Source organism: Myxine glutinosa, chromosome 8 (genome assembly GCF_964187855.1).
Source record: "Myxine glutinosa chromosome 8, kmMyxGlut1.1, whole genome shotgun sequence".
Classification (NCBI taxonomy): Eukaryota; Metazoa; Chordata; class Myxini; order Myxiniformes; family Myxinidae; genus Myxine; species Myxine glutinosa.
In genome coordinates this window covers 24,023,247-24,095,081 of record NC_136268.1, presented here as the reverse complement: position 1 = coordinate 24,095,081, position 71,835 = coordinate 24,023,247, and the positions used below count along the sequence as shown (strand labels likewise).

Sequence of the window (71,835 nt, the reverse complement as noted above, 5' to 3'; positions counted from 1 at the left end):
CGCTCTCTTTGTGATCTATCAGCGAGCGCTCAGTGGCGATCCTGTCAGTGAGCGCTCTCGGTGATCCTGTCAGCGAGCCTGTCTTAGTGATCTATCAGCGAGCGCACTCTTGGCGATCCTGTCAGTGAGCACTCTCGGTGATCCTGCTAGCGAGCGCTCTCTTAGTGATCCTATCTGCGAGCCTCTCTCGGCTACCCTGTCATTGAGAGATCTTCGTGATCCTATCAGCGAGCCTCTCTTTGTGATCCTATCAGCGAGCGCTCTCTTGGTGATCCTGTCAGCGAGCCTCTCTTGGTGATCCTGTCAGCGAGCCCTCTCTTAGTGATCCTGTCAGCAAGCCTCTCTTCGTGATCCTCTCACCGAGCGCTCTCTCAATGATCCTGTCAGCAAGCGCTCTCTTAGTGATCCTGTCACCGAGCCTCTCTTAGTGACCCTATCAGCAAGCCTGTCTTCGTGATCCAATCAGCGAGCGCTCTCTCAGTGATCCTGTCAGCGAGCACTCTCTTCGTGATCTATCAGCGAGCACTCAGTGGCGATCCTGTCAGTGAGTGCTCTCGGTGATCCTGTCAGCGAGCCTCTCTTTGTGTTCTATCAGCGAGCGCTCTCTTAACGATCCTGTCAGTGAGCACTCTCGGTGATCCTGCTAGCGAGCGCTCTCTTAGTCATCCTATCAGCGAGCCTCTATTGGCTACCCTGTCATTGAGAGATCTCGGTGATCCTATCAGCGAGCCTTTCTCGGATACCCTGTCATTGAGAGCTCTCGGTGATCCTATCAGCGAGCCTCTCTTTGTGATCCTATCAGCGAGCGCTCTCTTGGTGATCCTGTCAGCGAGGCTCTCTTGGTGATCCTGTCAGCGAGCGCTCTCTTCGTGATCCTGTCAGCAAGCCTCTCTTCGTGATCCTCTCACCGAGCGCTCTCTCAATGATCCTGTCAGCGAGCGCTCTCTTAGTGATCCTATCAGCGAGCCTCTCTTAGAAATCGTATCAGCGAGCGCTCTCTTGGTGATCCTGTCAGCGAGTGCTCTCTTAGTGATCCTAACAGCGAGCCTCTTTTCGTGATCCTATCAGCGGACTCTCTCTTGGTGATCCTGTCAGCGAGCCTCTCTTGGTGATCCTGTCAGCTAGCGCTCTCTTGGCGATCCTGTCATTGAGCGCTCTCGGTGATCCTGTCTGCGAGCGCTCTCTTAGTGATCCTATCAGCGAGCCTCTCTTGGCTACCCTGTCATTGAGAGCTCTTGGTGATCCCATCAGGAAGCCCCTCTTGGCGACCCTGCCAGGGAGCGCTCTCGGCTACCCTGTCATTGAGAACTCTCGGTGATCCTATCAGCAAGCCTCTCTTGGCGACCCTGCCAGGGAGCACTCTCGGCTACCCTGTCATTGAGAACTCTCGGTGATCCCATCAGGAAGCCCCTCTTGCCGACCCTGCCAGGGAGCGCTCTCGGCTACCCTGTCATTGAGAACTCTCGGTGATCCCATCAGGAAGCCCCTCTTGGCGACCCTGCCAGGGAGCACTCTCGGCTGCCCTGTCATTGAGAACTCTCGGTGATCCTATCAGGAAGCCCCTCTTGGCGACCCTGCCAGGGAGCGCTCTCGGCTACCCTGTCATTGAGAACTCTCGGTGATCCTATCAGGAAGCCCCTCTTGGCGACCCTGCCACGGAGCGCTCTCGGCTACCCTGTCATTGAGAACTGTCGGTGATCCCATCAGGAAGCCCCTCTTGGCGACCCTGCCAGGGAGCACTCTAGGCTACCCTGTCATTGAGAACTCTCGGTGATCCTATCAGCAAGCCTCTCTTGGCGACCCTGTCAGGGAGCGCTCTCGGCCATCCTATCAACAAGCCACTCTTGGCAACCCTGTCATTGAGAGGTCTCGGCGATACTCTCAGTGAGTGCTCTTTGCGATCCTATCAGCGAGCGCTCTCTTAGAGATCCTATCAGTGAGCGCTCTAATGGTGATCCTGTCAGCGAGCCTCTCTTCGTGATCCTATCAGAAAGCCTCTCTTGGAGATCCTATCAACGATCGCTCTAATGGTGATCCTGTCAGCGAGCCTCTCTTCGTGATCCTATCAGAAAGCCTCTCTTCGAGATCCTATCAGCGAGCACTCTAATGGTGATCCTATCAGCGAGCCTCTCTTAGAGATCCTATCAGCGAGTGCTCTAATGGTGATCCTGTCAGCGAGCCTCTCTTCATGATCCTATGAACGAGTGCTCTCTTGGTGATCCTATCAGGGAGCCTCTCTTCATGATCCTATCAGCGAGCGCTCTCTTGGTGATCCTATCAGCGAGCCTCTCTTGGTGATCCTGTCAACGAGCGCTCTCTTCGTGATACTGTCAGCGAGCCTCTCTTGGTGATCCTGTCAGCGACCGCTCTCTTCGTGATACTGTCAGCAAGCGCTCTCTTCGTGACCCTTTTAGCAAGCCTCTCTTAGTGATCCTATCAGCGCATGCTCTCTTGGTGATCCTGTCAGCGAGCGCTCTCTTCGTGATCCGATCAGCGAGCACTCTCTTAGTGATCCTTTCAGCAAGCCTCTCTTAGTGATCCTGTCAGCGAGCCTCTCTTAGTGATCCTATTAGAAAGCCTCTTTTAGTGATTCTGTCAGCGAGCCTCTCTTCATGATCCTATCAGCGAGCGCTCTCTTAGTGATCCTATCAGCGAGCCTCTCTTAGAGATCCTATCAGTGAGCGCTCTAATGGTGATCCTGTCAGCGAGCTTTTCTTCGTGATCCTATCAGAAAGCCTCTCTTAGATATCCTATCAGCGAACGCTCTAATGGTGATCCTGTCAGCGAGCCTCTCTTCATGATCCTATCAGAAAGCCTCTCTTAGAGATCCTATCAGCGAGCGCTCTAATTGTGATCCTATCAGCGAGCCTCTCTTAGAGATCCTATCAGCGAGCGCTCTAATGGTGATCCTGTCAGCGAGCCTCTCTTCGTGATCCTATCAGAAAGCCTCTCTTGGAGATCCTATCAACGAGCGCTCTAATGGTGATCCTGTCAGCGAGCCTCTCTTCGTGATCCTATCAGAAAGCCTCTCTTCGAGATCCTATCAGCGAGCACTCTAATGGTGATCCTATCAGCGAGCCTCTCTTAGAGATCCTATCAGCGAGTGCTCTAATGGTGATCCTGTCAGCGAGCCTCTCTTCATGATCCTCTCAGCGAGCGCTCTCTTGGTGATCCTATCAGGGAGCCTCTCTTCATGATCCTATCAGCGAGCGCTCTCTTGGTGATCCTATCAGCGAGCCTCTCTTGGTGATCCTGTCAGCGAGCGCTCTCTTCGTGATACTGTCAGCGAGCCTCTCTTGGTGATCCTGTCAGCGACCGCTCTCTTCGTGATACTGTCCACAAGCGCTCTCTTCGTGACCCTTTTAGCAAGCCTCTCTTAGTGATCCTATCAGCGCACGCTCTCTTGGTGATCCTGTCAGCGAGCGCTCTCTTCGTGTTCCAATCAGCGAGCACTCTCTTAGTGATCCTTTCAGCAAGCCTCTCTTAGTGATCCTGTCAGCGAGCCTCTCTTAGTGATCCTATTAGAAAGCCTCTTTTAGTGATTCTGTCAGCGAGCCTCTCTTCATGATCCTATCAGCGAGCGCTCTCTTAGTGATCCTATCAGCGAGCCTCTCTTAGAGATCCTATCAGAAAGCCTCTCTTAGATATCCTATCAGCGAGCGCTCTAATGGTGATCCTGTCAGCGAACCTCTCTTCATGATCCTATCAGAAAGCCTCTCTTAGAGATCCTATCAGCGAGCGCTCTAATGGTGATCCTATCAGCGAGCCTCTCTTAGAGATCCTATCAGCGAGCGCTCTAATGGTGATCCTGTCAGCGAGCCTCTCTTCATGATCCTATCAGCGAGCGCTCTCTTGGTGATCCTATCAGGGAGCCTCTCTTCGTGATGGTATCAGTGAGCACTCTCTTCATGATCCTATCAGCGAGCCTCTCTTAGAGATCCTATCAGCGAGTGCTCTAATGGTGATCCTGTCAGTGAGCCTCTCTTTGTGATCCTATCAGCGAGCGCTCTAATGGTGATCCTGTCAGCGTGCCTCTCTTCGAGATCCTATCAGCGAGCGCTCTCTTAGTGATCCTATCAGCGAGCCTCTCTTAGAGATCCCATCAGCGAGCGCTCTAATGGTGATCCTGTCAGCAAGCACTCTCTTGGGGATCCTGACAGCAAGCCTCTCTTTGTGATCCTATCAGCGAGCGCTCTCTTAATGATCCTGTCAGTGAGCGCTCTCTTAGTGATCCTGGCAGTGAGCCTCTCTTCGTGATCCTATCAGCAAGCCTCTCCTCGTGATCCTATCAGCGAGCGCTCTCTTTGCGATCCTGTCAGCGAGCGCTCTCTTCGTGATCCTATCAGCGAGCCTCTCTTAGAGATCCTATCAGCGAGCGCTCTCTTGGTGATCCTGTCAGTGAGCGCTCTCTTGGCGATCCTGTTAGCGAGCGCTCTCTTTGTGATCTTATCAGCGAGCCTCTCTTGGTGATCCTATCAGCATGCCTCTCTTAGTGATCCGATCAGCGAGCCTCTCTTTGTAGTCCTATCAGCAAGCCTCTCTTCGTGATCCTTTCAGCAAGCCTCTCTTCATGATCCTCTCAGCGAGCGCTCTATTCGTGATCCTGTCAGTGAGCTCTATCTTGGTGATCCTGTCAGCGAGCCTCTCTTGGTGATCCTGTCAGCGAGCGCTCTCTTAGTGATCCTATCAGCAAGCCTCTTTTCGTGATCCTATCAGCGAGCGCTCTCTTCGTGATCCTGTCAGCAAGCCTCTCTTCGTGATCCTGTCAGGAAGCCTCTCTTGGTGATCCTATCAGCAAGCCTCTCTTAGTGATCCTGTCAGCAAGCCTCTCTTAGTGATCCTATCAGCAAGCCCCTCTTCGTGATCCTATCAGCGAACCTCTCTTAGTGATCCTATCAGCGAGCCTCTCTTAGTGATCCTATCAGCGAGCGCTCTGTTGATGATCCTGTCAGCAGGCCTCTCTTGGTGATCCTGTCAGCGAGCGCTCTCTTAGTGATCCTGTCAGCAAGCCTCTCTTCGTGATCCTATCAGCGAGTGCTCTCTTAGTGATCCTGTCAGCAAGCCTCTCTTCGTGATCCTATCAGCGAGTGCTCTCTTAGTGATCCTGTTCGCAAGCCTCTCTTCGTGATCCTATCAGCGAGCGCTCTCTTCATGATCCTGTCAGTGAGCGCTCTCTTCGTGATCCTGTCAGAGAGCGCTCTCTTAGTGATCCTATCAGAGAGCCTCTCTTCATGATCCTATCAGCGAGCGCTCTCTTAGTGATCCTGTCAGTGAGTGCTCTCTTCGTGATCCTATCAGCGAGCGCTCTCTTCGTGATCCTGTCAGCGAGCGCTCTCTTCATGATCCTGTCAGCAAGCCTCTCTTAGTGATCCTATCAGGAAGCCTCTCTTCATGATCCCATCAGCGAACGCTCTCTTCGTGATCCTATCAGCGAGTGCTCTCTTAGTGATCCTGTCAGCAAGCCTCTCTTTGTGATCCTATCAGCGAGCGCTCTCTTAATGATCCTGTCAGCGAGCGCTCTCTTAGTGACCCTGGCAGTGAGCTTCTCTTCGTGATCCTATCAGCAAGCCTCTCTTCATGATCCTATCAGCGAGCGCTCTCTTTGTGATCCTGTCAGCAAGCCTCTCTTCGTGATCCTGTCAGCGAGCGCTCTCTTAGTGATACTGTCAGCAAGCACTCTCTTCGTGATCCTTTCAGCGAGCGCTCTCTTGCTGATCCTGTCAGCAAGCCTCTCCGTGATCCTGTCAGCGAGCACTCTCTTGGTGATCCTATCAGCAAGCCTCTCTTAGTGATCCTTTCAGCGAGCGCTCTCATCGTGTTCCTATCAGCGAGCGCCCTCTTAGTGATACTGTCAGCAAGCACTATCTACGTGATCCTGTCAGCGAGCACTCCCTTGGTGATCCTATCCGCAAGCCTCTCTTCGTGATCCGATCAGTGAGCGCTCTCTTCGTGATACTGTCAGTCAGCTGTATCTTGTTGATCCTGTCAGCGAACGCTCTCTTAGTGATCCTATCAGGCGAGCCTCTATTCGTGATCCTGTCAGCGAACCTCTCTTAGTGGTCCTATCAGCGAGCGCTCTCTTAGTGATCCTGTCAGCAAGCGCTCTCTTCGTGATCCTATCAGCGAGCCTCTCTTCGTGATCCTTTCAGCGAGCCTCTCTTCGTGATCCTATCAGCGAGCCTCTCTTCGTGATCTATCAGCGAGCACTCAGTGGCGATCCTGTCAGTGAGTGCTCTCGGTGATCCTGTCAGCGAGCCTCTCTTTGTGATCTATCAGCGAGCGCTCTCTTAGCGATCCTGTCAGTGAGCACTCTCGGTGATCCTGCTAGCGAGCGCTCTCTTAGTCATCCTATCAGCGAGCCTCTCTCGGCTATCCTGTCATTGAGAGATCTCGGTGATCCTATCAGCGAGCCTCTCTCGGCTACCCTGTCATTGAGAGCTCTCGGTGATCCTATCAGCGAGCCTCTCTTTGTGATCCTATCAGCGAGCGCTCTCTTGGTGATCCTGTCAGCGAGCGTTCTCTTAGTGATCCTGTCAGCAAGCCTCTCTTCGTGATCCTCTCACCGAGCGCTCTCTCAATGATCCTGTCAGCGAGCGCTCTCTTAGTAATCCTGTCAGCGAGCCTCTCTTAGTGATCCTATCAGCGAGCCTCTCTTTGTGATCCAATCAGCGAGCGCTCTCTCAGTGATCCTGTCAGAGTGCGCTCTCTTAGTGATCCTATCAGCGAGCCTCTCTTAGAGATCCTATCAGCGAGCGCCTCTTGGTGATCCTGTCAGCGAGTGCTCTCTTAGTGATCCTTACAGCAAGCCTCTCTTCGTGATCCTATCAGCGGACGCTCTCTTGGTGATCCTGTCAGCGAGCCTCTCTTGGTGATCCTGTCAGCGAGCGCTCTCTTGGCGATCCTGTCAGTGAGCGCTCTCAGTGATCCTGTCTGCGAGCGCTCTCTTAGTGATCCTATCAGCGAGCCTCTCTTGGCTACCCTGTCATTGAGAGCTCTTGGTGATCCCATCAGGAAGCCTCTCTTGGCGACCCTGTCAGGGAGCGCTCTCCGCCATCCTATCAACAGGCAACCCTGTCATTGAGAGGTCTCGGCGATACTCTCAGTGAGTGCTCTTTGCGATCCTATCAGCGAGCACTCTCTTAGTGATCCTATCAGCAAGCCTCTCTTAGAGATCCTATCAGTGAGCGCTCTAATGGTGATCCTGTCAGCGAGCCTCTCTTCGTGATCCTATCAGAAAGCCTCTCTTAGAGATCCTATCAACGAGCGCTCTAATGGTGATCCTGTCAGCGAGCCTCTCTTCATGATCCTATCAGAAAGCCTCTCTTAGAGATCCTATCAGCGAGCGCTCTAATGGTGATCCTATCAGCGAGCCTCTCTTAGAGATCCTATCAGCGAGCCTCTCTTAGAGATCGTATCAGCGAGCACTCTAATGGTGATCCTGTCAGCGAGCCTCTCTTCATGATCCTATCAGCGAGCGCTCTCTTTGTGATCCTATCAGGGAGCCTCTCTTCGTGATCCTATCAGCGAGCGCTCTCTTGGTGATCCTATCAGCGAGCCTCTCTTGGTGATCCTGTCAGCGAGCGCTCTCTTCGTGATACTGTCAGCGAGCCTCTCTTGGTGATCCTGTCAGCGACCGCTCTCTTCGTGATACTGTCAGCAAGCGATCTCTTCGTGACCCTTTTAGCAAGCCTCTCTTAGTGATCCTATCAGCGCACGCTCTCTTGGTGATCCTGTCAGCGAGCGCTCTCTTCGTGATCCGATCAGCGAGCACTCTCCAAGTGATCCTTTCAGCAAGCCTCTCTTAGCGATCCTGTCAGCGAGCCTCTCTTAGTGATCCTATTCGAAAGCCTCTTTTAGTGATCCTGTCAGCGAGCCTCTCTTCATGATCCTATCAGCGAGCGCTCTCTTAGTGATCCTATCAGCGAGCCTCTCTTAGAGATCCTATCAGTGAGCGCTCTAATGGTGATCCTGTCAGCCAGCCTTTCTTCGTGATCCTATCAGAAAGCCTCTCTTAGAGATCCTATCAGCGAGCGCTCTAATGGTGATCCTGTCAGCGAGCCTTTCTTCGTGATCCTATCAGAAAGCCTCTCTTCGAGATCCTATCAGCGAGCGCTCTAATGGTGATCCTATCAGCGAGCCTCTCTTAGAGATCCTATCAGCAAGCGCTCTAATGGTGAACCTGTCAGCGAGCCTCTCTCCATGATCCTATCAGCGAGCGCTCTCTTGGTGATCCTATCAGGGAGGCTCTCTTCGTGATCCTATCAGTGAGCGCTCTCTTAGTGATCCTATCAGCGAGCCTCTCTTAGAGATCCTATCAGCGAGTGCTCTCATGGTGATCCTGTCAGCGAGCCTCTCTTCGTGATCCTATCAGCGAGCGCTCTAATGGTGATCCTATCAGCGAGCCTCTCTTAGAGATCCCATCAGCGAGCGCTCTCTTAATGATCCTGTCAGCGAGCGCTCTCTTAGTGATCCTATCAGCGAGCGCTCTAATGGTGATCCTATCAGCGAGCCTCTCTTAGAGATCCCATCAGCGAGTGCTCTCATGGTGATCCTGTCAGCGAGCCTCTCTTCGTGATCCTATCAGCAAGCGCTCTAATGGTGATCCTGTCAGCAAGCCTCTCTTCGTGATCCTGTCAGCAAGCACTCTCTTGGGGATCCTGTCAGCAAGCCTCTCTTTGTGATCCTATCAGCGAGCGCTCTCTTAATGATCCTGTCAGCGAGCGCTCTCTTAGTGATCCTGGCAGTGAGCCTCTCTTCGTGATCGAATCAGCAAGCCTCTCTTCGTGATCCTATCAGCGATCGCTCTCTTTGTGATCCTATCAGCGAGCCTCTCTTAGAGATCCTATCAGCGAGCGCTCTCTTCGTGATCCTGTCAGTGAGCGCTCCCTTGGCGATCCTGTTAGCGAGTGCTCTCTTTGTGATCTTATCAGCGAGCCTCTCTTGGTGATCCTTTCAGCGAGCACTCTCTTAGTGATCCTGGCAGTGAGCCTCTCTTCGTGATCCTGGCAGTGAGCCTCTCTTCGTGATCGAATCAGCAAGCCTCTCTTCGTGATCCTATCAGCGAGCGCTCTCTTTGTGATCCTGTCAGCGAGCGCTCTCTTCGTGATCCTATCAGCGAGCCTCTCTTAGAGATCCTATCAGCGAGCGCTCTCTTCGTGATCCTGTCAGTGAGCGCTCCCTTGGCGATCCTGTTAGCGAGCACTCTCTTGGTGATCCTATCAGCAAGCCTCTCTTAGTGATCCTTTCAGCGAGCACTCTCGTCGTGTTCCTATCAGCGAGCGCTCTCTAAGTGATACTGTCAGCAAGCACTCTCTTCGTGATCCTATCAGCGAGCGCTCTCTTGGTGATCCTATCCACAAGCCTCTCTTCATGATCCTATCAGTGAGCGCTCTCTTCGTGATCCTGTCAGTCAGCTGTATCTTGTTGATCCTGTCAGCGAGCGCTCTCTTAGTGATCCTTTCAGCGAGCACTCTCGTCGTGTTCCTATCAGCGAGCGCTCTCTAAGTGATACTGTCAGCAAGCACTCTCTTCGTGATCCTATCAGCGAGCGCTCTCTTGGTGATCCTATCCACAAGCCTCTCTTCATGATCCTATCAGTGAGCGCTCTCTTCGTGATCCTGTCAGTCAGCTGTATCTTGTTGATCCTGTCAGCGAGCGCTCTCTTAGTGGTCCTGTCAGCGAGCGCTCTCTTAGTGATCCTGTCAGCGAGCACTCTCTTCGTGATCCTATCAGCGAGCATCTCTTCGTGATCCTGTCAGCGAGCCTCTCTTAGTGATCCTATCAGCGAGCCTCTCTTCGTGATCTATCAGCGAGCGCTCTCTTGGCGATCCTGTCAGTGAGCACTCTCAGTGATCCTGCTAGCGAGCGCTCTCTTAGTGATCCTATCAGCGAGCCTCTCTCGGCTACCCTGTCATTTAGAGATCTCGGTGATCCTATCAGCGAGCCTCTCTTTGTGATCCTATCAGTGAGCGCTCTCTTCGTGGTCCTATCAGCGAGCCTCTCTTAGAGATCCTATCAGCGAGCACTCTCTTCGTGATCCTGTCAGTGAGCGCTCCCTTGGCGATCCTGTTAGCGAGCGCTCTCTTTGTGATCTTATCAGCGAGCCTCTCTTGGTGATCCTATCAGCATGCCTCTCTTAGTGATCCGATCAGCGAGCCTCTCTTCGTGGTCCTGTCAGCAAGCCTCTCTTCGTGATCCTTTCAGCAAGCCTCTCTTCATGATCCTATCAGCGAGCCTCTCTTAGTGATCCTGTCAGCGAGCCTCTCTTAGTGATCCTATCAGCAAGCCCCTCTTAGTGATCCTATCAGCGAGCCTCTCTTAGTGATGCTATCAGCGAGCCTCTCTTAGTGATCCTATCAGCGAGCGCTCTGTTGGTGATCCTGTCAGCGAGCGCTCTCTTAGTGATCCTGTCAGCAAGCCTCTCTTCGTGATCCTCTCACCGAGCGCTCTCTCAATGATCCTGTCAGCGAGCGCTCTCTTCGTGATCCTGTCAGCGAGCCTCTCTTAATGATCCTATCAGCAAGCCTGTCTTCATGATCCAATCAGCGAGCGCTCTCTCAGTGATCCTGTCAGCGAGCGCTCTCTTCGTGATCTATCAGCGAGCACTCAGTGGCGATCCTGTCAGCGATCGCTCTCTTCGTGATCCTATCAGCGAGCCTCTCTTTGTGATCCTGTCAGCGAGCCTCTCTTAGTGATCCTATCAGTGAGCCTCTCTTCGTGATCCTGTCAGCGAGCGCTCTCTTTGTGATCTATCAGCGAGCGCTCAGTGGCGATCCTGTCAGTGAGCGCTCTCGGTGATCCTGTCAGCGAGCCTGTCTTAGTGATCTATCAGCGAGCGCACTCTTGGCGATCCTGTCAGTGAGCACTCTCGGTGATCCTGCTAGCGAGCGCTCTCTTAGTGATCCTATCTGCGAGCCTCTCTCGGCTACCCTGTCATTGAGAGATCTTCGTGATCCTATCAGCGAGCCTCTCTTTGTGATCCTATCAGCGAGCGCTCTCTTGGTGATCCTGTCAGCGAGCCTCTCTTGGTGATCCTGTCAGCGAGCCCTCTCTTAGTGATCCTGTCAGCAAGCCTCTCTTCGTGATCCTCTCACCGAGCGCTCTCTCAATGATCCTGTCAGCAAGCGCTCTCTTAGTGATCCTGTCACCGAGCCTCTCTTAGTGACCCTATCAGCAAGCCTGTCTTCGTGATCCAATCAGCGAGCGCTCTCTCAGTGATCCTGTCAGCGAGCACTCTCTTCGTGATCTATCAGCGAGCACTCAGTGGCGATCCTGTCAGTGAGTGCTCTCGGTGATCCTGTCAGCGAGCCTCTCTTTGTGTTCTATCAGCGAGCGCTCTCTTAACGATCCTGTCAGTGAGCACTCTCGGTGATCCTGCTAGCGAGCGCTCTCTTAGTCATCCTATCAGCGAGCCTCTATTGGCTACCCTGTCATTGAGAGATCTCGGTGATCCTATCAGCGAGCCTTTCTCGGATACCCTGTCATTGAGAGCTCTCGGTGATCCTATCAGCGAGCCTCTCTTTGTGATCCTATCAGCGAGCGCTCTCTTGGTGATCCTGTCAGCGAGCCTCTCTTGGTGATCCTGTCAGCGAGCGCTCTCTTCGTGATCCTGTCAGCAAGCCTCTCTTCGTGATCCTCTCACCGAGCGCTCTCTCAATGATCCTGTCAGCGAGCGCTCTCTTAGTGATCCTATCAGCGAGCCTCTCTTAGAAATCGTATCAGCGAGCGCTCTCTTGGTGATCCTGTCAGCGAGTGCTCTCTTAGTGATCCTAACAGCGAGCCTCTTTTCGTGATCCTATCAGCGGACTCTCTCTTGGTGATCCTGTCAGCGAGCCTCTCTTGGTGATCCTGTCAGCTAGCGCTCTCTTGGCGATCCTGTCATTGAGCGCTCTCGGTGATCCTGTCTGCGAGCGCTCTCTTAGTGATCCTATCAGCGAGCCTCTCTTGGCTACCCTGTCATTGAGAGCTCTTGGTGATCCCATCAGGAAGCCCCTCTTGGCGACCCTGCCAGGGAGCGCTCTCGGCTACCCTGTCATTGAGAACTCTCGGTGATCCTATCAGCAAGCCTCTCTTGGCGACCCTGCCAGGGAGCACTCTCGGCTACCCTGTCATTGAGAACTCTCGGTGATCCCATCAGGAAGCCCCTCTTGCCGACCCTGCCAGGGAGCGCTCTCGGCTACCCTGTCATTGAGAACTCTCGGTGATCCCATCAGGAAGCCCCTCTTGGCGACCCTGCCAGGGAGCACTCTCGGCTGCCCTGTCATTGAGAACTCTCGGTGATCCTATCAGGAAGCCCCTCTTGGCGACCCTGCCAGGGAGCGCTCTCGGCTACCCTGTCATTGAGAACTCTCGGTGATCCTATCAGGAAGCCCCTCTTGGCGACCCTGCCACGGAGCGCTCTCGGCTACCCTGTCATTGAGAACTGTCGGTGATCCCATCAGGAAGCCCCTCTTGGCGACCCTGCCAGGGAGCACTCTAGGCTACCCTGTCATTGAGAACTCTCGGTGATCCTATCAGCAAGCCTCTCTTGGCGACCCTGTCAGGGAGCGCTCTCGGCCATCCTATCAACAAGCCACTCTTGGCAACCCTGTCATTGAGAGGTCTCGGCGATACTCTCAGTGAGTGCTCTTTGCGATCCTATCAGCGAGCGCTCTCTTAGAGATCCTATCAGTGAGCGCTCTAATGGTGATCCTGTCAGCGAGCCTCTCTTCGTGATCCTATCAGAAAGCCTCTCTTCGAGATCCTATCAGCGAGCACTCTAATGGTGATCCTATCAGCGAGCCTCTCTTAGAGATCCTATCAGCGAGTGCTCTAATGGTGATCCTGTCAGCGAGCCTCTCTTCATGATCCTCTCAGCGAGCGCTCTCTTGGTGATCCTATCAGGGAGCCTCTCTTCATGATCCTATCAGCGAGCGCTCTCTTGGTGATCCTATCAGCGAGCCTCTCTTGGTGATCCTGTCAGCGAGCGCTCTCTTCGTGATACTGTCAGCGAGCCTCTCTTGGTGATCCTGTCAGCGACCGCTCTCTTCGTGATACTGTCCACAAGCGCTCTCTTCGTGACCCTTTTAGCAAGCCTCTCTTAGTGATCCTATCAGCGCACGCTCTCTTGGTGATCCTGTCAGCGAGCGCTCTCTTCGTGTTCCAATCAGCGAGCACTCTCTTAGTGATCCTTTCAGCAAGCCTCTCTTAGTGATCCTGTCAGCGAGCCTCTCTTAGTGATCCTATTAGAAAGCCTCTTTTAGTGATTCTGTCAGCGAGCCTCTCTTCATGATCCTATCAGCGAGCGCTCTCTTAGTGATCCTATCAGCGAGCCTCTCTTAGAGATCCTATCAGAAAGCCTCTCTTAGATATCCTATCAGCGAGCGCTCTAATGGTGATCCTGTCAGCGAACCTCTCTTCATGATCCTATCAGAAAGCCTCTCTTAGAGATCCTATCAGCGAGCGCTCTAATGGTGATCCTATCAGCGAGCCTCTCTTAGAGATCCTATCAGCGAGCGCTCTAATGGTGATCCTGTCAGCGAGCCTCTCTTCATGATCCTATCAGCGAGCGCTCTCTTGGTGATCCTATCAGGGAGCCTCTCTTCGTGATGGTATCAGTGAGCCCTCTCTTCATGATCCTATCAGCGAGCCTCTCTTAGAGATCCTATCAGCGAGTGCTCTAATGGTGATCCTGTCAGTGAGCCTCTCTTTGTGATCCTATCAGCGAGCGCTCTAATGGTGATCCTGTCAGCGTGCCTCTCTTCGAGATCCTATCAGCGAGCGCTCTCTTAGTGATCCTATCAGCGAGCCTCTCTTAGAGATCCCATCAGCGAGCGCTCTAATGGTGATCCTGTCAGCAAGCACTCTCTTGGGGATCCTGACAGCAAGCCTCTCTTTGTGATCCTATCAGCGAGCGCTCTCTTAATGATCCTGTCAGTGAGCGCTCTCTTAGTGATCCTGGCAGTGAGCCTCTCTTCGTGATCCTATCAGCAAGCCTCTCCTCGTGATCCTATCAGCGAGCGCCCTCTTTGCGATCCTGTCAGCGAGCGCTCTCTTCGTGATCCTATCAGCGAGCCTCTCTTAGAGATCCTATCAGCGAGCGCTCTCTTGGTGATCCTGTCAGTGAGCGCTCTCTTGGCGATCCTGATAGCGAGCGCTCTCTTTGTGATCTTATCAGCGAGCCTCTCTTGGTGATCCTATCAGCATGCCTCTCTTAGTGATCCGATCAGCGAGCCTCTCTTTGTAGTCCTATCAGCAAGCCTCTCTTCGTGATCCTTTCAGCAAGCCTCTCTTCATGATCCTATCAGCGAGCGCTCTATTCGTGATCCTGTCAGTGAGCTCTATCTTGGTGATCCTGTCAGCGAGCCTCTCTTGGTGATCCTGTCAGCGAGCGCTCTCTTAGTGATCCTATCAGCAAGCCTCTTTTCGTGATCCTATCAGCGAGCGCTCTCTTCGTGATCCTGTCAGCAAGCCTCTCTTCGTGATCCTGTCAGGAAGCCTCTCTTGGTGATCCTATCAGCAAGCCTCTCTTAGTGATCCTGTCAGCAAGCCTCTCTTAGTGATCCTATCAGCAAGCCCCTCTTCGTGATCCTATCAGCGAACCTCTCTTAGTGATGCCATCAGCGAGCCTCTCTTAGTGATCCTATCAGCGAGCGCTCTGTTGATGATCCTGTCAGCAGGCCTCTCTTGGTGATCCTGTCAGCGAGCGCTCTCTTAGTGATCCTGTCAGCAAGCCTCTCTTCGTGATCCTATCAGCGAGTGCTCTCTTAGTGATCCTGTCAGCAAGCCTCTCTTCGTGATCCTATCAGCGAGTGCTCTCTTAGTGATCCTGTTCGCAAGCCTCTCTTCGTGATCCTATCAGCGAGCGCTCTCTTCATGATCCTGTCAGTGAGCGCTCTCTTCGTGATCCTGTCAGAGAGCGCTCTCTTAGTGATCCTATCAGAGAGCCTCTCTTCATGATCCTATCAGCGAGCGCTCTCTTAGTGATCCTGTCAGTGAGTGCTCTCTTCGTGATCCTATCAGCGAGCGCTCTCTTCGTGATCCTGTCAGCGAGCGCTCTCTTCATGATCCTGTCAGCAAGCCTCTCTTAGTGATCCTATCAGGAAGCCTCTCTTCATGATCCCATCAGCGAACGCTCTCTTCATGATCCTGTCAGCGAGCGCTCTCTTAGTGATACTGTCAGCAAGCACTCTCTTCGTGATCCTATCAGCGAGCGCTCTCTTAGTGATCCTATCCGCAAGCCTCTCTTCGTGATCCTATCAGTGAGCGCTCTCTTCGTGATCCTGTCAGTCAGCTGTATCTTGTTGATCCTGTCAGCGAGCGCTCTCTTAGTGATCCTATCAGCGAGCCTCTATTCGTGATCCTGTCAGCGAACCTCTCTTAGTGGTCCTGTCAGCGAGCGCTCTCTTAGTGATCCTGTCAGCGAGCGCTCTCTTCGTGATCCTATCAGCGAGCCTCTCTTTGTGATCCTGTCAGCGAGCCTCTCTTAGTGATCTTATCAGCGAGCCTCTCTTCGTGATCCTGTCAGCGAGCGCTCTCTTCGTGATCTATCAGCGAGCGCTCAGTGGCGATCCTGTCAGTGAGCACTCTCGGTGATCCTGCTAGCGAGCGCTCTCTTAGTGATCCTATCAGCGAGCCTCTCTCGGCTACCCTGTCATTGAGAGATCTCGGTGATCCTATCAGCGAGCCTCTCTTTGTGATCCTATCAGCGAGCGCTCTCTTGGTGATCCAGTCAGCGAGCCTCTCTTGTTGATCCTGTCAGCGAGCGCTCTCTTGGTGATCCTGTCAGCAAGCCTCTCTTCGTGATCCTCTCAACGAGCGCTCTCTCAATGATCCTGTCAGCGAGCGCTCTCTTTGTGATCCTGTCAGCGAGCCTCTCATAGTGATCCTATCAGCAAGCCTGTCTTCATGATCCAATCAGCGAGCGCTCTCTCAGTGATCCTGTCAGAGAGCGCTCTCTTAGTGATCCTATCAGCGAGCCTCTCTTAGAGATCCTATCAGCGAGCGCTCTCTTGGTGATACTGTCAGCGAGCGCTCTCTTAGTGATCCTAACAGCGAGCCTCTCTTCGTGATCCTATCAGCGGACGCTCTCTCGGTGATCCTGCTAGCGAGCGCTCTCTTAGTGATCCTATTAGCGAGCCTCTCTCGGCTACCCTGTCATTGAGAGCTCTCGGTGATCCTATCAGGAAGCCTCTCTCTGCTACCCTGTCAATGAGAACTCTCGGCGATCCTATCAACAAGCCACTCTTGGCGACCCTGTCATTGAGAGGTCTCGGTGATACTCTCAGTGAGTGCTCTTTGCGATCCTGTCAGCGAGCCTCTCTCGGCTGCCCCGTCATTGAGAACTCTTGGTGATCCTATCAGCAAGCCTCTCTCAGCTACCCTGTCATTGAGAGCTCTCGGTGATCCTATCAGGAAGCCTCTCTTGGCTACCCTGTCATTGAGAGCTCTCGGTGATCCTATCAGGAAGCCTCTCTCGGCTACCCTATCATTGAGAACTCTCGGTGATCCTATCAGCAAGCCTTTCTCGGCTACCCTGTCATTGAGAACTCTCGGTGATCCTATCAGGAAGCCTCTCTCGGCTACCCTGCCATTGAGAACTCTCGGTGATCCTATCAGGAAACCTCTCTCGGCTACACTGTCATTGAGAACTCTCGGTGATCCTATCAGCAAGCCTCTCTCGGCGACCCTGTCATTGAGAGCTCTCGGTGATCCTATCAGGAAGCCTCTCTCGGCCACCCTGTCATTGAGAGCTCTCGGTGATCCTATCAGGAAGCCTCTCTCGGCTACCCTGTCAGTGAGAGCTCTCGGTGATCCTATCAGCAAGCCTCTCTCGGCTACCCTGTCATTGAGAGCTCTCGGTGATCCTATCAGGAAGCCTCTCTCGGCTACCCTGTCATTGAGAGCTCTCGGTGATCCTATTAGGAAGCCTCTCTCGGCTACCCTGTCATTGAGAACTCTCGGTGATCCTATCAGCAAGCCTCTCTCGGCTACCCTGTCATTGAGAGCTCTCGGTGATCCTATCAGGAAGCCTCTCTCGGCTACCCTGTCATTGAGAGCTCTCGGTGATCCTATCAGGAAGCCTCTCTCGGCTACCCTGTCATTGAGAGCTCTCCTTGATCCTATCAGGAAGCCTCTCTCGGCTACCCTGTCATTGAGAGCTCGCGGTGATCCTATCAGCAAGCATCTCTTCGTGATCCTATCAGCGAGTGCTCTCTTAGTGATCCTGTCAGCAAGCCTCTCTTCATGATCCTATCAGCGAGCGCTCTCTTAATGATCCTGTCAGCAAGCGCTCTCTTCGTGATCCTGGCAGTGAGCCTCTCTTAGTGATCCTGTCAGCAAGCCTCTCTTCGTGATCCTATACGTGAGCGCTCTCTCAGTGATCTTGTCAGCGAGCGCTCTCTTCATGATCCTATCAGGGAGCCTCTCTTAGAGATCCTATCAGTGAGCCTCTCTTTGTGATCCTATCAGCGGACGCTCTCTTGGTGATCCTGTCAGCGAGCCTCTCTTGGTGATCCTGTCAGCAAGCGTTCTCTTCGTGATCCTGTCAGCGAGCGCTCTCTTCGTGATCCTATCAGCAAGCCTCTCTTAGTGATACTGTCATCTAGCCTCTCTTAGTGATCCTATCAGCAAGCCTCTCTTCGTGATCCTATCAGCGAGCGCTCTCTTAGTGATACTGTCAGCTAGCCTCTCTTAGTGATCCTATCAGCAAGCCTCTCTTCGTGATCCTATCAGCAAGCGCTCTCTTAGTGATCCTGTCAGCGAGCGCTCACTTCGTGATACTGTCAGCGAGTGATCTCTTCATGATCCTATCAGTGAGCACTCACTTCATGATCCTGTCAGCGAGCCCTCTCTTAGTGATCCTGTCAGCGAGCCTCTCTTGATGATCCTGTCAGCGAGCACTCTCTTAGTGATCCGATCAGCAAGCCTCTCTTCGTGATCCTTTCAGTAAACCTCTCTTCGTGATCCTCTCAGCGAGCGCTCTCTTAGTGATCCTGTCAGCGAGCGCTCTCTTAGTGATCGTGTCAGCGAGCCTCTCTTTGTCATCCTATCAGCAAGCCTCTCTTCGTGATCCTATCAGCGAGCGCTCTCTTAGTGATCCTGTCAGCGAGCGCTCTCTTAGTGATACTGTCAGCAAGCACTCTCTTCGTGATCCTATCAGCGAGTGCTCTATCAGCAAGCCTCTCTTCGTGATCCTATCAGCGAGCCTCTCTTCGTGATCCTATCAGTGGACGCTCTCTTGGTGATCCTGTCAGCGAGCCTCTCTTGGTGATCCTGTCAGTGAGCGCTCTCTTAGTGATCCTGTCAGCAAGCACTCTCTTCGTGATCCTATCAGCGAGCGCTCTCTTGGTGATCCTATCAGCAAGCCTCTCTTCGTGATCCTGTCAGTGAGCCTCTCTTAGTGATCCTATCAGCAAGCCTCTCTTAGTGATCCTATCAGCGAGCCTCTCTTCGTGATCCTATCAGCGGATGCTCTCTTAGTGATCCTGTCAGCGAGCGCTTTCTTCGTGATACTGTCAGCGAGCGCTCTCTTAGTGATCCTATCAGCGAGCACTCTCTTAGTGATCCTATCTGCGAGCCTCACTTAGTGATCTATCAGCGAGCGCTCAGTGGCGGTTTGTCAGTGAGCGCTCTTGGTGATCCTGTCAGCGAGCCTCTCTTCGTGATCTATCAGCAAGCGCTCTCTTGGCGATCCTGTCAGTGAGCACTCTCGGTGATCCTATCAGCGAGCCTCTCTTGGAGATCCTATCAGCGGACGCTCTCTTGGTGATCCTGTCAGCGAGCCTCTCTTGGTGATCCTGTCAGCGAGCGCTCTCTTAGTGATCCTATCAGCAAGCCTCTCTTCGTGATCCTATCAGCGGACGCTCTCTTGGTGATCCTGTCAGCGAGCCTCTCTTGGTGATCCTGTCAGCGAGCGCTCTCTTAGTGATCCTATCAGCAAGCCTCTCTTCGTGATCCTATCAGCTAGCCTCTCTAAGTTATCCTATCAGCAAGCCTCTCTTCGTGATCCTATCAGCAAGCCTCTATTGGTGAGCCTGTCAGCTCGCCTCTCTTAGTGATCCTATCAGCAAGCCTCTCTTCGTGATCCTATCAGCGAGCCTCTCTTGGTGATCCTGTCTTGGTGATCCTGTCAGCCTCTCTTGGTGATCCTGTCAGCTCGCCTCTCTTAGTGATCCTATCAGCAAGCCTCTCTTCGTGATCCTATCAGCGAGCCTCTCTTGGTGATCCTGTCAACTGGCCTCTCTTAGTGATCCCATCAGCAAGCCTCTCTTCGTGATCCTATCACCGAGCACTCTCTTAGTGATCCTGTCAGCGAGCACACTCTTAGTGATCCTATCAGCAAGCCTCTCTTCGTGATCCTGTCAGCAAGCCTCTCTTCGTGATCCTATCAGCGAGCCTCTCTTCGTGATCCTGTCAGCGAGGCTCTCTTAGTGATCCTGTCAGCAAGCCTCTCTTCGTGATCCTATCAACGAGCGCTCTCTTCGTGATCCTGTCAGCGAGCGCTCTCTTCGTGATACTGTCAGCAAGCACTCTCTTTGTGATCCTATCAGCGAGCCTCTCTTAGTGATCCTATCAGCGAGCCTCTCTTCAAGATCCTATCAGCGGACGCTCTCTTGGTGATCCTGTCAGCGAGCCTCTCTTGGTGATCCTGTCAGCGAGCGCTCTCTTAGTGATACTGTCAGCAAGCCTCTCTTCGTGATCCTATCAGCGAGCGCTCTCTTGGTGATCCTATCAGCAAGCCTCTCTTCATGATCCTATCAGCTTGCCTCTCTTAGTGATCCTATCAGCAAGCCTCTCTTCATGATCCTATCAGCTTGCCTCTCTTAGTGATCCTATCAGCGAGCCTCTCTTCGTGATCCTATCAGCGGATGCTCTCTTCATGATCCTATCAGTGAGCGCTTTCTTAATGATCCTGTCAGCGAGCCTCTCTTAGTGATCCTATCAGCAAGCCTCTCGTGATCCTGTCAGCGAGCACTCTCTTAGTGATCCTATCAGCGAGCCTCACTTAGTGATCAGCGAGCGCACAGTGGCGGTCTTGTCAGTGAGTGCTCTCGGTGATCCTATCAGTGAGACTCTCTTCGTGGTCCTACCAGCGGACGCTCTCTTGGTGATCCTGACAGCGAGCCTCTCTTGGTGATCCTCTCAGCGAGCGCTCTCTGAGTGATCCTATCAGCAAGCCTCTCTTCGTGATCCTATCAGCTAGCCTCTCTTAGTGATCCTGTCAGCAAGCCTCTCTTCGTGATCCTATCGGCGGGCCTCTCTTCGTGATCCTAACAGCGGATGCTCTCTTAGTGATCCTATCAGCGAGCGCTTTCTTCGTGATCCTGTCAGCGAGCGCTCTCTTAGTGATCCTATCAGCGAGCCTCTCTTAGCGATCCTGTCAGCAAGCCTCTCTTAGTGATCCTATCAGCAAGCCTCTCGTGATCCTGTCAGCGAGCACTCTCTTAGTGATCCTATCAGCGAGCCTCACTTAGTGATCTATCAGCGAGCGCTCAGTGGCGGTCTTGTCAGTGAGCGCTCTCGGTGATCGTGTCAGCGAGCCTCTCTTCGTGATCTATCAGCAAGCGCTCTCTTGGCGATCCTGTCAGTGAGCACTCTCGGTGATCCTATCAGTGAGCCTCTCTTGGTGATCCTGTCAGCTCGCCTCTCTTAGTGATCCTATCAGCAAGCCTCTATTGGTGAGCCTGTCAGCTCGCCTCTCTTCGTGATCCTATCAGCAAGCCTCTCTTCGTGATCCTATCAGCGAGCCTCTCTTGGTGATCCTGTCTTGGTGATCCTGTCAGCCTCTCTTGGTGATCCTGTCAGCTCGCCTCTCTTAGTGATCCTATCAGCAAGCCTCTCTTCGTCATCCTATCAGCGAGCCTCTCTTGGTGATCCTGTCAACTGGCCTCTCTTAGTGATCCCATCAGCAAGCCTCTCTTCGTGATCCTATCACCGAGCACTCTCTTAGTGATCCTGTCAGCGAGCACACTCTTAGTGATCCTATCAGCAAGCCTCTCTTCGTGATCCTGTCAGCAAGCCTCTCTTCGTGATCCTATCAGCGAGCCTCTCTTCGTGATCCTGTCAGCGAGGCTCTCTTAGTGATCCTGTCAGCAAGCCTCTCTTCGTGATCCTATCAGCGAGCGCTCTCTTCGTGATCCTGTCAGCGAGCGCTCTCTTCATGATACTGTCAGCAAGCACTCTCTTTGTGATCCTATCAGCGAGCCTCTCTTAGTGATCCTATCAGCGAGCCTCTCTTCAAGATCCTATCAGCGGACGCTCTCTTGGTGATCCTGTCAGCGAGCCTCTCTTGGTGATCCTGTCAGCGAGCGCTCTCTTAGTGATACTGTCAGCTAGCCTCTCTTAGTGATCCTATCAGCAAGCCTCCTTTCGTGATCCTATCAGCGAGCGCTCTCTTATTGATCCTGTCAGCGAGCGCTCTCTTAGTGATCTGATCAGCAAGCCTCTCTTTGTGATCCTATCAGCAAACCTCTCTTCGTGATCCTACCAGTGAGCGCTCTCTTAGTGATCCTGTCAGCAAGCACTCTCTTCGTGATCCTATCAGCGAGCGCTCGCTTAGTGATCCTATCAGCAAGCCTCTCTTAGTGATCCTATCAGCGAGCCTCTCTTCGTGATCCTATCAGCAGATGCTCTCTTAGTGATCCTATCAGCGAGCGCTTTCTTTGTGACCCTGTCAGCGAGCGCTCTCTTAGTGATCCTATCAGCAGCCTCTCTTAGTGATCCTGTCAGCGAGCCTCACTTAGTGATCCTGTCAGCAAGCCTCTCGTGATCCTGTCAGCGAGCGCTCTCTTAGTGATCCTATCAGCGAGCCTCTCTTAGTGATCTATCAGCGAGCGCTCAGTGGCGGTCCTGTCAGTGAGCACTCTCGGTGATCCTGTCAGTGAGCCTCTCTTCGTGATCTATCAGGGAGCGCTCTCTTGGCGATCCTGTCAGTGAGCGCTCTCGGTGATCCTGTCAGCGAGCGCTCTCTTAGTGATCCCATCAAGGAGCCTCTCTTGGAGATCCTATCAGCGAGCGCTCTCTTCATGATCCTGCCAGCGAGCGCTCTCTTAGTGATCCTATCAGCGAGCCTCTCTTCATGGTCCTATCAGCAGACGCTCTCTTGGTGATCCTGTCAGCGAGCATCTCTTGGTGATCCTGTCCGCGAGCGCTCTCTTAGTGATCCTATCAGCAAGCCTCTCTTCATGATCCTATCAGCTTGCCTCTCTTAGTGATCCTGTCAGCAAGCCTCTCTTCGTGATCCTATCAGCGAGCCTCTCTTCGTGATCCTATCAGCGGATGCTCTCTTCGTGATCCTATCAGTGAGCGCTTTCTTAGTGATCCTGTCAGCGAGCCTCTCTAAGTGATCCTATCAGCAAGCCTCTCGTGATCCTGTCAGCGAGCACTCTCTTAGTGATCCTATCAGCGAGCCTCACTTAGTGATCAGCGAGCGCACAGTGGCGGTCTTGTCAGTGAGTGCTCTCGGTGATCCTATCAGTGAGACTCTCTTCGTGGTCCTATCAGCGGACGCTCTCTTGGTGATCCTGACAGCGAGCCTCTCTTGGTGATCCACTCAGCGAGCGCTCTCTTCGTGATCCTGTCAGTCAGCTGTATCTTGTTGATCCTGTCAGCGAGCGCTCTCTTAGTGATCCTATCAGCGAGCCTCTATTCGTGATCCTGTCAGCGAACCTCTCTTAGTGGTCCTGTCAGCGAGCGCTCTCTTAGTGATCCTGTCAGCGAGCGCTCTCTTCGTGATCCTATCAGCGAGCCTCTCTTCGTGATCCTGTCAGCGAGCCTCTCTTAGTGATCTTATCAGCGAGCCTCTCTTCGTGATCCTGTCAGCGAGCGCTCTCTTCGTGATCTATCAGCGAGCGCTCAGTGGCGATCCTGTCAGTGAGCGCTCTCTGTGATCCTGTCAGCGAGCCTCTCTTAGTGATCTATCAGCGAGCGCTCTCTTGGCGATCCTGTCAGTGAGCACTCTCGGTGATCCTGCTAGCGAGCGCTCTCTTAGTGATCCTATCAGCGAGCCTCTCTCGGCTACCCTGTCATTGAGAGATCTCGGTGATCCTATCAGCGAGCCTCTCTTTGTGATCCTATCAGCGAGCGCTCTCTTGGTGATCCTGTCAGCGAGCCTCTCTTGTTGATCCTGTCAGCGAGCGCTCTCTTAGTGATCCTGTCAGCAAGCCTCTCTTCGTGATCCTCTCACCGGGCGCTCTCTCAATGATCCTGTCAGCGAGCGCTCTCTTTGTGATCCTGTCAGTGAGCCTCTCTTAGTGATCCTATCAGCAAGCCTGTCTTCATGATCCAATCAGCGAGCGCTCTCTCAGTGATCCTGTCAGAGAGCGCTCTCTTAGTGATCCTATCAGCGAGCCTCTCTTAGAGATCCTATCAGCGAGCGCTCTCTTGGTGATACTGTCAGCGAGCGCTCTCTTAGTGATCCTAACAGCGAGCCTCTCTTCGTGATCCTATCAGCGGACGCTCTCTCGGTGATCCTGCTAGCAAGCGCTCTCTTAGTGATCCTATCAGCGAGCCTCTCTCGGCTACCCTGTCATTGAGAGCTCTCGGTGATCCTATCAGGAAGCCTCTCTCTGCTACCCTGTCATTGAGAACTCTTGGTGATCCTATCAGCAAGCCTCTCTTGGCGACCCTGTCAGGGAGCGCTCTCGGCGATCCTATCAACAAGCCACTCTTGGCGACCCTGTCATTGAGAGGTCTCGGCGATACTCTCAGTGAGTGCTCTTTGCGATCCTGTCAGCGAGCCTCTCTCAGCTGCCCTGTCATTGAGAACTCTTGGTGATCCTATCAGCAAGCCTCTCTTGGCGACCCTGTCAGGGAGCGCTCTCGGCGATCCTATCAACAAGCCACTCTTGGCGACCCTGTCATTGAGAGGTCTCGGCGATACTCTCAGTGAGTGCTCTTTGCGATCCTGTCAGCGAGCCTCTCTCAGCTGCCCTGTCATTGAGAACTCTTGGTGATCCTATCAGCAAGCCTCTCTCAGCTACCCTGTCATTGAGAGCTCTCGGTGATCCTATCAAGGAAGCCTCTCTTGGCTACCCTGTCATTGAGAGCTCTCGGTGATCCTATCAGGAAGCCTCTCTCGGCTACCCTGTCATTGAGAACTCTCGGTGATCCTATCAGGAAGCCTCTCTCGGCTACCCTGCCATTGAGAACTCTCGGTGATCCTATCAGGAAGCCTCTCTCGGCTACCCTGTCATTGAGAACTCTCGGTGATCCTATCAGCAAGCCTCTCTCGGCTACCCTGTCATTGAGAGCTCTCGGTGATCCTATCAGGAAGCCTCTCTCGGCTACCCTGTCATTGAGAGCTCTCGGTGATCCTATCAGGAAGCCTCTCTCGGCTACCCTGTCATTGAGAGCTCTCGGTGATCCTATCAGCAAGCCTCTCTCGGCTACCCTGTCATTGAGAGCTCTCGGTGCTCCTATCAGGAAGCCTCTCTCGGCTACCCTGTCATTGAGAGCTCTCGGTGATCCTATTAGGAAGCATCTCTCGGCTACCCTGTCATTGAGAACTCTCGGTGATCCTATCAGCAAGCCTCTCTCGGCTACCCTGTCATTGAGAGCTCTCGGTGATCCTATCAGGAAGCCTCTCTCGGCTACCCTGTCATTGAGAACTCTCAGTGATCCTATCAGCAAGCCTCTCTCGGCTACCCTGTCATTGAGAGCTCTCGGTGATCCTATCAGCAAGCATCTCTTCGTGATCCTATCAGCGAGTGCTCTCTTAGTGATCCTGTCAGCAAGCCTCTCTTCGTGATCCTATCAGCGAGCGCTCTCTTAATGATCCTGTCAGCAAGCGCTCTCTTAGTGATCCTGGCAGTGAGCCTCTCTTAGTGATCCTATCAGCAAGCCTCTCTTCGTGATCCTATACGTGAGCGCTCTCTCAGTGATCTTGTCAGCGAGCGCTCTCTTCATGATCCTATCAGGGAGCCTCTCTTAGAGATCCTATCAGTGAGCCTCTCTTTGTGATCCTATCAGCGGACGCTCTCTTGGTGATCCTGTCAGCGAGCGCTCTCTTCGTGATCCTATCAGCAAGCCTCTCTTAGTGATACTGTCATCTAGCCTCTCTTAGTGATCCTATCAGCAAGCCTCTCTTCGTGATCCTATCAGCGAGCGCTCTCTTAGTGATACTGTCAGCTAGCCTCTCTTAGTGATCCTATCAGCAAGCCTCTCTTCGTGATCCTATCAGCGAGCGCTCTCTTAGTGATCCTGTCAGCGAGCGCTCACTTCGTGATACTGTCAGCGAGTGATCTCTTCATGATCCTATCAGTGAGCACTCACTTCATGATCCTGTCAGTGAGCCCTCTCTTAGTGATCCTGTCAGCGAGCCTCTCTTGATGATCCTGTCAGCGAGCACTCTCTTAGTGATCCGATCAGCAAGCCTCTCTTCGTGATCCTATCAGTAAACCTCTCTTCGTGATCCTATCAGCGAGCGCTCTCTTAGTGATCCTGTCAGCGAGCGCTCTCTTAGTGATCGTGTCAGCGAGCCTCTCTTTGTCATCCTATCAGCAAGCCTCTCTTCGTGATCCTATCAGCGAGCGCTCTCTTAGTGATCCTGTCAGCGAGCGCTCTCTTAGTGATACTGTCAGCAAGCACTCTCTTCGTGATCCTATCAGCTAGCCTCTCTAAGTTATCCTATCAGCAAGCCTCTCTTCGTGATCCTATCAGCAAGCCTCTATTGGTGATCCTGTCTTGGTGATCCTGTCAGCCTCTCTTGGTGATCCTGTCAGCTCGCCTCTCTTAGTGATCCTATCAGCAAGCCTCTCTTCGTGATCCTATCAGCGAGCCTCTCTTGGTGATCCTGTCTTGGTGATCCTGTCAGCCTCTCTTGGTGATCCTGTCAGCTCGCCTCTCTTAGTGATCCTATCAGCAAGCCTCTCTTCGTGATCCTATCAGCGAGCCTCTCTTGGTGATCCTGTCAACTGGCCTCTCTTAGTGATCCCATCAGCAAGCCTCTCTTCGTGATCCTATCACTGAGCACTCTCTTAGTGATCCTGTCAGCGAGCACACTCTTAGTGATCCTATCAGCAAGCCTCTCTTCGTGATCCTGTCAGCAAGCATCTCTTCGTGATCCTATCAGCGAGCCTCTCTTCGTGATCCTGTCAGCGAGGCTCTCTTAGTGATCCTGTCAGCAAGCCTCTCTTCATGATCCTATCAGCGAGCGCTCTCTTCGTGATCCTGTCAGCGAGCGCTCTCTTCGTGATACTGTCAGCAAGCACTCTCTTTGTGATCCTATCAGCGAGCCTCTCTTAGTGATCCTATCAGAGAGCCTCTCTTCAAGATCCTATCAGTGGACGCTCTCTTGGTGATCCTGTCAGCGAGCCTCTCTTGGTGATCCTGTCAGCGAGCGCTCTCTTAGTGATACTGTCAGCTAGCCTCTCTTAGTGATCCTATCAGCAAGCCTCCTTTCGTGATCCTATCAGCGAGCGCTCTCTTATTGATCCTGTCAGCGAGCGCTCTCTTAGTGATCTGATCAGCAAGCCTCTCTTCGTGATCCTATCAGCAAACCTCTCTTCGTGATCCTACCAGTGAGCGCTCTCTTAGTGATCCTGTCAGCAAGCACTCTCTTCGTGATCCTATCAGCGAGCGCTCTCTTGGTGATCCTATCAGCAAGCCTCTCTTCGTAACCTGTCAGCGAGCGCTCTCTTAGTGATCCTATCAGCAAGCCTCTCTTAGTGATCCTATCAGCGAGCCTCTCTTCGTGATCCTATCAGCGGATGCTCTCTTAGTGATCCTATCAGCGAGCGCTTTCTTTGTGACCCTGTCAGCACACGCTCTCTTAGTGATCCTATCAGCAGCCTCTCTTAGTGATCCTGTCAGCGAGCCTCACTTAGTGATCCTGTCAGCAAGCCTCTCTTAGTGATCTATCAGCGAGCGCTCAGTGGCGGTCCTGTCAGTGAGCGCTCTCGGTGATCCTGTCAGTGAGCCTCTCTTCGTGATCTATGAGGGAGCGCTCTCTTGGCGATCCTGTCAGTGAGCGCTCTCGTTGATCCTGTCAGCGAGCGCTCTCTTAGTGATCCCATCAAGGAGCCTCTCTTGGAGATCCTATCAGCGAGCGCTCTCTTCATGATCCTGCCAGCGAGCGCTCTCTTAGTGATCCTATCAGCGAGCCTCTCTTCGTGGTCCTATCAGCAGACGCTCTCTTGGTGATCCTGTCAGCGAGCATCTCTTGGTGATCCTGTCCGCGAGCGCTCTCTTAGTGATCCTATCAGCAAGCCTCTCTTCATGATCCTATCAGCTTGCCTCTCTTAGTGATCCTGTCAGCAAGCCTCTCTTCGTGATCCTATCAGCGAGCCTCTCTTCGTGATCCTATCAGCGGATGCTCTCTTCGTGATCCTATCAGTGAGCGCTTTCTTAGTGATCCTGTCAGCAAGCCTCTCTTCATGATCCTATCAGCTAGCCTCTCTTAGTGATCCTGTCAGCAAGCCTCTCTTCGTGATCCTATCGGCGAGCCTCTCTTCATGATCCTATCAGCGGATGCTCTCTTAGTGATCCTATCAGCGAGCACTTTCTTCGTGATCCTGTCAGCGAGCGCTCTCTTAGTGATCCTATCAGCGAGCCTCTCTTAGCGATCCTGTCAGCAAGCCTCTCTTAGTGATCCTATCAGCAAGCCTCTCGTGATCCTGTCAGCGAGCACTCTCTTAGTGATCCTATCAGCGAGCCTCACTTAGTGATCTATCAGCGAGCGCTCAGTGGTGGTCTTGTCAGTGAGCGCTCTCGGTGATCCTGTCAGCGAGCCTCTCTTCGTGATCTATCAGCAAGCGCTCTCTTGGCGATCCTGTCAGTGAGCACTCTCGGCGATCCTATCAGCGAGCCTCTCTTGGTGATCCTGTCAGCTCGCCTCTCTTAGTGATCCTATCAGCAAGCCTCTATTGGTGAGACTGTCAGCTCGCCTCTCTTAGTGATCCTATCAGCAAGCCTCTCTTCGTGATCCTATCAGCGAGCCTCTCTTGGTGATCCTGTCTTGGTGATCCTGTCAGCCTCTCTTGGTGATCCTGTCAGCTCGCCTCTCTTAGTGATCCTATCAGCAAGCCTCTCTTCGTCATCCTATCAGCGAGCCTCTCTTGGTGATCCTGTCAACTGGCCTCTCTTAGTGATCCCATCAGCAAGCCTCTCTTCGTGATCCTATCACCGAGCACTCTCTTAGTGATCCTGTCAGCGAGCACACTCTTAGTGATCCTATCAGCAAGCCTCTCTTCGTGATCCTGTCAGCAAGCCTCTCTTCGTGATCCTATCAGCGAGCCTCTCTTCGTGATCCTGTCAGCGAGGCTCTCTTAGTGATCCTGTCAGCAAGCCTCTCTTCATGATCCTATCAGCGAGCGCTCTCTTCGTGATCCTGTCAGCGAGCGCTCTCTTCGTGATACTGTCAGCAAGCACTCTCTTTGTGATCCTATCAGTGAGCCTCTCTTAGTGATCCTATCAGCGAGCCTCTCTTCAAGATCCTATCAGCGGACGCTCTCTTGGTGATCCTGTCAGCGAGCCTCTCTTGGTGATCCTGTCAGCGAGCGCTCTCTTAGTGATACTGTCAGCTAGCCTCTCTTAGTGATCCTATCAGCAAGCCTCCTTTCGTGATCCTATCAGCGAGCACTCTCTTATTGATCCTGTCAGCGAGCGCTCTCTTAGTGATCTGATCAACAAGCCTCTCTTCGTGATCCTATCAGCAAACCTCTCTTCGTGATCCTACCAGTGAGCGCTCTCTTAGTGATCCTGTCAGCAAGCACTCTCTTCGTGATCCTATCAGCGAGCGCTCTCTTAGTGATCCTATCAGCAAGCCTCCCTTAGTGATCCTATCAGCGAGCCTCTCTTCATGATCCTATCAGCGGATGCTCTCTTAGTGATCCTATCAGCGAGCGCTTTCTTTGTGACCCTGTCAGCGAGCGCTCTCTTAGTGATCCTATCAGCAGCCTCTCTTAGTGATCCTGTCAGCGAGCCTCACTTAGTGATCCTGTCAGCAAGCCTCTCGTGATCCTGTCAGCGAGCGCTCTCTTAGTGATCCTATCAGCGAGCCTCTCTTAGTGATCTATAAGCGAGCGCTCAGTGGCGGTCCTGTCAGTGAGCGCTCTCGGTGATCCTGTCAGTGAGCCTCTCTTCGTGATCTATCAGGGAGCGCTCTCTTGGCGATCCTGTCAGTGAGCGCTCTCGGTGATCCTGTCAGCGAGCGCTCTCTTAGTGATCCCATCAAGGAGCCTCTCTTGGAGATCCTATCAGCGAGCGCTCTCTTCATGATCCTGCCAGCGAGCGCTCTCTTAGTGATCCTATCAGCGAGCCTCTCTTCATGGTCCTATCAGCAGACGCTCTCTTGGTGATCCTGTCAGCGAGCATCTCTTGGTGATCCTGTACGCGTGCGCTCTCTTAGTGATCCTATCAGCAAGCCTCTCTTCATGATCCTATCAGCTTGCCTCTCTTAGTGATCCTGTCAGCAAGCCTCTCTTCGTGATCCTATCAGCGAGCCTCTCTTCGTGATCCTATCAGCGGATGCTCTCTTCGTGATCCTATCAGTGAGCGCTTTCTTAGTGATCCTGTCAGCGAGCCTCTCTTAGTGATCCTATCAGCAAGCCTCTCGTGATCCTGTCAGCGAGCACTCTCTTAGTGATCCTATCAGCGAGCCTCACTTAGTGATCAGCGAGCGCACAGTGGCGGTCTTGTCAGTGAGTGCTCTCGGTGATCCTATCAGTGAGACTCTCTTCGTGGTCCTATCAGCGGACGCGCTCTTGGTGATCCTGACAGCGAGCCTCTCTTGGTGATCCACTCAGCGAGCGCTCTCTGAGTGATCCTATCAGCAAGCCTCTCTTTGTGATCCTATCAGCTAGCCTCTCTTAGTGATCCTGTCAGCAAGCCTCTCTTCGTGATCCTATCGGCGAGCCTCTCTTCATGATCCTATCAGCGGATGCTCTCTTAGTGATCCTATCAGCGAGCGCTTTCTTCGTGATCCTGTCAGCGAGCCTCACTTAGTGATCTATCAGCGAGCGCTCAGTGGCGGTCTTGTCAGTGAGCGCTCTCGGTGATCCTGTCAGCGAGCCTCTCTTAGTGATCCTATCAGCAAGCCTCTCGTGATCCTGTCAGCGAGCACTCTCTTAGTGATCCTATCAGCGAGCCTCACTTAGTGATCTATCAGCGAGCGCTCAGTGGCGGTCTTGTCAGTGAGCGCTCTCGGTGATCCTGTCAGCGAGCCTCTCTTCGTGATCTATCAGCAAGCGCTCTCTTGGCGATCCTGTCAGTGAGCACTCTCGGTGATCCTATCAGCGAGCCTCTCTTGGTGATCCTGTCAGCTCGCCTCTCTTAGTGATCCTATCAGCAAGCCTCTCTTCGTGATCCTATCAGCGAGCCTCTCTTGGTGATCCTGTCAGCTCGCCTCTCTTAGTGATCCTATCAGCAAGCCTCTCTTAGTGATCCCATCAGCAAGCCTCTCTTCATGATCCTATCAGCGAGCACTCTCTTAGTGATCCTGTCAGCGAGCGCTCTCTTCCTGATACTGTCAGCAAGCACTCTCTTTGTGATCCTATCAGCGAGCCTCTCTTAGTGATCCTATCAGCGAGCCTCTCTTCATGATCCTATCAGCGGACACTCTCTCAGTGATCCTGTCAGCGAGCGCTCTCTTAGTGATCCGATCAGCTAGCGCTCTCTTAGTGATCCTGTCAGCAAGCACTCTCTTCGTAATCCTATCAGCGAGCGCTCTCTTGGTGATCCTATCAGCAAGCCTCTCTTCGTTATCCTGTCAGCGAGCGCTCTCTTAGTGATCCTATCAGCAAGCCTCTCTTAGTGATCCTATCAGCAAGCCTCTCTTCGTGATCCTATCAGCGGATGCTCTCTTAGTGATCCTATCAGCGAGCGCTTTCTTCGTGACCCTGTCAGCGAGCACTCTCTTAGTGATCCTATCAGCAGCCTCTCTTAGTGATCCTGTCAGCGAGCCTCTCTTAGTGATCCTGTCAGCAAGCCTCTCGTGATCCTGTCAGCGAGCGCTCTCTTAGTGATCCTATCAGCGAGCCTCTCTTAGTGATCTATCAGCGAGCGCTCAGCGGCGGTCCTGTCAGTGAGCGCTCTCGGTGATCCTGTCAGTGAGCCTCTCTTCGTGATCTATCAGCGAGCGCTCTCTTGGAGATCCTGTCAGTGAGCGCTCTCGGTGATCCTGTCAGCGAGCGCTCTCTTAGTGATCCCATCAGGGAGCCTCTCTTGGAGATCCTATCAGCGAGCGCTCTCTTCATGACCCTGCCAGCGAGCGCTCTCTTAGTGATCCTATCAGCGAGCCTCTCTTCGTGGTCCTATCAGCGGACGCTCTCTTGGTGATCCTGTCAGCGAGCCTCTCTTGGTGATCCTGTCAGCGAGCGCTGTCTTAGCGATCCTATCAGCAAGCCTCTCTTGGTGATCCTGTCAGCTCGCCTCTCTTCATGATCCTATCAGCAAGCCTCTCCTCGTGATCCTATCAGCAAGCGCTCTCTTAGTGATCCTGTCAGCGAGCACACTCTAAGTGATCCCATCAGCAAGCCTCTCTTCGTGATCCTGTCAGCGAGGCTCTCTTAGTGATCTTGTCAGTGAGGCTCTCTTAGTGATCCTATCAGCAAGCCTCTCTTCGTGATCCTATCAGCGAGCGCTCTCTTGGTGATCCTATCAGCGAGCGCTCTCTTCGTGATACCCTCAGCAAGCACTCTCTTTGTGATCCTATCAGCGAGCGCTCTCTTGGTGATCCTATGAGCAAGCCTCTCTTCGTGATCCTATCCGCGAGCACTCTCTTAGTGATCCTGTCAGCAAGCCTCGCTTCGTGATCCTATCAGCCAGCGCTCTCTTCGTGATCCTGTCAGTGAGCTCTATCTTGTTGATCCTGTCAGCGAGCGCTCTCTTAGTGATCCTATCAGCGAGCCTCTCTTAGTGATCCTGTCAGCGAGCCTCTCTTAGTGATCCTATCAGTGAGCGCTCTCTTAGTGATCCTGTCAGCGAGCGCTCTCTTAGTGATCCTGTCAGTGAGCTCTATCTTGTTGATCCTGTCAGCGAGCGCTCTCTTAGTGATCCTATCGGCGAGCCTCTCTTCGTGATCCTGTCAGTGAGCCTCTCTTAGTGATCCTATCAGCGAGCCTCGCTTAGTGGTCCTGTCAGCGAGCCTCTCTTAATGATCCTATCAGCGAGCCTCTTTTAGTGATCTATCAGCGAGCGTTCAGTGGCGATGCTGTCAGTGAGCGCTCTCGGTGATCCTGTCAGCGAGCGCTCTCTTAGTGATCCTATCAGTGAGCCTCTCTTGGCTACCCTGTCATTGAGAGCTCTCGGTGATCCTATCAGGAAGCCTCTCTTGGCGACCCTGTCAGGGAGCGCTCTCGGCTACCCTGTCATTGAGAACTCCCCGTGATCCTATCAGGAAGCCTCTCTTGGCGACCCTGTCAGGGAGCGCTCTCGGTGATCCTATCAGCAAGCCTCTCTTGGCGACCCTGTCAGGGAGCGCTCCCGGTGATCCTATCAGGAAGCCTCTCTTGGCGACCCTGTCAGGGAGCGCTCCCGGTGATCCTATCAGGAAGCCTCTCTTGGCGACCCTGTCAGGGAGCGCTCTCGGCTACCCTGTCATTGAGAACTCCCGGTGATCCTATCAGGAAGCCTCTCTTGGCGACCCTGTCATTGAGAGGTCTCGGCGACCCTGTCAGTGAGTGCTCTTTGTGATCCTGTCAGCGAGCCTCTTTCGGCTACCCTGTCATTGAGAGCTCTCGGTGATCCTATCAGGAAGCCTCTCTCGGCTACCCTGTCATTGAGAGCTCTCGGTGATCCTATCAGGAAGCCTCTCTCGGCTACCCTGTCAGCGAGCGCTCTCTTAGTGATCCTATCAGCAAGCCTCTCTTAGTGATCCTATCAGCAAGCCTCTCTTCGTGATCCTATCAGCGGATGCTCTCTTAGTGATCCTATCAGCGAGCGCTTTCTTCGTGACCCTGTCAGCGAGCACTCTCTTAGTGATCCTATCAGCAGCCTCTCTTAGTGATCCTGTCAGCGAGCCTCTCTTAGTGATCCTGTCAGCAAGCCTCTCGTGATCCTGTCAGCGAGCGCTCTCTTAGTGATCCTATCAGCGAGCCTCTCTTAGTGATCTATCAGCGAGCGCTCAGCGGCGGTCCTGTCAGTGAGCGCTCTCGGTGATCCTGTCAGTGAGCCTCTCTTCGTGATCTATCAGCGAGCGCTCTCTTGGAGATCCTGTCAGTGAGCGCTCTCGGTGATCCTGTCAGCGAGCGCTCTCTTAGTGATCCCATCAGGGAGCCTCTCTTGGAGATCCTATCAGCGAGCGCTCTCTTCATGACCCTGCCAGCGAGCGCTCTCTTAGTGATCCTATCAGCGAGCCTCTCTTCGTGGTCCTATCAGCGGACGCTCTCTTGGTGATCCTGTCAGCGAGCCTCTCTTGGTGATCCTGTCAGCGAGCGCTGTCTTAGCGATCCTATCAGCAAGCCTCTCTTCGTGATCCTATTAGCTAGCCTCTCTTAGTGATCCTGTCAGCAAGCCTCTCTTGGTGATCCTATCAGCGAGTGCCCTCTTCGTGATCATATCAGCAAGCCTCTCTTGGTGATCCTGTCAGCTCGCCTCTCTTCGTGATCCTATCAGCAAGCCTCTCCTCGTGATCCTATCAGCAAGCGCTCTCTTAGTGATCCTGTCAGCGAGCACACTCTAAGTGATCCCATCAGCAAGCCTCTCTTCGTGATCCTGTCAGCGAGGCTCTCTTAGTGATCTTGTCAGTGAGGCTCTCTTAGTGATCCTATCAGCAAGCCTCTCTTCGTGATCCTATCAGCGAGCGCTCTCTTGGTGATCCTATCAGCGAGCGCTCTCTTCATGATACCCTCAGCAAGCACTCTCTTTGTGATCCTATCAGCGAGCGCTCTCTTGGTGATCCTATGAGCAAGCCTCTCTTCGTGATCCTATCCGCGAGCACTCTCTTAGTGATCCTGTCAGCAAGCCTCGCTTCGTGATCCTATCAGCCAGCGCTCTCTTCGTGATCCTGTCAGTGAGCTCTATCTTGTTGATCCTGTCAGCGAGCGCTCTCTTAGTGATCCTATCAGCGAGCCTCTCTTAGTGATCCTGTCAGCGAGCCTCTCTTAGTGATCCTATCAGTGAGCGCTCTCTTAGTGATCCTGTCAGCGAGCGCTCTCTTAGTGATCCTGTCAGTGAGCTCTATCTTGTTGATCCTGTCAGCGAGCGCTCTCTTAGTGATCCTATCGGCGAGCCTCTCTTCGTGATCCTGTCAGTGAGCCTCTCTTAGTGATCCTATCAGCGAGCCTCGCTTAGTGGTCCTGTCAGCGAGCCTCTCTTAATGATCCTATCAGCGAGCCTCTTTTAGTGATCTATCAGCGAGCGTTCAGTGGCGATGCTGTCAGTGAGCGCTCTCGGTGATCCTGTCAGCGAGCGCTCTCTTAGTGATCCTATCAGTGAGCCTCTCTTGGCTACCCTGTCATTGAGAGCTCTCGGTGATCCTATCAGGAAGCCTCTCTTGGCGACCCTGTCAGGGAGCGCTCTCGGCTACCCTGTCATTGAGAACTCCCCGTGATCCTATCAGGAAGCCTCTCTTGGCGACCCTGTCAGGGAGCGCTCTCGGTGATCCTATCAGCAAGCCTCTCTTGGCGACCCTGTCAGGGAGCGCTCCCGGTGATCCTATCAGGAAGCCTCTCTTGGCGACCCTGTCAGGGAGCGCTCTCGGCTACCCTGTCATTGAGAACTCCCGGTGATCCTATCAGGAAGCCTCTCTTGGCGACCCTGTCATTGAGAGGTCTCGGCGACCCTGTCAGTGAGTGCTCTTTGTGATCCTGTCAGCGAGCCTCTTTCGGCTACCCTGTCATTGAGAGCTCTCGGTGATCCTATCAGGAAGCCTCTCTCGGCTACCCTGTCATTGAGAGCTCTCGGTGATCCTATCAGGAAGCCTCTCTCGGCTACCCTGTCATTGAGAGCTCTCGGTGATCCTATCAGGAAGCCTCTCTCGGCTACCCTGTCATTGAGAATTCTCGGCGATCCTATCAGCAAGCCTCTCTTGGCGACCCTGTCAGGGAGCGCTCTCGGCGATCCTATCAGCAAGCCGTTCTTGGCGACCCTGTCAGGGAGCGCTCTCGGCGACCCTGTCAGCGAGCGTCTCTTGGCGACCCTGTCAGGGAGCGCTCTCGGCGATCCTTTCAGCTGGCCTCTCTTGGCGACCCTGTCATTGAGAGGTCTCGGCGATCCTTTCAGTGAGTGCTCTTTGTGATCCTCTCAGCGAGCGCTCTCACTGATCTTCTCAGTGAACGCTCTCAAGGAACCTCTCAGCAGGCGTTCTTCTCCCTCCACCCTGCCTCCCCCCGAAGACCACCAGGCTCTCATTGGTCAATCCTTCCTGTCATGTCACTGACCGGATTGTTGCCGCATTGCGGCAGGGACAGGCCCCTCTCCTCACCCCATTCCCCTTGCTCGGATTTACATTACGCAGTCTACGAGTGCACTTAGCCCTATTCTAAAAACAATGGGATACCAGCCGCTCCTGCCACACAGCACAACATAGACATCGTATGGCTAACGAAATGAGACGAAATCCAGATTCGTGGGACTATTGTAAAACACGGCATATCGGCATGTTTACATTACACATGCTATCTGAAGTATTCATTGCCCCCTCCAACGTAACGATATCTATAAATACTGACGGAAATATTTTTTTGTCATTGATCTTCTCATAGTACCCCATAATGTCAAAGTGGATTTGTTCTTTGTTTTTAGGAGTTTTTTAAAAATTAACTAAAAACTAATAGCTGAAGTTTATTGAGTCAGAGTATTCAACCCTTACTCTATGACACTCCAAATTGAGCTCAGGTGCATCCAATTTCCTTTGATCATCCTTGAGATGTCTTTACAACTTGATTGGAGAACACCTGTGGCCAATCCAATTGATTGGAGATGATTTAGAAAGAAACATACCTTTCTATATAGGGTCCCACAGCTCGTAGTGCATGTCAGAGCAGAAACTCTACCATGAAGGCCAAAGAACTGTCCATAGAACTCCGAGATAGAATTGTGAGGAGGAATTGTGATCTGGGGAAGGGTATAAAACAATTTCTAGACTGTTGAAAGTTCCCAAGAGCACAGTGAGCTCCATCATTAGTAAATGGAAAGCATATGGAACCACCAAGACTCTTCTTTGAGATGGCTGTCCGACCAAACTGAGCAACCGGGCAAGAAGGACCTTGGTCAGGGAGGTGACCAACAACCCAATGACCACTCTGACAGAACTACAGAGTTCCTTGGATGAGATGGGGGAACCCGCCGGAAGGACAACAGTCTCGGCAGCACTTCACAAATCTAGGCTTTATGGGAGAATGGCCAGACGAAAACCACTCCTGAGAAAAAGGCACTTGACAGCATCCCTGCAGTTTACAAAAAGGCACGTGAAAGACTGAGAACATGAGGCAAACGATTCTGTAGTCTGATGAGGCGAAAATCGAACTCTTTGGCCTGAATGCAAAGCACTACATCTGGTGGAAACCAAGTTCAGATCATCACTCGTCTAACACCATCTAACACTGTGAAGCATGGTGATGGCAGCATCATGCTATGGGGATGCTTTTCAGCAGCAGGGACTCAGAGACTTGTTAGGATAGAGGGAACAATGAATGGAGTCAAATACAGGCAAATCCTTGAGGAGAACCTGCTTTCGAGTGCAAAATACCTCAGACTGCGGCGAAGATTTATGTTCCAACAGGACAATGACCACAAGCATACAGCCAAATCAACACTGGAATGGAATCAGAACAAGAACGTGAAATTATTTGAGTGACCAAAGCCCAAACTTGAATCCCATTGAGAATCTGTGGAAATACCTGAGAGATTGCTGTTCACCAACGCTCCCCAACAAACTTGACTGAGGTTGAGAAAATCTTGAGCGAATGAGAGAAACTCCCCAAATCCAGATGTGCAAGGCTGATACAGACATACTGAAGAAGACTCGAAGCTGTAATCACTGCCAAAGGCACTTCTACAAAGTATTGACTCAGGGGGTTGAATACTTATGTAAATTCGATATTTCTGTATTTCTTCTTTTTTTTTTTGGAAAACGTTTCAAAAAAATTCCACTTCGACTTTTATAGGGTATTACGAGTAGATAAGTGACAAAAAAAACTTAATTTAAAGCATTTTTTATTCAGGCAGTAACACAACGAAATGTGAACAAAAGTCATGGGGTGTGAATTTATGAATTCATGAAAAATATAATTTATATAAATTATATTTTATTTATATCATATATTTATATAAACGATATGTTTTATAAAAAAATGATGAAGTGTTTTACATCATAAAAACTCTAAAGTGTGGTCCAGCAAGGCCAAACATGATCACAGTATGTCGCAAAAATAATTTTCAGGTGGACCGTTGGTCCCAGAAAACATCACCCCATGTAAATTTAACATGTTTTTGCATTTTACAGCACAAAAACTTTACAGTGTGATCCAGAATTATGCGGACCTGTACTAGTGTACTACTGACCTGAGTTGCTCGGTAGTTGCTGTCGATAGGTGATCCCTGGTCGAACTCCCCATTTGCAAATTTGTTGAAAATATCCCCCAGCATAACATGGCTTCAAAAACCTTTTGCCAGCATTCCGGATGCATACACAAATGAAGACCATTTTAAGACCTAGGTCTACTGTACTTCGTCAGTAGCTCAATTAAAACAACGGTACAGAGATCGTTTGTACTTGAGATCGACAATGTACATGTTTCGTAAAAACACATTCGCTGGGTGCAAGTTGCAGCGTGAGCAAGGGTACTTACAGATGAGATCGATTTCATTTCTGGGAGCTCGAGGCTTATAGGGCCGCAATATAATTATAGGTCTGGGCTCCAGAATCCCACGACAAAAATAAAAGATTTTAAAAACGAGCAAAAATATTAGTGAATTTGATAAAGGAGAGGACAAAACAACCCATCAACGTACGGCCTCCAAAAAGGAAGCACGTGGAGATTAAGGAATCAGTTCGTTGTTTTTAGGCCTCATCCCACAAAGTCGCCCGAAGCATTATGTTTTCGGGTTGTCCGTCCGTCCGTCCGTATGGGCTAAATCTCGTTTTTCTCGGCAACCGTATGTCCGATTGAGGCAAAAACTTTCAAGGTAGGAGTGACAACCATGCAAGATGTTTGTATGATAATTGTGACGTCATAGGTCACGTGGTATGGCAGCCATCTTGGATTAAAAACAAATTAAAAATGTATTTCTCGGAAACCGCTGAATGGAAAAATTTGAAACTTGCCACATTGTAAAGTACTCCCAATGGGGAACGAAAGCTTGATACTGATGACACCTTAGGTGAAGTGGTATACCAGCCAAAAATGTTTTAATCTAATTCCTTATCCTAAAAATCTGGAATGGCATGCACATGATCTATGACCCATTTGTATTGAAATATTAAATTTATGACATCATAGGTCACATGGTTTGGCAGCCATATTGAATTGAAGGAAAATATTAAATAATTATATCTCTGAAACCACTCACCCTATCGATGCGAAATTTTAGAAATATCATCTAACAGCACTGTTGCATATAGTTTGAAAATGATGATGTCATAGGTCACATGGTTTGGTAGCCATCCTGGATAGAAAAATGAATCTTCTCTGATCAACACGAAACTTCAGAAACGTGATCCACTACCCATACATATGCAGAGTGATGGCATCTACCCATTGTGGGACTATGCAGTGGCATATTGGTGACACAGTCGCATTGATCTAGTTTGTAATAATACAATCTACAGTTCCCCTTGTTTTGTAATGGTACAATCCACAGTTCTTGTTTTGTAATGGTACAATCCAGAGTTCCCCCTGTTTTGTAATGGTACAATCCACAGTTCCCCCTGCTTTGTAATGGTACAATCCAGAGTTCCCCCTGTTTTGTAATGGTACAATCCACAGTTCCCCCTGCTTTGTAATGGTACAATCCAGAGTTCCCCCTGTTTTGTAATGGTACAATCCACAGTTCCCCCTGCTTTGTAATGGTACAATCCAGAGTTCCCCCTGTTTTGTAATGGTACAATCGACAGTTCTTCTTGTTTTGTAATGGTACAATCCAGAGTTCCCCCTGATTTGTAATGGTATAATCCACAGCTATCCCTGTTTTGTAATGGTACAATCCATACTTTGAATTGAGTAAAGAGTGGTAACTTCACGGACCTTGCTAAACATGGTTACAGTATATCCAATTTTTTTTTTAGCTCACCTGGAACGAAGTTCAGGGGAGCTTATGCGATGGCGCGTCGTCCGTCCGTCAGTCCGTCAGTCCGTAAACACTTAAAAACTTCTTCTCCGAAACCGCTGATGGGATTTTGACCAAATTTGGCACAAATGATATTTGTTGTGTTGTGACTAAAGTTTGTTCACGGAATTTTAAAAAACTCGGGGTCTAAGGGGGTTTACCGGGGTCAAAGTGGATCCAGGTTTGACCCCCCAAAATAGGAATTTGCTTTTTTTCTCTGAAACTACACACAATATTTCGATGAAACTTCGCCACAACCTTCATCACCCGTGCGGTACCGAAGTTTTGTTCCTGGCATTAAAAAAAATTCGGGGTCTCAGGTGGTCTATGAGGGGGCTTGCCCCCAGAATAGGTATTTTTTTGTTTGTTTGTTTAAAGTCATGATTATGTTAGTATGTTTATACACGTGCTGCCCTATCTCCGAGCAACCATTGAAATTGGCTTAAAATACCCTTAGTCAGTGCAGTATACTGTTTATTCTACCAGGTGAGCACCAGGGGTATTGCCCCTATGTTTGAGGTCCTGGTTATAAAATGTAGAGTGTGTTCCAGAAAGAATCACTTTGTGGAAATATCACCATTTTCAATTATCCACCTAGGGTAGGCCGAGGTGGGCATTCCGGCCATAACGCCCATGCTAGTTCAGTAGGCCTATAAGAGAAGGTCCGCGGTCGACACGAGACACGGAAAACCTGCCGCACGTTTTCCCTCTTCCTTTCGGCGACACTTCAAGGTGTTTGTTCCATTCGCTTTGAATCGTCGACAAATAAAAAGCTTTCATTTCTGGGCACATCTGCTCCCTTTGATAAACCGGCTCAGTGCGGATTCTTCACTTCTGAATAAACTGCGGCGCAATTACGTCGAGCTGAAGGGGAAAGGCGCGATTTTTAAAGACAACGTCTTGTTTTTAAATCACCAGTCGCAACAAGCCAGGCGTGGGTCGAGCCTCATTAAAATTTAATTTCACTTCAATCGCCGAGCACCCCCGTGCCCTCACCTCCCCGTACCCACCCCGTGCCCTCACCTCCCCGTACCCACCCCGCGCACATCCTCCCCTTCCATCGCCTAATTTTCGCCCCCATTTTCGAGGCGACCGGAGAAAAAGAGGCTAGATGCGCAAACGGCGTGCACTGGCCTAGAAAATGTAATCAACTTCCTCTATGCAAAGGAAGCAATTTTCTCTCGGCTTTGCCGACGCCATTGTGTATGGCGGCCCCTGCAGCTGCCTGCGGGTCTCCAGGCTCCGGGGTCGGCGGGGACGGTGGGGTCTCCGCGGGAGATCTTGGGTTTCCCGTCCGCGAGAGCCGATCAGCGCGAGCGATATGATGATGTACGAGTGCGCACGTGACGATGAAGTTGAAGTATCGAGGGAAACACTTTTACAAATGCTTCGCACACGAATACGAGAAAGTCAAGATATTATCCCCGCCGTTTAATTTCCAGTTAAACGTTTAATCAAAAAGCTATACAATGTACACGGCGTCGACCGTCCGTGTTGGACTTGGACAAACGCGACATTTCCAACGAGACCAGCAATGTACCGTGCGTACACGCGTGTGAACAAGGCACAGTACGTACACGGGTGTGATCAAGATACAGTACGTACACGCGTGTGAACAAGATACAGTACGTACATGCGTGTGAACAAGGCACAGTACGTACATGCATGTGAACAAGGCACAGTACTTACACGCGTGTGAACAAGATACAGTACGTACACGCGTGTGAACAAGGCACAGCACATACATGCATGTGAACAAGGCACAGTACGTACATGCGTGTGAACAAGGCACAGCACATACACGTGTGTGAACAAGGCACAGTACATACACATGTGTAAACAATGCACCATGCGAACACGTACACGTGTGTGTACAAGGAACCGTACGTACATACTGTCGTGGCCAAAATTATTGTCACCCTTGCACTTTTTTCAAATAATTCACCATTTCCTCCAGAAAATTGTTGAAATAAAAATATATTTTGGTATCCACATTTGTATTTCTTTGGTTTGCAGTGAAACAAAACCCATTTCGAAAGGAACCTTCCTCTACCCAACCCCAACACACACTGCAAAAATGAATTTAATCGGACAAGCCGTTCTCCTTGAAATTGACGGAAACCAATTTCAAGATGGCTGCCGTGGCGGCCATATTGAAAATCGCAGCGCGCCCATTTTCGAAAGGAACCTTCCTCTACTCAACCCCAACACACACTGCAAAAATGGATTTAATCGGACAAGCCGTTCTCCTTGAAATTGACGGAAACCAAAAGTTGACGGACGCCCGGACGCCCGGACGACGCCCGTGACGACAATACCCCTGAAGCCCAATTTGGGCTGAGGGGGGGGGGGGGGGGGGGGAGGGAATCACTCACTCAACCAGTTTGAATGGAGAAAAGGAGTCATTCTTCTGCTTTGTGTCACTGTGTGTACCACAATGAGCATGGAGAAAAGAAAGAAAACCAGGGAATTGTCTGAGGAGGTCAGACACAAGATTGTATCCAAGCATGGACAATCTCAAGGCTACAAGTCCATCTCCAGAGACCTTGATGTTCCTGTATCCACAGTACGCAATGTTATCAGGAAGTTTCAGGCCCATGGCACTGCAGCCAACCTTCCTGGATGTGGCCGCAAGAGAAAACTTGATGGTCGATTGCAGCGAAGGATTGTTCGAATGGTGGAGAAGCACCTCGATCAACTGCCAAACAGATTCAAGCTGAACTTCAGATACAAGGTACGACAGTTTCAACTCGCACCATCTGTCGCCAACTCGATGAAAGGTGGTGGGAGGCAATATGTTTATGGGTTGTCCGTCGGTCCATACGGGCTAACCCTCATTTTTCTCAGCAACCACATGTCCAATTGAGCCAAAACTTTCAGAGTAGGAGCAATACCCATGCAGAATGTTTTTTATGATAATAGTGACGTTATAGGTCACGTGGTATGGCAGCCATCTTAGATTAAACGCAAATAATTAAAATATATATTCTTCGGAAACCGCTGAAAGGAAAAAAACTTGAAACTTGCCACATTGTCAAGTACTCCCAATGGGAAACTACCACAAAACTACCACAAATTGTACAGTCGAGTTTCCCGCATTTGAGGAAATCGCAAGGGTCAACCCACCCGGAGTGCAATGGGTGGACCTCGCCCTGAGAACACCACCTTAATGATCATGGTATTTCTCCTGTCAGGTAAGCAAAAGCATGATAATTATGACATCATTGATGAAGTGGAATACCAGCTATAAATGTTTTATTCAAATTCCTTATCCTAAAAATCTAAAATTGCATGCACATGATCTATGATGCATTTGTATTGAAATATTACATTTATGACGTCATAGGTCACATGGTTTGGCAGCCATCTTGGATTGAAGGAAAATGTCGTGGAAAATGCCAATCACGGTTCATCTTTTAATAACGCATTAAATGTGTTTCCCAATCACTGTTTATCTTTTAATAGCGCATTAAATGTGTGTTTCCCAATCACTGTTCACCTTTTAATAGCGCATTAAATGTGTGTTTCTCAATCACTGTTCACCTTTTAATAGCGCATTAAATGTGTGTTTCCCAATCGCTGTTCATCTTTTAATAACGCATTAAATGTGTGCTTCAAAATCACTCTTCACCTTTTAATAGCACATTAAATGTATGCTTCCCAATCACTGTTCATTTTTTAATAGTGCATTAAATGTGTGCTTCCCAATCACTGTTCATCTTTTAATAGCACATTAGGTGTGTGTTTCCCAATCACTGTTCCTCTTTTAATAGCGCATTCTATGTATGTTTCCCAATCACTGTTCATCTTTTAAAAATGCATTAAATGTGTGTTTCAAAATCACCCGTAATCTTTTAATAGCGCATTAAATGCGTGTTTCTCAATTACTGTTCACATTTTAATAGTGCATTAAATGTGTGTTTCCGAATCACTGTTCATCTTTTAATAGCGCATTAAATATGTGTTGCAAAATCACTCTTCATCCTTTAAAAGGGCATTAAATGCGTGTTTCCCAATTCCTGTTCACCTTTTAATAATGCATTAAATGTGTGTTTCCAAATCACTGTTCATCTTTTAATAGCACATTAAATGCATGTTTCAAAATCACTTCACCTTTTAATAGTGCATTAAATGTGTGTTTGCCAATCACTGTTCATCTTTTAATAGCTCATTAAATGTGTTTCAAAATCACTCTTAATCTTTTAATTGTGCATTAAATGTGTGTTTCCCAATTCTCTGTTCACCTTTTAATAGTGCATTAAATGTGTATTTCCCAATCACTGTTTTTCTTTTAATAGCGCATTAAATGTGTGTTTCAAAATCACTCTTCACCTTTTAATAGTGCATTAAATGTATGCTTCCCAATCACTGTTCATCTTTTAATAGCACATTAGATGTGTGTTTCCCAATCACTGTTCCTCTTTTAATAGTGTATTAAATATGTGCTTCCCAATCGCTGTTCCTCTTTTAATAGCACATTAGATGTGTGTTTCCCAATCACTGTTCATCTTTTAATAGCACATTCGATGTGCGTTTCCCAATCACTGTTCCTCTTTTAATAGCACATTAGATGTGTGTTTCCCAATCACTGTTTCTCTTTTAATAGCACATTAGATGTGTTTCCCAATCACTGTTCCTCTTTTAATCGTGCATCAAATGTGTGTTTCCCAATCACTGTTCCCCTTTAATAGCGCATCAAATGTGTGTTTCCCAATCACTGTTCCTCTTTTAATAGCACATGAGATGTGTTTCCCAATCACTGTTCCTCTTTTAATAGCACATTAGATGTGTGTTTCCCAATCACTGTTCCTCTTTTAATAGCACATTAGATGTGTGTTTCCCAATTACTGTTCATCTTTTTGGGAGCGCTTTAAATGCTTGCTTCCCAATCGGCCCGTTGTCACCACAGTGCGGTCATTCTTGTTTCAGCAAGTAATGTACAATCTCCAGCCACATGAAAGCTGGGTACTCTGCTAGTTTGGTCAGAATTTGCATATTGGGTCATCGAATTGGTTCACCAATCAAAACCGAGAACATTATTTATTATGGATTTCACAAATATCCTGTTGTGCACCACATCTTTCTTACTTATTTGTTTGTTTGTCTGTGAGCAGGACATCTCAAAAAGTTATGGGATGAAACTTCTGTGTAATGTGTGTGTAAAAGTGTGCAACATGTGTGAACATGTATGTAAACGTGTGTGTAAATGTGTGTAAACATTGTGTAACTGTGTGTAAACGTGTGTTTAAACGTGTAACGTGTGTGTAATGTGTGTGTAAACGTGTCTGTAACATGTGTGTAAACGTGTCTGTAACATGTGTAAACATGTATATAGACGCGTTTGTAAACATGTGTGTGTATAACTGTGTGTAAACGTGTGTGTAAACATTTACGTATACGTGTGTGTAAACATGTACGTAAATGCGTGTTTAAACGTGTGTGTAAACGTGTGTGTAAATGCGTGTTTAAACGTGTGTGTAAACGTTGTGTAACTGTGTGTGTGTAAATATATGTGTAAACGTGTATGTAAACGTGTATGTAAACATGTGTTCCCTCTTTATGATGTGCGGCCGTTTAACGGACTCGAAGAACCTCCTTCATCGGCCTCAATATCCTGGCAGCGTCACATTACAGGTGTGTTGTTTTCGTCTGAGACAATCCAGGTAAGGGTAAAGATGAACGCAGATGTAAATGTATGGAGAGGCAGTAAGTAATATGGGTAGAAGTGATTAAGTTTACATTTACAAACTTTGTCTCGTCTACAGGTCTCATACTCTTTCTAAGACGAAGAGGCTTTTCTCACCTGTGTGACGTTTCCGATTCACTCGAGCAAACAGCTTTGACTTACCTGTGAGTATGAAGTAAGAATTCACGGAAGGAGCGATGAACATGATTTGGGGGTTACGGTGGGGTGTTGGCGCCCTCTCGTGGTCATGGACAAGGCAACCTGACCCTGATTATTACAAACAATGGACGGTTTGAATAATTTACATTCATTCTGGAAAAAAGGAACATTTTGGAAATGTTAGTCCTTGCTAAAGAAGAGAAGGAGAATAGAATGAAATGATAACACTCGTATAATCCCAGGCTCACCCTACGAGTGTGCACTGTACAGGTTAAGTGTACAGGTGTATGTCTTTTAGGAACCTTTATGGTTTTGGGTTCACGTTTGTATTAGTTAACTACCTTGTATTCCACACCACATAAAAAGATTTGCGGTGAGCATCGATATATCACACACACACACACACACACACACACACACACACACACACACACACACACACACACACACACACACACACACACACACACACACACACACACCTACGGAGAACAAAGCTGATCCTGAAAACATATCTCTCCCCAAGAAACAAAATCAAAGCCATAAACCAGCTCGCAGTACCAGTGTTGCAATAGAGTTGCGGAATAATAAACTGGCCCCAATCAGAAATCAACAAGTTAGACATCAAAACAAGAAAACTCCTCACCATCCACAAAATGTTTTTACAAAAACCAGTGCATCCCGAGAATGTACCTGTCAGGACCAGAGGGAGGGAGCGGCCCGATGGAACTCAACCAGGTGCACAGAGCGACGAGTGTAGGACTAGCTGAGTATGTGAAATGCTCAACTGACTATCGGATGTAATTTGTAAACAGACATGAACACAACAAACCTGAAAAGTTATTCCTAACTCACCTTGCAACTAAGATACCGCACAGGAAAATGAAACAACAATAAATACAGTCCCAACAATTGCAAAAAAGACAAAAGTAGTATACAAAAAGAAATATCAAGAAATATACACCAACAACTGGAAGAATGACAAAAGAACAGGAGATACAAAAAGGAATTGGACAGAGTGGGGAGAGACAAACAAGACTCATTGGAATGGCTAAGAAGAGGTCAGCTCAACTGGGATGGAGAACGAATCATAATAAATGCCCAACATCAAGGACACTAAACCAATGGATTTAAAAAGATGGTGGAACTGAGCCAGACGGGAAAGTGTAGATTCTGCAAGACAGAAACCGGAAGTACTAGTCACCTGTTCTTGGGATGCAAAAAACGATCACAACAACTTTGCACACAACACCACAACAAAGTATGCAGAGTAATTCATTGGCAAATCTGCAAAAATGTAAACATCCCAGTACCAGAAAACTCATGGAAACACGAACCAAGATCAATCATTGAAAATGAAGATGTCATGCTCACGTACGACCTGATGATTTCCATGGAGTGTGAACATAAAAAACAAAGCATTGCGTCCGGACATTGTACTCAGGAACAAAAAAGAAAAGACAGTATTGATGATTGTGATATCAGTACCCAGCGATTTTGGCCTAAACAACACAGAAATCAAGAAAATGACCAAATACCAGGACCTCAAAAATGAGGTCAAGAGATCTTGGAAGCTGAAGAGCACTGGAATTGTACCAGTGATAAATTGGAGCACCAGGAATGATGAAGAAGAACGTCACTGATATTTTAAAAACCATCACCGGGAATATTTCCACAAATGAACTACAACTGGGGCAACATATGTAATTTATAGACAGGTTAGCTCTTGATATGTGGGCATGAACACCTCATGTGGTAGGCGGGGCTATCAGACAAGAACTTCTCGTGAGAGACTTCTAGAACTTCTCATCTGTCTGCCCATCATGATCTGTCTGGCCAGTATGTGTCAGCTATGGCAGCGTAATGTGCCGTGGAGACAGAAGTGCCATCCTGGAATTGTTTTTTTTTAATAAGCGCTGCCCCTGTGGAGGAAGGGAGGAGGAAACGTGGCCCAGGCTAGAAGGCGGGATCGAGAGAGACCAGTATACGAGGAAGAAGAGGCCTCGTTGTCGAGAGCAGATCACAAAAGCCTTGTGTGGAAGGACAGGAAAAAATGTTCAGACTTTTGGAGTGGACTAAGTGGGGCTTTGACTATTGGATTGACCCAAGCTGGGTTCACCCAGTTGGTGGAGCGAGGAGTGAAATGACAAAGGGGTCACGAGGCCTGGTGGATCATTACTGGCATTCCACACCAATCACCATCTTCATCATGCTCATATTGGCTCTTGGTCTCTATTCATCTTGCACCTGGATCCCAAAGCGATCTATTTTGAGTCAAGCATTGACCCTGTGCATCAGATAAAGAGACGTTTCACCTACAATTGTTTTGTTGGGTTAGGTTGGGTTATGTGTGGCACCTAGTGGGTTAGGAATTGTAGTATCTTCAATCATTGTACATACAAGTTTGAATGTCCCCATTTACCTCTTTGTGTCCATTTGACTCGCTTGGTTCGTTCCATTTTTGCTTATAGCGTCTTGTTACCCTCTTTCCTGTTTACTTGACAAATAAACCGTTCAAAAGGTAAGAAAACGTGTTTCACCTATCCGTGTCCATGTGCCGCCATTACTTCGGCCCAATTGAAGTTCCTTGGTCAACAGTAAAGTTAGAATTAATTAAATTAATGCAGTACAAAAACGAATAAAAGATCGTTCGGCCCATCTTCCGAGTCTACCTTGGCACTGAGGTTCCTGTTTTAATGGGAGCTTCAGACGTGACAATATCTTTACATTGCGTTCTGATCCGTCTGCGATGCGTTTGTCGATTCAAAAGGATGGGGCTGAGCGAATATACATATATATATATATATATATATATATATATATATATATATATATATATATATATATATATATATATACGTATATATATATATATATATATATATATATATATATATATATATATATATATATATATATATATATATATATATATACTGTACTGCATGTGTACATATGTGATGAAAACTTCAAAATTTATCATTTGGCATTTTACATCACAAAAACTTTAGAGTGTGGTCCAGCAAGGCCAAACATGGTTACAGTATATCCAAAAAAAATTCAAGTGTACATTGTGTTACAGAAGAAAGTATCACTTTGTGGAAATATCACCACTTTAATTTGCCAACCGGAGGTCGGGAATGTCGATGTTAGTTTAATATTTTAAAAAATTCTGTCTCTAACAACTCATTCGTTAACTGACCCACTCACTCATATAAATGTTTCATAATTTCTGAGTGATCTGGGAATCTTAAATTTTCCACGCTGATGTAACCCAAAGCCACGATTCGAAAAAAGAAAATCATAAAACTTTCCGTAAACGACTGTAACCAGACTCGTTGGGGTAATGATTTGAGCATCTGCTCTGAGTCTGGGGGTCTGGGAAGTTGGTGGTTCAAATTCCGGCCGAGTTATACCAAACACTATAAAAAGAATTTTTGTTTTTATTTTTTTGTATACAACATCGAGTCTCGTTTAAGAGCCAGCACATCAAACACATATTAGCACATGAAACACAAAAAACATATACGGACACGGAAAACAATAAAGGGAGGGGGAAACAAGATGGGGGAGAGAGGGGAAGCACACAAGCACAACAGTACAGCACAGGGCCATCGGGAGATCTGTGGGAGGGAGAGGGCTGGGGGAGGGAGTAGGAGGAGGGAAGGGGTACACGGTATAAAACAAATTGACACCACAAGGAATTTTAGGAATGAAGTCGGGGATTGAAAGATATGGATTTGGGGTGTATTAATGGGGGTAGAAAAGATCAAGGCTTTGGATGGGGGAAGAGAGTGAAAGGAATGATACATGTTGCAACATTTAAGAAGATTTTAAATCTTTTGAAAGCTCCTTGGTGCTCTTGGTTGAGTCTTTGCTGTGAAATGCTCGACCCAGCAGGTGAAACCTACAGGAACAGCTGATTTTATTCTGAAATAATCAGAATCACTACAATTTAACACAGGTGGAGGCCAATTAACTTTGTGTGTGATGTTGGCTACACCTGAGCTAATTTACAATTGATATTATAAGGGGTGTGGACCAACTTGGACTTATCCAACCAAGATATTCTAGTTTTGTATTCGTTAATTAATTTTCTGAAATTTGTAGAATTTGTTTTTCACTTGGACATTGTGGGTTACCGTGTGCAAATAAAGGGGGAAAAAGGCTGATTTAATGCAATTTAATTTCAGGCTATAAGGAAACGAAAGGTGAAATTTTTGAAAGGTGGTGCAGGCGCTGTATGTTACCTTCCTGCTCCTCCATGGACCTCGTAGCTATACAAAAATGTAAATAATAAATAAATAATTAACATCTGATTTTGGATTATTCGAGCCCATTGTGCTCCGGCATCGCAACGCTGCTGTGACCGATTGCCGATTCTCACATAATGTTTAACTTTCTCTTTGTTATACCTTCACCTCTTTCACGGTGTATTGTGGCCTGCGAGTCTTTTTAATCCATTGTCATTCTTTAGCACCGAGCCCTTACGAGTCATATACAAGGTGGCCCATTTATCATCACCCTGATTGGTGCTTTGATGGTGTTAAAATCAATTTGGAGGAGATAATGGTTCACGAAACAATTCCCCTTTAACCTGTAGACCCACACTTTGACCTGAACAAAGTCGAGACAATGACCCGCAAAGTGCAAGAGTTACAGGAGGTAAAAAACAAAAGGATCGGTTACGAAGTAGTTTGGTGAAATATAATAAGGAGGTGAAAACACTGCGATGTCCTCTTCTGGTGGAGGTTAAATAACCCACGGTGTCCTTTGTAAAGTGTAGACCATTGTGCGCCGGTGCCTTCAATAAGCTTCAAATTCCTGCCTGAATCCGCAGGACAAAACTCATGGGAATCTCACCATGGAATGGACCTTTCGTGATGAACACACCTTACAAGACTTTATATAAAAGGGTGTTTGATGGGAATCTCACCATGGAATGGACCTTTTGTGATGAACACACCTTACAAGACTTTATATAAAAGGGTGTTTGATGGGAATGTCACCATGGAATGGACCTTTCGTGATGAACACACGTTACAAGACTTTATATAAAAGGGTGTTTGATGGGAATCTCACCATGGAATGGACCTCTCGTGATGAACACACCTTACAAGACTTTATATAAAAGGGTGTTTGATGGGAATCTCACCATGGAATGGACCTTTTGTGATGAACACACCTTACAAGACTTTATATAAAAGGGTGTTTGATGGGAATGTCACCATGGAATGGACCTTTCGTGATGAACACACCTTACAATACTTTATATAAAAGGGTGTTTGATGGGAATCTCACCATGGAATGGACCTCTCGTGATGAACACACCTTACAAGACTTTATATAAAAGGGTGTTTGATGGGAATCTCACCATGGAATTGGACCTTTCGTGATGAACACACCTTACAATACTTTATATAAAAGGGTGTTTGATGGGAATGTCACCATGGAATGGACCTTTCGTGATGAACACACCTTACAAAACTTTATATAAAAGGGTGTTTGATGGGAATCTCACCATGGAATGGACCTCTCGTGATGAACACACCTTACAAGACTTTATATTGTTACAGATCGCGGTTTAGATGTTATGATGACCGAGCGGTGGTGTATGACCGCGACCTAACAGGATCCCTGACTCACCCGATTCACCCAGAACTTTGGCCGTATCGCACCGTAGCTGCTCAATGAGGGGAAAAGACGAAAACGACGCAATGCAAGAGGAAAAGGAATCAAACGAGAAGACGTACAGACGAGTAATGGGGTTTATTATTTACACACACAAGCAAAAAGGAGCAATCAAGTTTATTTACAACACATAAGACGCAGGTGACACAGTGCAAATTTTAGCTTACCTACAGACTTAATTAAATACCCAGGGACAGAACAAACAAAACAAACTCACGTATACAAGAAGGGTGGAAAGGCAGGAGGTGGATGGTTGGAGGGAGAGGGAGGTCCAAGGGGGTCCCGCAGCACCACCGGCGCGTTTAGCAGCCGCCGTTCCTCTTCGGCCCTGCTCCAAACCGCCGTTCAGGCCCCCTTTGGCTGTTGGGTGCTCTTGCTGCTGCGGCCTCCGTCTGCTGTGTTCCCAGGACTTGTCTGGTCCAATCCCTCAACTCTTTCTTGTTTCTCTCACTCCTCACCACCGACTCCTCACCGCAACCAACTGACCACCGACTCCTTACCACCGCAACCAACGCAACCACTGACCCTCCTCTGGCAACCGACTCAGACCAACTCCTTGTGACCAACTCCTTGTGACCAACTCTCTACTCACTTCCGTTTTGCGCCTTTTATAGCGCCTCCAGCGATTACGCCGCCGGCGCTTTGGACACGCCCATCGGGGCGCTCACCTCGGCCCTGGTTGGTCGCGCGACCCTCGGGCTCCGCCCTGGATGACGACGGGTGGGCACGCCCCTCCTCCCCTCTGACGAGGTGGAGACACGCCCTTCTTCTCCGACTCAAAGCACATGGTCAATGGCGGTTATTGGAGGGGAGGTGATTGTGAATCGAGGGCTCAGCAATGACGAGAGGGGATGTAATATGGAAATGGAGGTTTTGGGGATGGGAAGGAAAGGGAGATTTTGGGGATGGGAAGGAAAGGGGATCTATTCTCTTTCACTGGTGCAATGGAGTATTTCAATTAATGGAAGACACAGCCTTACACTAATACACATAATAAGGATATAACTGTCCAAAAAAGATATATCGTGTCCTGCATGTATGTTTTATGGACTAACTACGGGAACGCCCTTTGACCTTTATACAACCACAAACGGAGGGAGGAGGGGTGATATTTTACAACAACCTTTTACAACAACCTTTTACAACAACCTTTTACCACAACAACAAAATAAAAAAACATTCTCATATCCACAACACTGCACCCTCCTCCCCTTAGGCACGTCCCGGGCCTATAACTTTTACCTTAGTGTGGCACGTAGGTGTAGTTCCCTCTACTTTTAACCTGACCCTGAGTGCGACAGTTTTAAAACATAAATAAATGTGTCCCGCTGCTCCATTGCACCCTGCCTAACAGACTTACGCCCACAGTTAACCGAATTGCGGAATGGTCTTCAAACTATACACTGACGGTGGGAAGCATTATTTACAATGACGCTATTTTTATTTACAAAACTAACCCAGGACCTGTGATTGTTCTTTCTGGGGGGGAGACAGTCTGCTCTGCATCGACGCACCATTAAAGCACCCAAAAACGCACCAATACACACCCAAGCACCAATCGGTGCAGTCACCATAGTTCATCAGTGTTCCATAAAAATAAAATCAACAACCCCTAACCCTGCAGGTGATCTCTTGCTCTTCGGCTCCCTCTGCTGGTGATTATTATTTGTCTTCCAGATGTTGTCATTTTCATTTTGCTTTGCTTACTGGCGGCCTATTTTCAATAAAGTGTGCCCAATGTGTCCTTTTTATTTGCTTTTATTTATAGCCCACAGGGCCGACTAGTGTGGTTCACCTGTGGGGCATCGGTGCCCTGTGGCCAAGGTCCGCCAGCAAGATGTCGGGCCCTCATGGCCGGTTCCAGCAGAGGGGCCCTGCCCCAACCCATGGGGTCCATAAGTGGTGCTCGGCCACAGGCATGTGGTCCATAATGTGGTGCATCGATGCAGACAGCTGGTTCTGGGAATTTCGGGCGCACAATGGCCGACCCACGCACGCTCCCCTCGGCACCCAATGGCGCACAGGTCATGTGGGAGACAAAAGGGGAAAGACAATTGAGCGAGGGGTAAGGTCACAAGGGTACACATCAATAAGGCAATGCAAGGCGAAATGCGTACGGAGGGCGAAGTGAGAAAGCTCGTCCTTACCGTACGTCACCCCCCTGTCACCTACCCTACCCTTGCCCTTACCCCATATGTACAAAAATCTACACATTTACAAATTCGTCACTACTGTCACGTCTTCCCCATATTTCCCCTATACCAAATTCGTCTCCACAATCCCTCTACTTCAAAATTTGCCATCACCAAATTCACCATCAATCCTCATAAGGAGGCAGAGATGGAACATCAAAGCACAATGTCATACCCACGTCATGATGCGTCTCACATTCCAAAACATTTGCATCAAAAATAATTAAACATGGCATGGTGCGGAGTACCTGTCACCTCAGGTGAGTGGATGCACATGGTGCGAGGAGACTCCAATCCTAACTATCCTCTAAATGACCTTAACACACTTTACACTACCCGGGGTCTTTCCCTGCCAATCCATTGGCCAACTTACACTACGGGTTCTAAAAACCAATTCCCATTGCCCAAACTGTGGTGCTTCTCAATTTGGGGTCTCACTCCCCCGATTCCTCTCCCGGTGCCTCGCACAATTTCTGGGCTGCGACGTGTAACTCTCCCAGCAGGTCTACCCACCTGCACACCTCCACCACTGTAGTTGCCACCCGAGCTTACCTAGCTCCTCACCCTAACCTAACTAACTGGGGACAGCCCCTCCTGGCTCTGTCACCCCATGGTGCCCGCTGGCACTGGGCTACCCGGGTCCGTCCTCCGGATCCTCGGGCCCCATCCACAACAACTACTACCAGCTCCCAGAGCCCACCTGCGGCCTCACCTGGCCGACATCCTCACAGTGGTGGAGTGCCCAAACCAACTACACACACTAACAGGCTACACGCCCAGCCATTTCCACAACACCAATGCACCCATCCACATACCATTCTGTCACCCGCACCACAGATGCCAATATCCAACCACAATTTACCTGTACCCTCTACCTAACACTTACACTACCCGCCCCGGGTATCCGTGATGGGGGTCCACTCTTCCCCCATTCACACCTTCGCACCATCCACTCCACTCCACAATTTCCACCATTCTCACTCCACGACCATCCATTCCACACAGCCACATACACCTGTTGTTGCACACCTGTGCCCTCACACCTGGTGCCACCTGCACCCTCCTTTCTTCCTGGACCATTTGGTCAACACAACACGCAATCACCACTACTCCCTCATACACTGCTCCACACACCTGTTCAGTTGCACACCTGTGCAATCACACCTGTTCCATTCTCACCTGTTCAATCCTCACACACACGGCATCATCTCAGCTAACTACTCCCCTCTGAAACTTGCGCTTCCCAGTCGTCCCTTTAAACTATTGCGCTCCCACGTCATTATCATCCATACTAATCTACCTGCGTCCCCACTACAGGTATCAGTCACTAACTAACCTTAACGTTACCTAATGTCATCTTCGCTAGATCCCTATCAATATCCTAACCCACCCGGGCTAGTTTTCACTGCCATACACCCCATAAGCTAGTGCGCATTTGCCCCACTGTGAGGGATGGTGGATTTGCCATCCCACCACATCGGGGGTCTCTCTATCAATTTTGCTCGTCCAAATTCCAACCAATTCAAAAATTTTCCATTTACTGCCAATTCTATTCACTTTTCTAAATTTCGTTTCAAATCACTACCATCATCATCCGTCTACTTATTACATCCTCTCGGTGCGCCAATTCACATCTACAGCCCGGCTTCGTACAGCCGAGCAATGAACGCGGATTCTTTTGTGCCGGCGGCTGGATGCGTCCCGCATTCGGGGCAGGGGCGGGGGCTTACCCGGGCCGAGATCCCACGCACCACCTCGGCGTGGAGCCATCCAATGTCCCGATCTCGACCTGCCGGCACGTCTCAACAAAACGTGGTCGCTATAACGACCCTTCCTATCCAGCTGCCCGCTCCGCCGAGTGGAGCCCGGCCGCGGCCGTGCCAAGCGAGGCACAGCGTGGCTCGCGTACGGCGGTTCTTTCGAAACCGCCGTGGTTCGGATCCCCGCTGGTCCTCGCGGCACGCGAAGCTGCCCGACGCGCACCGAGGGCCTGATTCGGCTATAAGTCGTTCTAACCTCTAGCCTGGTTACCGTCGACGCTTCACCTGGACGCTTACATGCATACGCTACCCCTTTCTTGCTCATACATGCAGCTGTTCCCATTCTCCTCGTACCTTTCCTTACACACTTCGGTACACTCATTCCGCTCGCCGACTTGGTCACACACCCGACCACCGAACACTTTGGCACACATTCGTTGGTCGCACACCTCACCAACACACCTCTTCGCGCCCCCTCCTCGGTCACTTCCTCCGTGACAATCACAGGTGTGCTCTCATTCGCACACCCAACCACGTGCCTCACCACCAACTCAAATGTGCCTTCCCACACACGCTCTACCATTCCAGGTGTGCATCCTTCCATTCCAGGTGCACATCCTCGCCCACCTGTCACAACCAACTCACGCTCCGTTTCACTCTCACTACTCTCACCTCCATTCTTGACCGCGCACTCACCCTTACTCTCGACAGCACACTCTTTCCTCATGCACCCGTCCGTTACACACCTTTCTCGCGCACACCCTCCCGTTACATCCTCTGTAACACTCACCACAGGTGTACACTCTCTCGTTACATCCTCTGTAACACTCACCACAGGTGTACACTCTCTCGTTACATCCTCTGTAACACTCACCACAGGTGTACACTCTCTCGTTACTTCCTCCGTAACACTCACCACACCGCGCTTCCATGTACCCCCTCGCACACGCGCTTCGACCAACTCACTCTTGACGGCACACTCACTCCTCGGCGTGCACTTTTTCCTCACACACCCCATGGTCGGACATTCTCGCACACCTCTTTTTTCGCACACCTGACCTGTCACACACTTCACCAACGGCCTTTTTTTTTTTTTTTTTTTTTTTTTTTGTATACAAGTTCGAGGCTCGTGAAAGAGCGAACATTAATCACACAGAAAGACAAACCGACACATAAAACATATAACATAGGGAGCGGTAGACAAGATGGGGAGAGAGGGGGAAGGACACAAACACAACATTTGAGAGCAGGGACCGAGAGACATGGAGACATCGAGAGATCTGAGAGAGGGCGAGGGCTTTGGGGGGGGGGGGCGTGGGAAGGGGGCAGTGGGAGAGGTATAAAACATATGGACCCTGCCAGGACTTACAGGAAAGAAGTTGGAATTTCAAACAAGGTGGATCTGGGGTGAATTAGCGGGGGTAGAAAAGATCAAGGTTTTGGATGGGGGAAGATAAGAGATGGTGGTGAACAGCTGTTTTAAAGACCTGGAGGGAGGAGTGGGATTGAAGGGAGTGAGGTAGTTTGTTCCAGAGGCGGGAGAAAAGAGGAATGAAAGAGTGAAGGTGAGCGGAGAGCCGAGATTTCGGCAGTTTAACCATCAGAGGGTTGCTGGCAGATCTTGTGCGACCTGTAGGAATATTTGGGGGACAGAGCACAGAGAGAGCTGGGGGTGCAAGGCCGGAGAGGAGTCGGTAGAAGACAGAAAGACCACCTACCTGCCTGCGGTGAGTGAGTGAAAGGCCCTCAGAGATAGCTTCATCGCGGGAGATTCCAATAATTCTGAAAGCTTTGGTTTCAACAGCGTGAAGCCGAGCTAGGTGTGAGGCAGGAGCACCGGCCCATAGGGGAGAACAGTATTCCATTGAGCTGCGGATGAAAGCCTTGTATGTGGTGAGGAGCTCAGGTGTGCCGAGGAAGGACTTCGCACGACGGAGGATGCCCAGTCGGCGACTGGCTTTGGAGGCCAGCTTGGAAATGTGGTTTTCCCAAGAAAGATCATGGCAGATAGTGAGACCCAAAATCTTGAGCGACAGAACTTCTTGGAGAGGATTGTTGAGAAAGTAGATGGGAGGGTTGTCCAGTCGATCTTTTCGGAGAGACATAGTAAGAGTGTGAGATTTGTCAGGATTGAAAGACATGTTCCACTTGTTTGACCAGTCTGTGATTTTGTCCAGGTCTTCAGAGAGTGAGGAGGCAGCAGACTGCCGATCTGAGGGAAGAGGAATGGAGCGGCAGAGAGTGGAGTCATCAGCAAAGAGATAGAGAGGATTTTCGAGAGAGTCAGAGAGATCATTGATGAAGACCAGAAAAAGCACGGGGCCCAGAACACTGCCTTGGGGAACTCCAGCCTGAACAGGAAGAGGAGATGAGAGAAACCCATTCAGGGCCACACGTTGACGACGACTAGAGAGGAAGTCCGCCAGCCATGCGTGGAGATTTCCATGGATACCAAAGGAGGAGAGTTTGGTGAGCAGAGCGGGGTGCCAGACCGTGTCGAAGGCACGTGATATGTCGAGGGAGACAGCTCTAATTTCCTGTTTGGCATTGAGGACCTCCATCCATTGTTGAGACAGCAGAAGCAGCATGTCCAGAGTAGAGTGACCTGGTCTGAAACCAAATTGATGATCAGAGATCAAGCCATTGGAGAAGAGGAAAGATTTCATATCAGAAGCAATGATGGATTCCATGACTTTGCTGATAATTGGGAGAAGGCTGATTGGTCTGTAGTTGCTAGGATCTGTTTTTGCACCTTTTTTGTGCAAAGCGGTGATGTTGGCTGATTTCCAAGCAGATGGCAGTTGACCTTGAGCAAAAGAGAGGGTGAAGAGAACAGAGAGAGGGTGAGATAGAGCAGCAGAGCAGGATTTTAGGACCCGTGGGCTGATGCCGTCGGGTCCAGTTGCAGAATCAGAGTCGAGGGTTGACAGAAACTTTTCCACCTTGTCAGGAGGAAAGGACACGGAGTCCAGGAGCAGCAGGGTACGACTGGGTATGGTGGGTACAGAGAGGGATGGGTTTGGGACACAAGATTTAGAGGCAAACACAGAGTTGAGGCATTCAGCTTTTTCACGTGCGGAGTCAGCTGTGTAGCCGTTTGAGGTAAGGGAGGGGATGGAGGGGGAACAAACACCAGAAACGGATTTGACCAGACGCCACCAGGATTTGGAAGAGGGAGACAGATAAGAGAGTTCGGTCTTGAGAACGGAGAGATATTCTTTCCTGGCTCTCCTGAGGGTGGACACACACTTGTTTCGGGCTTTGTGAAAGGAAATGAGATTTCCTTCCGTTGGATTTGCTTTCCAGGAGACGAAGGCAAGTTGTTTCTGGGCAACAGCCTCACCACAAGATTCCGTGTACCATGGACGGGAGGAAGGGTATGACAACTGAAGACGAGATGGGATAAATCTGTGCATGAGAGAGAGCAATTTACTTTGGAAGAATTCCCAGGATGAGTTGATGTCAGAGGTGGTAGAGATGGGAGACCAGTCCAGATGATTGATGGCTGCTTGAAGACCGTGCCAGTTGGCCTGAGTGAAATGCCAGACTCGTCGACGCTGAGCAGGCTCCCTGAGGATGGTCAGAGAGATGTCCACTTTAACAAGGACATGATCAGATGATCCGATCGGAGCAGAAGAAGAGCAGCAGACATTTTCAGGGAAGTTAGTCATAACCAAGTCCAGAAGAGAAGATGTTCCGTTGACTGAGATCCGGGTCGGGAAATTGACAGATTGTGTCAGTCCCAGTGAGTCGCAGAAGTCCTTTGCTGAGGAGCCATGGCTGGTGAGAGAGGTACCCACACCCAGCCAACTGGCATGATGACAGTTGAAATCACCACATATGAGGAAGAGAGAGTTGGGATGAGTAGATAGAAGTTGGTCCATATCATCAGACAGCGAGATGTAGATGGAGTCATCACTGTTTGGTGGACGGTACAACACACATATGAACAAGAGGTGGGAGCGAAGGGGAAGCCGTAGCCAGAGGTATTCCTGGGGGTGAGGTGGAGAGAGTGCAGTGCAGGGCGAGTGAGGAAGAGAGTTTTTGATAAAGATAGCAACCCCGCCTCCAGGACGAGGCTCAGGTCTATCATACCGGAGGAGGGAGTAGCCCGGGAGAGATACTATGGAATCAGAGACATCATAAAGGAGGAAAGTTTCTGTTAAGCAGATCACGTCTGGTTTGACAGAAGCAACCTGTATGGAGAGATCAGTTAAGTTTGAACGAAGGCCCCGGATGTTTGAGGTCCATACCGTTAATGAAGAGGAAGGGGGAGCATCAGATACAGAACAGGGGGGAGGAGGGGTAGGGTAAGATGTGGAAGAGGTGGAAGAGGTAGGGAGAGCTGTTGAAGGTGTGTCAGAGATTTCAGAATAGCTCGGAGAAAGGGAAGGATGGGGCGGACAAAAGGTTTGATGGTGATTGGGTGAGCCACAATGAGGTGTTATTTGAGGAGGGGGAAGAGCGAGGCAGAAGGTTGGGGGAGATGGAGGTGAGAGTTTGAAGGGGGAAGAAGCGGGGAGGATGCTTTGAGGAGGGGGAGTGAGAGGGGGGAAATTGAGAAGCAATGAGGGTGGGGAGATTTGAAGGGGAGGGGTGAGGGGGGAGTTTGGGAGGGAAGGGACAAGGGGAGGGATTTGAAAGGGATGGGATATGGGGGAGATTTGGAGGGGAGGGGTGAAGCAGGAGTCTAGGAGGGGAGGGGCGAGGGGGCGTCTTGGCGGGGAGGGGTGAGGGGGTAGTTTAGGAGGGAGGGGGCAAGGGGGGAGATTTGAAAGGGATGGGTGATGGGGAAGATTTGGAGGGGAGGGGTGATGGGGAAGATTTGGAGGGGAGGGGTTATGGGGAAGATTTGGAGGGGAGGGGTGAGATTGGATTTTTGAAAGTGTACGATTTATGGGAAACGAACATTTATTGCAAAATGAGTTTCTTGTGACCTTCGAGTTAAAAATACGTTTAAGGACGCTGGATGGAGGATGGAGTGCAGGAGAGTTTAGGGAATGTAGAAAAAAGGCACTATAGGAGATGGATTTTTTTTTTGGGATGAATTGATTTGGTGAGCAAGTCGAAAGCAGCCTTTTAAAGAAGAAGAAGAAAAAGGTGTTATAAAATATGACGGAATACATAACTTGAGGGGAAAGTGTAAACATTGAAGGTTAATGAGTGAAAACTATCTGGGGAAATGGAAATGGGGGAGAAACACGTGGTCGAAGAACGAACGCACGAATAAGAATGAATAAACGAATGAGAACAGAGAAAGAAATGTTTTTTTTTTTTGTTTTTTTTTTTTTTTGAGTTGAGATTTACACAAGGAAGTAGGCTATGGGTGAAAAGACTGGGAATACAGAGAACGAAAGTTATTGGATCACAAACGACGGACCACTGAGAGAAAAACAAAGCCTCAAGGTTGTACAGTGCACACTGTACAAGGCCTTGCTCGCGACACGGCAAACAGACGATCAATTTATGAAAGATAAACACCGAGAAACAACCAAAGTTGCACACAATAACTTCACACACCGAAATATAAATACAGTTTCGACAAAATACAATTGTGAACAGACTTAACTTCGAAAAACGTGGAGACCGTGTGGAGCTTCGAAAATCCCTGCCGCCGTCTCCAAGATCTCGCGAGATCTTTCACGAACACCCGGATCCAAACCAATCCCCAAGCCGGCTGAAGCTTTCCTCACATCATATACATTGCCACTCACCTCCGTACTTCGTCGTCGCACCTCCTCTGCCACCTGCAAACTTTTTATTTGGTTAGTGAGCACCTCATCATGATTTGAACACAGACCTTGTACATATTCCATTACCTCCTCCTGGATTTCTCTCTTAGTTTCTGTCCGTCCCTTCTTAATTTCACTCACCTCTTCTTCCACTTCCTCTAGTTTTTGTTTAACCTCTTTTATTTCTCGGTGTGTCTCCTCAAGTTCGTCCTCTAGGGCTACCGTGACCGTCTCTATGTGCATCCTCACCTGCCGGTCCTTTGTCTCCATTATCTCTGTCACCTCGTCCACCCTCATTGTCAGTTCCTCCCGTACCATCTGACATTGCCTCTGTGTCGCTATTAATTCGTTTTTAATTTCTTTTTGTGTCGCCTTTAACCCTCCGAGTACTGCAGTGTTCCTTTGAACCTGCTCCACTAACTTCGTTTGTCCCTCCGTCAGCTGTTCCACCTCCTCCGTCAGATCTTCTATTCCCCCTTGTAACTTAGCCGTATTATTTCTCACCTCTTTCTCCATACGCTTCTCACCTCGCTTTACCTCCTCGCGTAGCCCCGAGACCTCCTCACCCACACCTCGTCGTATCTCCTCCTTCATCTCCCCCATCTCTTTTGTAGATGCCACCCTCATCTGTCCCAATTCATCCCTCTGAGCATCCAGTTTGGTTTCTACCCCGATTTTCACCTCCTCTATCTGCTCTCCCATTTGTTTGATTTCCCTGGCAGATTGTTCCCCTAGTTCCCGCAATTTGTCCTCCATCCTATTTTCTAGCCCCATTAACCCATTTTTCACCCCCTCTAACTGATTCTCCTGGGCAGCCATTCTGTTTTCCACCCCCGTTAACCCATTCTTTACCTCTTTTATCCCGTTGTCTAACCCCTCAAAATTATTGTCTAACTTCTCACCGGTACCCCTCACTTAGTCCCTCATTACCCCCATTTGGCCCCCCATCTCTCCTATTTGGCCCCCCATTTCTCCCATACTGCTTTTCAAACCTCTAATTTGGTCTCCCAATTGCTCACTATTCTTTTCCATAAGGGCCTTCATTTGCATCATAAAAAGGTTCAAATCCACCAGCGGCGCTGCTGCGGTCGCGGGCGCGGCAAAATTTGGTGCCGCTACACTCACGTGCGCGAGGACGCCATCTTGTGCGCCTGATACCCCCTCAACCGCCTCCTCATTGCTCCCCTCCATTTGATCCTGGGTTACTCCTAACCTCTCTTCTAGCTCTCCCACCGGCATCCCGTCGCCTTGCCCAGCCATGGCGCGATTTCAAAATTCGGGTTTTGCTTTAAACAAAACAAATTTCGGCAGCTCGTAATTTTGACCAAATTTTTTTTTTTCTCTCTATTCGTTTTAAAAATTTGGTTCGGGCCTCGAATCCCACTCCCAGACACCAATTGTTACAGATCGCGGTTTAGATGTTATGATGACCGAGCGGTGGTGTATGACCGCGACCTAACAGGATCCCTGACTCACCCGATTCACCCAGAACTTTGGCCGTATCGCACCGTAGCTGCTCAATGAGGGGAAAAGACGAAAACGACGCAATGCAAGAGGAAAAGGAATCAAACGAGAAGACGTACAGACGAGTAATGGGGTTTATTATTTACACACACAAGCAAAAAGGAGCAATCAAGTTTATTTACAACACATAAGACGCAGGTGACACAGTGCAAATTTTAGCTTACCTACAGACTTAATTAAATACCCAGGGACAGAACAAACAAAACAAACTCACGTATACAAGAAGGGTGGAAAGGCAGGAGGTGGATGGTTGGAGGGAGAGGGAGGTCCAAGGGGGTCCCGCAGCACCACCGGCGCGTTTAGCAGCCGCCGTTCCTCTTCGGCCCTGCTCCAAACCGCCGTTCAGGCCCCCTTTGGCTGTTGGGTGCTCTTGCTGCTGCGGCCTCCGTCCGCTGCGTTCCCAGGACTTGTCTGGTCCAAACCCTCAACTCTTTCTTGTTTCTCTCACTCCTCACCACCGACTCCTCACCGCAACCAACTGACCACCGACTCCTTACCACCGCAACCAACGCAACCACTGACCCTCCTCTGGCAACCGACTCAGACCAACTCCTTGTGACCAACTCCTTGTGACCAACTCTCTACTCACTTCCGTTTTGCGCCTTTTATAGCGCCTCCAGCGATTACGCCGCCGGCGCTTTGGACACGCCCATCGGGGCGCTCACCTCGGCCCTGGTTGGTCGCGCGACCCTCGGGCTCCGCCCTGGATGACGACGGGCGGGCACGCCCCTCCTCCCCTCTGACGAGGTGGAGACACGCCCTTCTTCTCCGACTCAAAGCACATGGTCAATGGCGGTTATTGGAGGGGAGGTGATTGTGAATCGAGGGCTCAGCAATGACGAGAGGGGATGTAATATGGAAATGGAGGTTTTGGGGATGGGAAGGAAAGGGAGATTTTGGGGATGGGAAGGAAAGGGGATCTATTCTCTTTCACTGGTGCAATGGAGTATTTCAATTAATGGAAGACACAGCCTTACACTAATACACATAATAAGGATATAACTGTCCAAAAAAGATATATCGTGTCCTGCATGTATGTTTTATGGACTAACTACGGGAACGCCCTTTGACCTTTATACAACCACAAACGGAGGGAGGAGGGGTGATATTTTACAACAACCTTTTACAACAACCTTTTACAACAACCTTTTACCACAACAACAAAATAAAAAAACATTCTCATATCCACAACAATATAAAAGGGTGTTTGATGGGAATCTCACCATGGAATGGACCTCTCGTGATGAACACACCCTACAAGACTTTATATAAAAGGGTGTTTGATGGGAATCTCACCATGGAATGGACCTTTCGTGATGAACACACCTTACAAGATTTTATATAAAAGGGTGTTTGATGGGAATGTCACCATGGAATTGGACCTTTCGTGATGAACACACCTTACAAGACTTTATATAAAAGGGTGTTTGATGGGAATCTCACCATGGAATGGACCTTTTGTGATGAACACACCTTACAATACTTTATATAAAAGGGTGTTTGATGGGAATGTCACCATGGAATGGACCTTTCGTGATGAACACACCTTACAAGACTTTATATAAAAGGGTGTTTGATGGGAATGTCACCATGGAATTGGACCTTTCGTGATGAACACACCTTACAAGACTTTATATAAAAGGGTGTTTGATGGGAATCTCACCATGGAATGAACCTTTCGTGATGAACACACCTTACAATACTTTATATAAAAGGGTGTTTGATGGGAATCTCTCCATGGAATGGACCTCTCGTGATGAACACACCTTACAAGACTTTATATAAAAGGGTGTTTGATGGGAATCTCACCATGGAATGGACCTTTTGTGATGAACACACCTTACAATACTTTATATAAAAGGGTGTTTGATGGGAATGTCACCATGGAATGGACCTTTCGTGATGAACACACCTTACAAGACTTTATATAAAAGGGTGTTTGATGGGAATCTCACCAATGGAATGGACCTCTCGTGATGAACACACCTTACAAGACTTTATATAAAAGGGTGTTTGATGGGAATCTCACCATGGAATGGACCTCTCGTGATGAACACACCCTACAAGACTTTATATAAAAGGGTGTTTGATGGGAATCTCACCATGGAATGGACCTTTCGTGATGAACACACCTTACAAGATTTTATATAAAAGGGTGTTTGATGGGAATCTCACCATGGAAAGGACCTCTCGTGATGAACACACCTTACAAGACTTTATATAAAAGGGTGTTTGATGGGAATCTCACCATGGAATGGACCTTTCGTGATGAACACACCTTACAAGACTTTAAATTGTTACGGTTCTCCGCCGCCCTTCTTCCCCTTACCAAGGGGGGATTAATCCCCTTGTTCTTTCTGGGCTTGGCGGAACCGAGAGACTTGAAGCACCTCTTCCGGGCAAAACGCAAGGTAGGGTTTCGGGACCAAGTCTCGCTCGTACCTAAATCCCTGCGCCGCCACGGAAGCGAGGAAGCAAGCCTCGCACGAGCCACGTGTGATCTGGGTACACCGAGCGGATTGAGTACCACGTGGTCCGTGCAGTTTTAGGTAGTGGAACCAGATTCGAGCGGTTCTATTCGTACCACGCTTAGCCAATGAGGAAACACGAGAACGATCGAATGGAAAAGGAAGAACACAGGTTTAATTATTATTCCCACACGTATGTACAATGATCGGGACACAGAGACACAGAGCAGCACTTAAACAGTCTTAGTCTTAACTCCCAGACTCGGGCCCATCACACACAACCTTGCAGGCAGGTTGATGTTCCGCCCAGACGCGTCGACGTGGTCGTCCAGGAACGGCCCCGTCCGGCTCTCCACGGTCCCAGCACGTCCCGCGAAGATGGCAAGCAGGCAGTGGAAGGAACCTCGTAACGCGTCTCCCGAACAAAAGGGCAGCCGATGAGGTAGGAGGAAAATGCGCGTCTCTCAGCGTGGCTGGTGGTTCCACAGCCGTTATCACTCGCGTAACTTAATGCACTGTACGCAGGTCGGCTTGAAGCTCAACCGAGCGTTGCTTTATATATGAGCGCGTATTCTGGTTCATGCGCGTTTTCCGCCGATCGCATATCTCTCAAAGTCCTCTTCGGCTCACCGCGCTCCTTCAACTCTCGAGTCCTTTGACGCTCTCAACTCCTGCTCGTCAATGAGTCCTTTGGAGTCCTTCTTGCGCGAGTTCTCTTTCATCAGTCCTTTTACTGCTGCGAGTCCTCTTGGGGGCTTTGCGCAACGCTTATATAGATACGCCCCGAACCTTCTCGAACCCCCTCGAACCTTCCAACCACACCCTGTGACACAGTGCTGCCGCCACAACCTCTGAGCCCTGATTGGCGGCTCGTGCTTACCGTCAGCTCCTCTGCCGCCCCTCATTCGACTCCGCCCCGACCCTCCTAAGCCTGCCTCGTGTTAATTCGCCCAAAATGAACCAAAGTCAGCGCAAAGGGGCATGAGGCTAGGGAGGCTGGATAGTCAGTAGAAGTAGGACCTATTCTCCTTACTCTACTCAACGCAGAACTAACATAGGAAAAGGATTAAGCTCACAAATACTAAGACATAACTACACTATCGCGAGGCTCCATTTTGCTTGTGTGACTAACTATGAGGGGGAAATTTTAACCTTCATTATACTGACTGTACAAAACTCAAAACCGCAACAATATAAAAGGGTGTTTGATGGGAATCTCACCATGGAATGGACCTCTCGTGATGAACACACCTTACAAGACTTTATATAAAAGGGTGTTTGATGGGAATCTCACCATGGAATGGACCTCTCGTGATGAACACACCTTACAAGACTATTAAAGGACCTTTCATGATGAACACACCTTACAGGACTATAAAAGGATCTTTCATGGGAATCTAACCATGGAATGCACCTCTCGTGATGAACACACCTTACAAGACTATAAAAGAGTCTTTCATGGGAATCTCACAATGGAATGGACCTTTCATGATGAACACACCTTACAAGACTATAAAAGGATCTTTCATGATGAACACACCTTACAGGACAATAAAAGGATATTTCATGGGAATCTTACCATGGAATGCACCTCTCGTGATGAACACACCTTACAGGACTATAAAAAGGTATTTCATGGGATTCTCACCATGGAATGCACCTCTCGTGATGAACACACCTTACAGGACGATAAAAAGGTTGTTCATGGGATTCTCACCATGGAATGGACCTCTCGTGATGAACACACCTTGCAAGACTATATAAAGGCCGTGGTCTGATTCTTGAGTGATTTCATGAAGACCATTTTTGTGATTGCATTGTGGTTTAAGACACCCTCTCATTTTGTGACGTCATGCACAGCACATGCTTTTCCAAGCATGGAACCTGGACCAATAAGGTTCATAAGATCGGAGCTTCATACCAACTGGATAAAACAGAGATCTTTAAACAAAGGATGAAAGTTAAGGCAGGTTGATTGAGGTGTGCTAATCAACTTCGGAAGCAAGAATTATCTGACGGACGTTTGGGACACAATAATTGATTAATTATATAATTAAAATAAATAAATAGTGATCGTAAAATAATTAGTTTCTCAATCAATTGGATGAGTATAGCATAGGCTATACCTTTGGCCTAAAAAATAGTTGGTTTTCCAATTTATTGACTCAATAAACAAATGCTTTCAATTTTCAAGTCAATCGGATTTAAAATTGCGATTTTAAATCGTTGGCATCCATGGGAAGGAGGAAATTCCTCCTTCGGAAATGCCTGCTGAGTGTGGTGAGAAATGTGGTGCGATTGGTGTGACGTCACTGATACACAGAGCACTCCTGGAAGTGACGCCACTTCCCCCAAGCTCAGTGGCTGTTTGTCTCGTCTAATACTCATGTATTGCGTCGTGTGTGTGTGTGTGTGTGTGTGTGTGTGTGTGTGTGTGTGTGTGTGAGCGCATTTTGTGTGCGTGTATGTATGTGTGTGTCTGTGTGTGTGTGTGTGTGTGTGTGTGTGTGTGTGTGTGTGTGTGTCTGTGAATTTTGTGTGTGTGCATTGTGTGTGCCTGTGCATGTGTATGTGCATTTTGTGTGTGTGTGTGTGTGCGTGTGCGTGTGTGTGCGAGCTCTACTTTGAGCCTTATATCATGATATAAATATAGGGGCAACGCCCCTGGCACTCACCTGGTAGAATAAACAGTATACTGCACCGACTAAAGGTATTTTAAACCAATTTCAGTGGTTGCTGGAATGCAGGGCAGCATTTAGAATCATACTAACATAATCATAAGACTTTAAACAAAAAACAAACAAAAAAAAAACCTTTTTTGGGGCAACCCCTTACCACCACCCCCACCCCGTTCTGCATACCTCCTCAGACCCCAATTTTTCTAATGCCTTGAACGGACATTGGTACATCACGGGTGATGAAGGTTGTGGTGAAGTTTCATTGAAATAGTGTGTGTAGTTTGAGAGAAGAGAGCAAATTCCTATTTTGGGGGGTCAAACCTGGATGCACTTTGACCCCCGGTAAACTCCCTTAGACTCCAATTTTTTAAAAGCCGTGAACAAACTTTAGTCACAACACAACAAATATCATTTGTGCCAAATTTGGTCACAATCCCATCAGCGGTTTCGGAGAAGAAGTTTCAAGTGTTTACGGACGGACTGACTGAAAATGATTGGGTACAAAAAAAAACCCCCAATTGGTTCAATAACGTCCATTTTCGATATATTGATATAGCAACCACCCTGATATACTGTATGTAAGGGAACTGTTGTTTGATGAATTTAGAGAACAGAGAGGTTCAGGGAAATGAAGAGGATAGGAGAGCAAAGAGTTCAGTGGGGTGAAACGAGTGCCGAGGGAAGAGGAAGAAGCTTGGAGGGAGATATGAATAGGGGGAGGATGGGAGAATGCACAGCATGTCGGTGACATATGGAGGGAAGGGTGTGACATGTTTCCAACATTTTATGTATGTAATAAATAGATGGACCAAAGCCCCATTAATGCTGGATCTTCTAAATAACATATGAATGCAAACGAGGCCTCTTGCGCATGCGCAGTGTGTGCGTTTTCAGCGGCTGATTTCTGCTCGCCGGGCATATTCTACCTGCCGTTGCTCGCTCGTGTTAAATCTCGAAGTGAAATCGTCTTTCCAACATAATTTTTTAGCATTTGAAGGAAAGAGTGGAAATTTAAAAATGGTTAATCATAAATTAATTGTTCTGTTGTTGTATGCAAGTCAAAATTCATGGAAATAGGAAATTCAAGAAATACTGTATCTGTGGATGAGAGGTGTCCAGTACCTACCATTTCCTGTTAATGCAAGTGAGCGGTGGCAGTCACAACACACACACACACACACACACACACACACACACACACACACACACACACACACAATACAATCCATAACAGCAGCAAAGAATACCAGGACAACAAACACACTTCTCCTTTTCGCAATAGATGCAAAAATCTAGTATAATGTCTCTTGTTAGGGTTGTTAGGGTTAGGGTTAGGGTTGAGGTTGTTAGGGTTGTTAGGGTTGTTAGGGTTAGGGCCGCAGAACCAAACATAAATATATTTATAGCAGCCCTCACAGCTCCCCTCCTCAATCCCCCACCTCAATTAATATAATTTTTGTCCCCCGTCGCACCGCGAGGCGAAAGGGAGACTATGGTTTTCCCCTCCGTCCATGTGTGCGTCCGTCCGTGCGTCCGTCCGTCCGTGCGTACGTGCGTAAGCGAAGGACCGAATTCTAATTTTGTGTGTGGGTGCAACCCACGTCAAAATCCAAGATGGCCGTCACCATGTATGTCTGAACCTTGTGAGCGGAATATCTTGAAAAATAAACGAACTACCGTACTAACTTCTAATCTGGTGTGTGGGTGTATCTACGCATAAGGAAGAACGTTATCGAAAATTCGGTCGCCAGGTCAAAATCAAAGATGGCCACCACCATATATATGTCTGAACCTTGTGAGCGAAATATCTTGAAAAATAAGCGAAGTACCAACTTCTAATCTGGTGTGTGGGTGTATATAAGGAAGAGCGCTATTGAAAATTGGGTCGCCACGTCAAAATCCAAGATGGCCACCGCCATGTATGTCTGAACCTTGTGAGCGGAATATCTTGAAAAATAAGCGAAGTACCAACTTCTAATCTGGTGTGTGGGTATATCTCAGCATAAGGAAGAAAGCTATTGAAAATTGGGTCGCCACGTCAAAATCCAAGATGGCCGCCTTGCGTCTTCCACTTTGTCTACTCACATCGCATCACCGACAGGGGACCTAGGCGTAACGCTTGTTAAAGTTGATTTTAAACTCCCCCTGTACCTCATCGGTGCTACGAAGCACCCAAACCAGATACGATGGGTGTCTCCCATCGGGGAGTCTGCCTGGTACATCAGTGGTCTGCCCTACTGTCATGTATGCAGTGCAAATGTTCACCATTGTATCCCTACACCGGGACCGGGTTGTATCCCTACGCCAGAGCTCGGATGGCGCTGCTGTGAATCGGGCCTTGATCGGCAGAGTGAATAAACGCGTACGACAATTGATCGCAGTTTGTCGACATACGTTACATGGCGACGAAGGTAAACATCTAGACCATGACATCTTTCGGCCATATCGATGAATTCGACCCTCATGAGGGGGATTTTGACACGTATTCTGAGCGGTTGTCTTTCTACTTCGAGGCGAACGGCATCGCGACCGAAGGCCGGATGAAGGCCGTCTTCCTGTCCGTTTGCGGAGGTGAGACGTTCACACTCGTTAAAAACCTGATTCGGCCTCGGACAATCCAGGAGCTCACTTATGCAGAGCTCAAGGCCGCTTTGAAGGAACATTGCAACCCATCTCCTTCAGTCATCCTGTGTCGGTTTAATTTTTACATGTGCAGACAGCAGCAAGGTCAGTCGATCGCAGACTTCATTGCACACCTCAAAAAACTGTCACATCTGTGTGAGTTTGGGGACACGATCGATGACATGCTTCGTGATTTGCTGGTGGTTGGCATGTCCGATGACCGCACTCGTAGACGCCTGCTTGCTGAGAGAAGACTGACGTTCCAAAATGCCAGAGACACCGCCATTTCCATGGAAAGTGCTGAACGCAACGCTACAAGCATCGGTGCCACTCGCTCATCTGGTACCAGCCCTGCTGTGAATCGGTTGGATCATGTTCAGCCACAACGTTGGAACAAGGCTCCTCGTCAGAAGCCAGTGCAGTCTCAAACCCACAACAACTGTTTTCGGTGCAACGGAAAGCACCCTCCGGAGACGTGTCGGTTCAAAGATGCCACCTGCCATTTCTGTTCGAAAACTGGCCATATTGCTCCAGCTTGCATCACTCGCAAATCGGGAAAAGGAAAAGCTGCTGACAAGATTCATCAGTTTATCGGTTCGGAGGAACCCGAGCTTGACCAGGTGAGCTCTGTTTCCGACAACTCAGAATCGTATGACCTGCTTCATATTGATTCTCACCATAGGCGGGACCCTCTTCTTGCCAATGTTGTCGTCAACAATCGACCATTGCAAATGGAGGTCGACACTGGTGCGGCCGTCTCGCTCATCAGCCATGCTGTTTTCACAAACCTGTGGAGTGATGCTGACCGACCCCATCTGAAACCTACTACCTATGGACTCTCCACCTATACAGGTGAGAAGATTGTTCCCTGCGGTACATGTGATGTCACGGTGGGCTACGATAACCGTGAGTTTCACCTACCCCTGATCGTCATTCCTGGAAAGGGCCCTTCCTTACTCGGCAGGGGCTGGTTGAGCATAATTCGACTGAAGTGGGAAAGCATTCATCAACTCCGGGCAGCCAACGTTTCTCCTACCGCAGCATACACACTCAAAAATGTGCTGGATACGTACCCGGATGTCTTCAAGGATGAGCTTGGAACCTTGAAAGGACATACGGCTAAACTCAGGGTTGACCGGGATGCCAATCCTATATTTTGCAGGGCTCGCCCAGTCCCTTTCGCCCTGCGTGAGCGGATTGACAAGGAACTGGATCATCTTGAAAATCTGGGGATCATCGAGCAAATCCAGTATGCCGAATGGGCGGCGCCCATCGTTCCGGTCATAAAATCGGACCAGTCCATCCGCATATGTGGAGATTATAAAATGACCGTGAACAGGTGTTCTTCATTGGATAAATATCCAATCCCGAGGATTGAAGACCTCTATGCTCGTCTCACGGGAGGCAAGACTTTTACGAAACTCGATCTCAAATCCGCCTATCTACAGCTCTGCTTGGACGAGAATTCGAAACAGTATCTTACCATCAACACGCATCGTGGGTTGTATAGGTACCACCGACTTAGTTTTGGAGTGAAATCTGCACCTGGAATTTATCAGCGTGTCATGGACAGTTTGTTTGCCGCCGAACGCAACGTCGTTTGTTACCAGGATGATATTCTGGTTACTGGTCGTACGGACGCGGAACATCTACAGAACCTGGAGAGAGTTCTGAAGAAGATTTCGGACTCCGGCCTACGTTTGCGTCGAGACAAGTGCAAGTTTATGGTGCCATCAGTCACGTACCTGGGTCATACGATTGATGCCGAGGGTCTACACCCGACAGATGAGAAAGTCCGAGCTATCAAGGATGCTCCTTCTCCACGAGATGTGACCGAATTGAAGTCATACCTCGGTTTGCTTCAGTTCTATGGTCGTTACATCCCGAATGTGACCGACGTTTTGGGCCCCCTTTATCGGCTTTTGAGGAAAGGAGTCTCCTGGAGCTGGGGGTCTACTGAACAATCAGCATTCCAGACCTCTAAGGATCTGCTCAAATCGTCCAATGTTCTCGTTCATTTTGATCCAGAGAAGGATCTTGTGCTGACATGCGATGCCTGTCGGTATGGAGTGGGGAGTGTATTATCGCACGTGATGCCTGATGGTACGGAAAGACCGGTTGCATTTGCATCCAGAAC

At 49.3% G+C, this 71,835-nt stretch overlaps 1 non-coding gene across 1 annotated transcript; it reads right to left on the bottom strand.

The window, feature by feature from the left end:
- Window positions 1–42,219: 42,219 nt before the first annotated feature.
- On the bottom strand, window positions 42,220–42,388 carry LOC137433247 (U1 spliceosomal RNA). The gene has a single exon (XR_010985639.2). It is a non-coding gene; the product is annotated as a U1 spliceosomal RNA (small nuclear RNA).
- Between the last annotated feature and the right edge of the window lie 29,447 nt (window positions 42,389–71,835).